The sequence below is a fragment of the Polyodon spathula genome, chromosome 31, assembly GCF_017654505.1.
Source record: "Polyodon spathula isolate WHYD16114869_AA chromosome 31, ASM1765450v1, whole genome shotgun sequence".
Lineage (NCBI taxonomy): Eukaryota > Metazoa > Chordata > Actinopteri > Acipenseriformes > Polyodontidae > Polyodon > Polyodon spathula.
The window spans coordinates 7599290-7669644 of NC_054564.1; the positions used below are offsets into that span (position 1 = coordinate 7599290).

The window sequence follows — 70355 nt, forward strand, 5'->3', positions numbered from 1 at the left end:
GTGCTGTGACTCAGCTTTCCACAGATCACTGGCCCACAGCGTTGAGTGTGTTCCTCTCACAGGGCTCTCCTGAGTAGGTCAGGTCATTAGAGCACAGCAAAGTTTCCACTAGCATCTGTCCGTTGCCTTCGTTTCCTCAGCTGTCGAGCTGAAGGCATTTCCTCTGAATTCGCAATACAAATACATTCTGGTGACCTGAGGTGGGGTCACCCAGGGAACCCAAAGAGCCGTCGAAATCTTGGCTTGGTGCTCTGCAGGACCATCTGAGGGACGCTGCAGTTAGCCAGTAGACCTCAAGGTCCTTTCTGAAGTAGTAAGACCCAACAAAGGAAGAGTTTCAATAGGATGACTATCATCGAAAATGGTATCATATTTTGATATGCCGATGGACTTCCAATGGGATAAACTCATCCTGTCCTGATCCCAGCAGTATATGTGTTATACCATATCAGGATCCCTGGACCGCACACCATGTCGTGCTATCGTTGTTGGTAATGCAGTGGTCTGTGGAACAGGGTGATGTGGGGGGTTCTTTGTTTGTTGTGGACTTTGCAGTGCCAGGAACGATTTGTCTGTCACATGCTGGCTGAAAGGACTAAGACAGGTAAACTACAAATAAGATCCTCCAACAATCACAGAACAACAATCAAATAGTCTTATTGTGAAAAGACAAAGTCTCTCTCCCTCTCCCCCTCTCTCTCTCTCTCTCTCTCTCCCCCTCTCTCTCTCTCTCCCCCTCTCTCTCTCTCTCTCTCTCTCTCTCTCCCTCTCTCTCCCTCTCTCTCTAGGCATCGAGGCTGGCTGATCCGTTACGAGCGGTGGATGCTTTGGAGACCTCGGTGCTGACGGTGGAGAGTGGGAAGTTCTCGTAGCTCTCCGGGGTCCCTCCGCAGCGGCAGCGGTACAGGATGGACTTGACCTCCTTCTGGAAGTTGCTGTTGAGGAACCCGTAGAGGACGGGGTTGACACAGGTGGAGGCCATGGCGGTGAGGTGGCAGAAGGAGAAGATGAGGTTGTGCTGGCAGGCGGGGATGGCCTGGTGGTTCCAGTCGAAGAGCGTGTTGAAGACGTTGAGGGGGAGCCAGCAGAGGGCAAAGACCGCCACGATGGAGGCCAGCATGACGTTGACCCGGTGGCTGTTCCTCCTCCCCGACTTCCTCCCCCCGCTGCAATCCCTGGAGCGCTCCACCATATCCTTCCTCCGCAGGAGCCTCAGGAAGATGCGGAAATAGCAGAAGAGGACCAGGGAGAGGGGCAGGCAGTACTGGAAGAGGAGGAGGCAGGTAGCGTAGGCCAGGCGGTGCTTCTCCGAGGGCCAGAGCTCCATGCAGGCAAAATGGTCTGGGAAAGGATCGAAGGACAGGCTGAGATTCTGGAAAGGGGCGTCCGTCAGGATGTTGAAGGACAGGAAGGGCAAGGAGATGAAGCAGGCTACCAACCAGGTGATGGCCACCGCCAGGTAGGAGTGGCCCACCGCCGGTTTCCAGCCCGTGGGGTTGATGATGAGCTGGTGCCTCTCCAGGGCAATGAGGACCAAGGAGAAGATGGAAACGGTGACCGACATGCACTGGACGAAGGGGGTGACCTTGCACAGCGCCTCTCCCAGGATCCAGCGGTCCATCAGCGTGTAGATGACGGTGACGGGCAGGCACACGATGCACATGAGGATGTCGGAGCAGGAGAGGTTGGCGATGAGGATGTTGGTGACGTTCCTCATCTCCTTCTGCCGCGAGATGACGAACACCAGGCAGGTGTTGCCGATCAACCCCACGGCGATCACCGTACTATAGGCGATGATCAGGAAAGTAGTGCCCCCAACAGAGCTCCTGCACTGGCTGGCTTCCAGGAACTCTTCCCAGGCTTGGGCACTGTTCCTCCGGCCGGTGCTGTTCAGGTACAGCAGCTTCGGGAGCTCCATGGCTCCAGGACTCTGGCGTTGAAGTGGCTGAGTTTAGTGGGTGGATCGAAAGTTCAGAATTGGTTTTACTGGGACAGGAGCCTCAAAGGAGACCCCACGGGTCCTCCATCTACAGGCTGCATCGTCGCTGCTGAAAAACAAAAAGGTCGGGTTTAGATTTCTGATTCACGTAAAGGTAAATGTATTGTTTTTATTACAGGACCATGCTATACCACTAACAAAACCTGACCAATGTAACCCCAGCCAATGCTTTCAAAATTAAGTGGAGACAGACTTAGGATAGAGGGTAAGAGACACTTTTTACTTTAATGGATAATCAAGCCATGTTGTCGATGCTGAATCATCTTTGATTCTTTGAGATGCTACTTGAAGTTTTAGGAACAATAAGCTTCTATGAACCGGATAAGCAGGACAGGATGAACAGCATCCTTTTGTTTGTAAAAATGTTCCCACGTCCTTCTATTAATTTGGATTATTTAGTTCAAAAACTAATATGATGACCCTCCATATTTTGTGACACGTACAAATCAATACTAACAAATTTTCATAAAAAATATTAGGGTCAGTTTGAAATTGGTTTCAGAAAGCATAATCTATATAATTTATTTTAAACGGAAGTAACAAAACGCTCCAAAGAAGAATCCTCCATCCTTTCAGTTTTGCAAGCAAATGAATGTGACCTTAGCCACAAGGCATGCTGGGAAAGAACTGCCAGCAAACGTCAACGTCTGGCATTGCGTGGAAACTGAGCCTTTTCCCTCGACTAGACCATCTATGGGGGTCCAGGACGAATCTCAATGCATTATCCTGTAGAAATCCTAGCATGAGCATTTCCAGCAACACAATGGATTGGAAACTCAAACTGCACCCCATTGCATTTCCATTGTCCTAGTTGCATATTATTTATGAACTGAAGACGTCCTTGAAAAGGGGACTTGAAAGCACTAAGATCCAATGGAACACAAAGATAATTGTCACCGCCAGAGAGAGGAGATAGCCATTTAAAAAAAAAAAGCCGTCAAACTGACAATTTACTTTTGTAATCTAAAACTCTGTCAGGGTTTGAAGTGCCTGGAATGACCCTGCATTGAAATGCAGCGGGGAAAGGCGGCTGGCTTTCTGATAAGCCACTGGTTAGCTGGGAGAGATAATGGGGTTCTGTTAATGCAAATTGCTTTAAGCAAAAAACTTAAGAGGATTAGTTTGTAAGAATTTGTGTTTTCCATTTAAGGGTCTTTTGTATCCTCCTCTGTGTATCTCTTTGGTGTCATTTTTTTGTTGTTGTTGTTGTTTTTGTTTTACAAATACGGAAAACTAAAAATAAAATGTGAGTTTCTGTGAACAAAAACCTACCATCCGTTGTAACATAATCAAAGGTAAACGGTCTGTGAAACAAGAATTCAAATAGAGACTTGGAAAAGAGCTGTATCATTATCCCGTTAAGCACCAATTATTTTTTTTTAAACAAAAAATCAGCCGTATTTAATTGATGTGATGCATTCTAAGTCATTATTTCTTTAGGGGAAAAGAAAACAGAGGGGGGGGGGGGGGGGGCTTTTTCCTAGCGGAGTAGTCATTGGGTGGGGGGGGGGGCTCTTTTTTCGTTTTGGGGGATAATCTGTGGGTTCCTGCTTTTCTAGCAGAGTATGGAATAATCTTTATTAGACAGTAACCCCCCCCCCCCAACAGAGCTTGTCTGTAATGAACCGTTTATCCTGAAATAAATATCCAATGACAGTTTATCCTTCTCTCTTCTTGGTCTGGAAGCAGAGTACAGCCACAGGCTCAGCTGTAGGGTTAGAATTCCTTACCCTTGAGAATGGGGTCTTGATCGCGAGGCTGAAGCGTGAGGGGTGATTTATTCTGATTGACACCTACTGATTGAGATTTCAAGAAAAGCAGCTGGCATGAACAAGACTGCACGCCGGAGGTCTTGACGCGCACCCTGCAAACTGTTACACTGCATGCAACAGTTTGGAAAAGTATAAATACTCAAGAACAACAACAGGGTTGAATGCACAGCACTGCGCAGTATCAGAGCAGCTTGGGGTTTGACATCTGGCGAGGGAGGAGGTGAAGAAGGCACTTCTACGTTATTGTTCCACAGATGTGCGATGGAGGCAGGGAGTCAGTGACGTGACAGGTGAAGAGCGAGGTTACTGTCCCCTCCAGAGCCCTCTGTTACAATGACAGCCTCTTTCTCGCATATCTCGGAGGTGTCGATCTCTCTCTCCAAGCAGCTAGGTATTCATTACCCCTCCCTTGCCCGGATAAGTGTCTCAAGCAATCCAGTTACATTGAAGCACCGTCCGAGAGCCGCGATCCTGGCGCAGAAGCCCCTTTAAGCCAATCGGAGCGCGTGTTTCACCTGTTGCATTGCACGACGAGTAAATAAAGAAATCCGATCATGACGTCATCTGTGCCATGTTGCGTTTCGAGATTGGTATAGCTGACGTCATCTGCTTTAAAAACATCATACCTGATGAGACCTCTCTCTGAAATTAAAAAAAAAAACCTAAAACACTGACTAACCAGAGAATAACAAATGAAATGTGATTAATTGCGAGGAACCACTCGAAACGATCAAAACGGGGAAATTTCGTTATAAATCAATTTAGAAAAGGATTTTGTTTTTTTTAGCTTGAGGTTTTAGGTTCACAAGAACACGTACAGCAGCCGACAATATAAACATTTAAAAAAAAAAAAATTAAAAAACCGCACAGCTGGACTCCGTCAAGCCAACCTGCCAAAGGCACATCTTCCTTTCATCTTGAAACACACAAATCGCACCTCCCGCTGTTCCGGAGCTCGGCACAATCTCCACAGGTATCCAGCGCGGGGTAAATATGTTTCCGCTCTCCGGGGTCTTCCCCTGCAACTCCAATACCTCGCTGTGACTGCGCCGCTTCAGAACCGACAGCCTCGCCAAATGCGCCGCTTCAGAACCGACAGCCTCGCCAAATGCGCCGCTTCAGAACCGACAGCCTCGCCAAATGCGCCGCTTCAGAACCGACAGTCTCGCCAAATGCGCCGCTTCAGAACCGACAGCCTCGCCAAATGCGCCGCTTCAGAACCGACAGCCTCGCCAAATGCGCCGCTTCAGAACCGACAGTCTCGCCAAATGCGCCGCTTCAGAACCGACAGCCTCGCCAAATGCGCCGCTTCAGAACCGACAGCCTCGCCAAATGCGCCGCTTCAGAACCGACAGCCTCGCCAAATGCGCCGCTTCAGAACCGACAGCCTCGCCAAATGCGCCCCTTCAGAACCGACAGCCTCGCCAAATGCGCCCCTTCAGAACCGACAGCCTCGCCAAATGCGCCCCTTCAGAACCGACAGCCTCGCCAAATGCGCCCGCTTCAGAACCGACAGCCTCGCCAAATGCGCCGCTTCAGAACCGACAGCCTCGCCAAATGCGCCGCTTCAGAACCACGTCCGGGGGGCAATGCTCGTGTAATAATCGCATACAGTACCTGACACAGGTGCGTAATATACACCAAACCGAGTCAGATTATAGGCAAATGCAGGCTATGTGAGGAGTGTTTATGATACAAGTTTGATAGAGTTGCGAAGTCTAGGTAGAGACAGACAGACAGAGAGGTGGACAGACAGAGAGATGGACGGGCACTGTTAATTTTATTTATAATATCACAGTATTGATTTTTAAAATATATAGCAGCTTCTTAAGCTTTAGAGCTTACCTCGGATTCTAAAGATTTCATAATAATAATAATAATAATAATAATAATAATAATAATAAAATTCGGGCTTCAAAAATATGCGACGGATATTCGGAAGACAGTCAGACCATAACAGCATAAATAATATAATACAGTGCTCCGTCTGGCTTCTACGCACTATCTATAGTTATTCAATTATATCCTACAAAGTAAATGCGAAATAAAAGCTACGTGTGTTCAATGACATTTTATTGATTATAATAAAAGATATCTGTTGGCTTTAATAATTTAAATTATCTATACGTTTAATAATCCATTCTAAACAGAATTCAACATTCCAGTTCCATCCTATACCATATTCACACATCTTCAGCAGTCTTCAAATAATAACACGTAGCATTTCTGTACAATATGTGCATCTAAAACAGCGCTGATATTTACCGTGAATCAGAGCGGAGCTGCTTCTCAAGAAATGTCACTTCGGCACCCGGCTTCTCAGAAGGGCTCAGCCGCTGTATTGAAACACGCACTGCGAGTCCAGCCGCCGGCTCGCCTCTATAAACCCCCCAGACCCCCCGCGGCGCGCAAGTAGTTTGAAAAGGGGCTGGCAGCTTTTTTTAAATCTGAAAGCAGAATCTTTCTTAAAGGAATACAGCTCCCGAATTCAGAATCGAGAGCAGGGGTGGCAATTAAAGCAGGATAACAACTTATGGCTGTGCACATGCAATTGTAAAATATGTAGATTATTTGTTGCCCTAACGCACAGAAACCTTGCAGGTGATATCCATAACCTCCAAACGCTGTAGGTAATCCTTACTATGACCAGCAGGGGGTGCCACTTTCCCAATTAGACCGTGCTTAAAAGGTTTTTTTTTTTTTTAAAACAGAAAGGACATTCTCAATTTGATGAAGCCATGTCTTAATTACACATTCGCTGTTCTTTGTGAAAGTCTTTGGTACGTTTTTAACTACCCGGGCTTGCTTTGCTTCATTTAGATATTTAATTACCCAGGAGACAGTGTTCCAAACAGAAAAGAAACCGTGAAAGATTGCAAACAAAACCCACTCATCTCCCCTCTCAGTAGACACGCAGCGGAGTTTTGCTTCAGATGAATCGAAATGCAGTAGAGCGCACCGGGCTGTGCGCCTGCAGCTGGAACAGGCATAGCAGATATAATTTAGGACCCTGTCAGGGGGGAATCAGGTTTGAAAGCGAACAGTGAAGTCAGTCTGTCGGTAACACTCATCTACCATCACAGCAGGCAGGGCTTTGCAAACAAGAGCTATAGCCGTATTGAAAACGATGTCTCCTTAGAATACTAGTGGTCTTTCGATCTTATATCCTCAAAAGCTTCTGCTAAGTCATGTTACTAGTACGTTGCATGATAAGCGGTTAATATACACTGCGAGACGATATCGTTTTGTTTAATTTTGTGTGGTTTATGAACAAATACCCCAGCGGCACTGAGCTCAGCTCTTCTATTACCGATACCCTCCTAATGATTATTATTTTTTTTTTTTTCATTGAAATATTAAAAAGAAATACCCTCATACGAGGAGTTCTGAACCCCAGGACCGGGTCCAGCAGGGAGGGAGTGTGTGAGTTTCTAGCGGTTGCATATTTTGACATACAGCGGTTTGAACATGAGGTTATCTGCCGTGTCTCAGCGGGAGAGAGGATGGGAGCCTGTAATAAGTCATCAGTCCCCAGAGAGCTTTTTAAATTGGCTCAAGATTGCTGTCAAATGGCTTTATTAAGAAGATGACAAGGCGTCTGGCTGAGATGGCCTGTTTGTAATCAAAATCCAGCTCAAGATGTCTCTTAATCGAGACAGAGGGACGCTCTTTTTTTTTTTTTTTTTAAATTTAAAGTGAAATCTTTTTCTACTGGATCTTAATCCTTGGTGTTGCCGGGAGGCAATTCGACAAGCAGAATGATGAAGCGATTCGCAGCGCGTCTGCAGCTCAGCTGATCAGAACCGGGAGCAGGTCTCAGGGGCTCCAGTGAAGAAGACGTGGGGGGAAAGACTTCTGGTCCACCGGTTTGCATTTCTGAAATAACACCCAATTCAAATTCGTCTTGTAAAAGTGAATTGATGTGTTACGGCGCTTCGCTGTCATGTGTATATATCGCGGGTCCCACATTATTCCCTATATCCGGAGAACCGCTTATCCATGTGTCATGAAATCTGGCATGAACATTGAACGCATAACTCGTTGAGAGTCTCACACCAGGGGGGTATAGTGGGGCTGTTTGTCTGGCACTCTATCAAAGGGAGTCGGTGGATAATGTAATAAAGCTAACACGAGATAAGGAGGTTGATTTTGAAGTGCTCCCAGTCTCCTGGCTCTGTCAAACAGGGTAGACGCAGGAAGTGTGGCGAGCATGTAATCGGGTTGGGGTCCCGGCAGTAATCTGATCAACACTGATATCCTGACTGAGGATGCATTGAAGTTCCTTTTCTGAAACGGGAGGAATTTAATTACCGCGCTGCATGCGGCTCTCTGCTGCACTGTCATCCCAGAGGCACGCCGCCTCCTCCCCCCCCCCCCCTCCCCCCCCCCCACACACACACACACACACACACACACACACACACACACACACACACACACACACTCCCCCCCACACACACACACACACAAACACGCTCACATACGCACACACTGAGACACACACAGACCCCCCCCCCACACACACACACACACACACACACACACACACACACACACACACCCCCCAACACACGCACACACAAACACGCTCACACACGCACACACTGAGACACACACAGACCCACACCCCACATACGTGTGTCTGGGAGGGGGGGTGTGTGTGGAGTGTGTGTGGAGGGGGGGGTGTGTTGTGCGTGTGTGTTTGTGCGAGTGTATGCGTGGTGACACACACTGAGACACACACAGACCCTCCCCCCCCCCCCCCCCCCCACACACACACACACACACACACACACACACACACACACACACACACACAGACCACACAATGTTGTGAGGGGGGCGGGTGTGACTCTGTGTGTGTGTGGGAGGGGGGGGTTGTGTGCGTGTGTGTGTTGTGCCCGAGTGTCACACACGCGTGTGTGACACTGTGTGTACACACACCTGACACACTCCATACGCACACACCCACACCCCCCCCCCCCCCCCCACACACTCACACACACACACACGCACACACAAACACGCTCACATACGCACACACTGAGACACACACAGATTGACCCCTCCCCCCCACACACACTCACACACACACACCCACCCCCCCCCCACACATACATACACACACACACAGAAACACACTCTGTGTAATTAGATTTCAGAGAGAGAGAGAGAGAGAGGATGAAGGGGGTAAGCAGATAGATCTGTCTCAATCTACATCATGCAGTGCCATCTGGTTTACGTTAATTAGACTGAATTTAAGAAAAAAAAATGAAGACCCAGGGGATTAAAAGCTTGCTTGAATTAGTTTTCTTGCGCGTACGCGTTGCAAAAGACAAGACGATCGCCAGTCAGTGCTAGAAGGCGCACAGCAGAGCAAGGGTCTCATTTCTCATTTGAAGATTGTTATTCATTGAAAATCAATAATTGCGTGAACGAAGGATGGCTTTAATTTGTGTAATTAAGACGTTTTATTCCATTTGAATTAATACCCGACTACTTAAAACATCTTAAAATGAAGTTACTTGGAAAATATATGCCCAGACTTACAAGATAAGCGGTGGTCCAGTGGTTTAAGAAAAGGGCTTATTACCAAGAGGTTCCTGGATCAAATCCCGGCTCAGCCATTGAATCACTGTGTGCGACCCTGACCAAGCCACTTCCCCTCCTTGTGCTCCGTCCTTTGGATGAGACACAAAACAAACAGATTCTATTGGAAGTGACTCTGCAGCAACAATTGTTCTCTCCCTAGTCTGCTAAATGACTAATAATAATGTTATTTCTACAGCGTCCTTGTGCTGTGTGTCAATGCTCTTGGTGTCCTGTGCTGTTGTAAGCAGGATTTCAATCACAATAGCTTACGGTTTCCTGCTTAAACAGTAATGAATCCCCTGCGCACCACAGTGGCTGTAATTGAAGGCCAGGCACCACACATTAGACAGCTTTGTGCATTAATCAGTAACCCTAAACAATTAAAGTCTCCTGTGTTTTCCCATGTGTGGCTCCGTGTTCATTTTGTCTTACTGTTTTAAATGAATTGCATGTGGAGTCTATTAATCTCAATTAGACAATTATTAATTTGACTGTTTTGACAATTTCCCAGGATTTTCAGCCACAGTGGTTTGATTTCACACGACAAGTCTAATCTACAGAAGCAACGGAGTGTCTAACACGTGCTGTACAACACACTTGTGTGGCAGTGACTACTGAACACCCACTGTGCTGTATCCCTGGTGCTAACACGTGAAAGAAGCAAATGATTTGTTTGCACTCCTTTAAACGGTGAAACAGATTAGTGAATTTTGGAAAAGTATGACAATTGCACACTGAATTATTGATACATTGAAGAAAACATTAAAAAAAAAATTGAATGGGCTTTGCAGAAGCTGTCTTGGAGTTTTTAATAAATCCTCCAAATAAAAAAAATAATAATTAAAAAAACAACTCTGTCAAATGTCTTGCAGATTGTTTAAAAAAAAATGAAAGTGTTTCATGCATGAGGGCTATAACCACGCGTCCTTGTCGCATTGAGTTCCCTTCTGCCTGCAGAGCACCCAAGTGACCCGTCTTTCACTGGTCAGAACCACAAACCCACGACAGCCATTGCGCAACCAGCAAAATAAATCTCTTGTGCAAGACTGAATTTAGAGTCAGGCTTGGCTGGGCCTCCGTGCGCAGCTCAAGGGTCAGAATAAGCATTTGAATATGAACCTGTGATTGCATGTATACACTCCCTTCATTGCTGCATGGGCTCTTAATTCAAGTTGCAAATGATATCATTGATATCTAACCAACGCTGTTGCATTTATTTTCCTTTTATTGGTTGGAAATGTGATTTGAAGAATTTGGGTCGATTAATCGCTATATATAAGATTAATATGGATTGCAACTTAAACCAGGGCTATTATTAGATGGCGATAGATAGTCAGCGTCCACGCAGGGTCTTGTAAGCGAGTTTCCGTCCTTTACAGTTATCACTCCCTATTAAAGGCAGGAGACTAGAGTCTTTCCTTCTGCTTAACTCGACACAAAGCAACATGTAATTCAATATGTTAGGGCACAGAGCTATACATGCTAAAGGTGTGCCCAAGACCGAATCCCGAATCTACACCATACCGAATGAAAGAGTTTTTGGAATTCTAAGAGTATCATTTTAAAAAAGTAATCCGTTACAGTCACAAGCTACTTGAACAAGACTGTAGCTAGTTACAGTAACGCTTTAAGTCCGTTACAGTCACAAGCTACTTGAACAAGACTGTAGCTAGTTACAGTAACGCTTTAAGTAATTATGGTTACATATAGTTACTTCTCAAGCAGAGATATGGAGTTTTTTTTTTTTGGATTGGCCAGGCTGCAGCTCGAAATATTCTTTGAAAATCCAGCCCGCTCCTCCCCTCCTGTGACACAGTTTCCCAGCAAGATGACCAGCGCCTTCATGTGACAGGTAAGGTTTCACTTGCAGTGTTGAAGCGTTTTCTGATTTTACATGTAATATGTTAGCTGTAACAATGCAATTTTTTTATTTTCACATAAAATGTAATCTTTTACCTGTCTGAAAAAGGAATCTACAGTTACAAGTTACTGGAAAATGTAACCAGATTACATTAATGCATGTAGTGCGTTACCCCCCCAAAAACTGATGGGGGGGGGGGTTATCCAGTCTTAAAATGGCAAAACAAGATCTTGTATTACTATTATACAGAGCTGGGGTATCTATGTGTGGGTATCTCTGTAAGATCTCTCTGCATTCTGAACTCTACTCCATTCAACCCCCGACCACAAGTCTACATTCTCTCAACCAACGAACACAATGTCATGCTCCCAAGGTGTAACTCCCTCTCACCACCCGCCACAATCGTCATATCTCCCCATGTATTTAACTCCCTCTCAAACACCGACACAATGTCCTATTCCCCATGTCTAACTCCGACAAACCCAGACACAATGTACATATCTCCCCCCCATGGTAACTCCCTCGAACCCCCGACACAGCATTCTCCCATTTAGATTGATTGAGGGAGAGTTGGGGTCTCTCTCTCTCAATTTCATACAGTATCACAGGGACACACTGTGTTACAGTATAGTGGGGTACAGATTGGGGAGAGTTGGGGGCTGTGTTACAGGGGGGGGGGGGGGGGGGTACAGATTGAGGGAGGGTTGGGGGCTGTGTTACAGTATACAGGGGGGGTGTGTGTACAGATGTGAGTGTAATTACAGGCACAGCTGTACAATCTCTCACCCAGACAGGCAGCTCTAATTGTAGTGCTCATGTCCCAGCATTGACAAAGCAGCAACGTAGCTTTCAAAAGACCTCAACAATAACTCACAATCACCCATGCATTACAGCAGGACACACGTTGAGGGAGAGTTGGGGGCTGTGTTACAGTATAGAGGGGTACAGATTGAGGGAGAGTTGGGGGCTGTGTTACAGTATAGAGGGGTACAGATTGAGGGAGAGTTGGGGGCTGTGTTACAGTATAGAGGGGTACAGATTGAGGGAGAGTTGGGGGCTGTGTTACAGTATAGAGGGGTACAGATTGAGGGAGAGTTGGGGGCTGTGTTACAGTATAGAGGGGTACAGATTGAGGGAGAGTTGGGGGCTGTGTTACAGTATAGAGGGGTACAGATTGAGGGAGAGTTGGGGGCTGTGTTACAGTATAGAGGGGTACAGATTGAGGGAGAGTTGGGGGCTGTGTTACAGTATAGAGGGGTACAGATTGAGGGAGAGTTGGGGGCTGTGTTACAGTATAGAGGGGTACAGATTGAGGGAGAGTTGGGGGCTGTGTTACAGTATAGAGGGGTACAGATTGAGGGAGAGTTGGGGGCTCTGTTACAGTATAGAGGGGTACAGATTGAGGGAGAGTTGGGGGCTGTGTTACAGTATAGAGGGGTACAGATTGAGGGAGAGTTGGGGGCTGTGTTACAGTATAGAGGGGTACAGATTGAGGGAGAGTTGGGGGCTGTGTTACAGTATAGAGGGGTACAGATTGAGGGAGAGTTGGGGGCTGTGTTACAGTATAGAGGGGTACAGATTGAGGGAGAGTTGGGGGCTGTGTTACAGTATAGAGGGGTACAGATTGAGGGAGAGTTGGGGGCTGTGTTACAGTATAGAGGGGTACAGATTGAGGGAGAGTTGGGGGCTGTGTTACAGTATAGAGGGGTAGAGATTGAGGGAGAGTTGGGGGCTGTGTTACAGTATAGAGGGGTACAGATTGAGGGAGAGTTGGGGGCTGTGTTACAGTATAGATGGGTACAGATTGAGGGAGAGTTGGGGGCTGTGGCATTATGATAGCCTTTAGGCTCTGACAGCCTCTGTCTTGCATACTGTAAAACCCCACCTATTGCTGATAACAATCATACAGCATTGTCTGTGCGTATTGGTCTCCCATGGAAACCAATGTTAAAGGCTATTGGTTCACCTGCTCATGAAACAGCTCTTGTGTCTCGCTCTGCTGCACTCAATCAAACCTGTTGAGACCCAAGAAGCTTTAGCCCTTGTGCTCAAGAGTTAGTGTGACCGATTACAGTATATGAGTAAATCTCAATCTGCATTGCCATGACTTCACAGGTCTCCCGTTTTCCATTATAAAAGACATTACCGCGCATTCTCGTAAACGCGCATTTGTATTTAATGCGTGTTAATGCGTAGAATGCGGTGATCGTTCTTTTGCAGCTATCTCACTGCGCCTGCGTGGAGATTGCATGGGACATTAAAAAACAGGGAAATCATTTGCAAAAGCCGGGCTTGCTTTCCGGGAGCTTACTACTGTGAGTTTAAATACACTCAAACTCTCCAACGCCTCACACTGTTCGCTGCCACGCCAAGTCAGCAGCTGTTTGCTGGTTGTTGCTGTTTTTGTTTGTTTGTTTGTTTGTTTGTTTCCCTGCCCGCAATCAGAGCTGAGTGGCACTTCAGAAAGCCAATCAGTTTGATCTGCAAGGACGGGCCCGCCCCTTGATAAATATGCTCGGTGCGTAATCTCAGATTTCCATGGATAGAATTTAAAGACGGATTATTTTTACTTCTGAAACTTGGGTACTTTTAAGATATACTTTGTGCTTTTACTCAAGTAGTTTTCTAGAAGGATATTTAGACTTTTACCTCATTACATTTCTTTCCAAGTAACAGTACTTTCCTTCCTGGGCAGATTACCCTGATGCGCTTGCAGGGGTTGACTCAGACACCAGCTGCCGCTGTTAATAACGTGTGAACCCGGGGGGCGGGTCGCTCTCTGTAGCCCTGAGGGATGGAAGAGCGAGGCGAGCACGCTGTGAAATACATCAGGGGCAGCGGGACCAAAACGCACCCATCCTTAAAAACTGCAAGACCTGGAACACGCTGCAAAGAGACTGGCGTGTGTGCAAAGCGCGGTGCATCGTCAGCGTCGCAAAGCGGACCCTGGTCTGATAACCGGCATTGCAGGGTTATAGGATCAAAGCGTTTACTCCCGCCTTAAACGTTTGATTTTGAAAAGAGGTCAAACGCCTGTTCATTTTACCAGAACCTAAGTGATATTGCTGAAGGACTCCTCGGTGCTCCCCGTGTGTTTTTTGTTTCGTAAAAGTAACATCTTCTCCTTAAAAAAAAAAAAAACAAACAAACACAGGGGTTCATTATTTTATGGATGTAGCGACCTCTTCGTGAGCGCCTAACTGTAATGTCGTGAACGCGATCCAGTAAACCTCTTGTTAGTCGATTGGAAGGCTGTTCATATGAATCTGAATTGAATGCGCACGGAATCTATATTGAGAGAGAGTGGGGAAAGTGGATGGCTTGGTTCCAATAACTGAACCAATCTCTCCCGTCCTCCAGCTCCCCTTTTCTGGTGAGCAGCCTGTCCAGCGAATACTGTAGCTAGCAGGGAATAAGAACCATGCAGTTTATAAGGCATGTCACAGGATCAGGGGCTGCTGCAGATGAAGTAGAGGGATCCTTCTTGGTGCAGCATTAAAGGGAGTAGAAATGCGTTTCATCGTTTATTTTGACTTACTCGTGCCGCAGGGTAAACTCGTCTATATTTTAAAACGGGAACGAAATTAATTAATTATTAATGCAAGCTGCTGCTGAAGTTTGTAGACAGGGTGTGATTTATTTGTTATATATAGATGTTTTCCCTGCGTTTCATTAAAAAAAATAAAATGTTTTATCGAATGTTTTATATTTCAGCAGACTGCCTACAGCAGGTCTGTGTGACCCCCCCCCCCCCCTCTTTTATTAACGAAATAAATCGTTTTTGTTGTTTTTTTAAAACAACGATAAATGCAAGGCAGAAGTCTGAGCACGGGGGTGGGTCGCTTACTTCATCGAACCGAACTTGCAGCCCTGCTAGTTTTAAGCATGCCCGCAGGCTCATTCGATTTTTATTTGGACTTTCGGGTCTGTATTTTTCATCGATCGCTTTGAATGTGAACCATGAGCGATGATTTCTGTTACAGGCAGGCATGCATATATATATATATATATACACACATACACACACACACACACCCACCCACCTACCCACCATTGACGGTGTGATTTTAATTGAAGCAGGGTCCTGCTGCTGTTTGGGTTAATTTTCCATTCACAGTGAAACGAGTGAAGAAGCGGCTGCTTGTGTTTGTTTTGATCGCTGCTTTTCCTAGACCCCCTGTGGAGAACAGAGACCCACGCAAACCCACGCAGCCGTTTCTTCACTTGCACCTCTCAGTCGTTCCCAGAGCGCTTCGCTGGCTTTCGTTTCTTGTAAACCCCGTTGAAAATGGCTCCACAGTGCCATCTTGTGGAATAATAGCGGCAGGCCAGGTTACAGAGGGACTGGGAGGCATTGCTGTGGAAAGTGGAGTGTGAGAGTAACCTTAAACAGATTTTACAATGTAAGTAAATCCATTAATTAAAAAAAGAAATCAGTAGTTAGTTGGTTTGATCACGACGAGTTCTAGATTGAATCGCACGGTTATTAATTTGTAGACCAGGACACACGAGGGCCGGCTTTGTGTTGTGCACTAAAGACATTATTTAAAGCGGCTTAATAGAGCACGTAATTAAAGCACGTTCAAATGAATTACTCTCCAAATCTTGAGTATCTGCATCCAGCACATAAACTAGAAATCCAACTGCAGCGTTACCAACTGCCATTATAGCAAACCTAGCAATCCCCAGACAGCAGAAACAAGAAGACGCTCCAGAAATAATATTTTCACATGGATCTCCTGGTATCACCTATACAAAGTGATACGATCCTCGCATACGGACAGGTATAAAGTTCTTATTTAAACTTACTCTCCGCTCTCTGGCTCGTGAATAAAAATATAGTATATAAAAAAAAAAAAGAGTCTATTTGCAAATAGCATTTTCTCAGAAAAATAATCTGTCATTTTTTAAGAGCATGTGTCAAGTGTCCCGCTGTGAGGGCGGTACCCCGGAGTCACATGACAGCCGCCTCTAGCACGTCACTGCCCTCCGTTCCGACCTCACCCCTCCCACGTGACTCGTGACTCGTGCGCAGCCGCAGTCTGTGCGCCACTCTCCCCGTCTCTTCCTCGGAATGGCTGCAAGGTTACTGCTGAGATCCGCCGTGCGCGTCGCGGCTCGTCGGGCAGGACCCGCCCCGGTCCCGGCTCCCGTACGCGGCATGTCTGCTGGAGGTGAGTCCGGGGAGCTTGCGAGCAAGCCGGGCCCGGGGCAAGGACGGGCGGCGCATTGCAGGAAGCAGCGCCGGGCCTGACCTCTGAGGACGGGTTATTGCATTTATTATAATTACTCGTTTATTTTATTTATTTAAGAAATCAAATGTTTTTTAGGGAGGCTTGTTTAAAAGTAGGTCGAGGCGGGGATATACCGCGGGCACAATGTGTTGTTTTTATATAGCGAAAGTAATTGCGTTATACAGTAATTATTTCAGATTATTTCAAGACAAGCTGAAGTAATACGTATTATTTTACAAGCGTGGGGAGGACGGACACTCGTGTTGTCCATGCTTGAGTAGATTATTATTATTATTGTTTGTAATCCAGTACAGCGCTTGATGTGTTGTTTGAGCTTGGGAAATGCGTGTGTGATTACACTGTACAGCACTGGAAGCAGTTCGGTGTTGCGTGTGTTTTAATGTTGTCCTTCAGTGTGTGCCGGTGTCTCCAGGGCAGGACACTCAAGGACACACAAGGACCGTCACGCAATACCTCTGTGTCTTCACGCAAAGTGGCAGTGCAGCTCGGCTGGTTATCCAGCAGGAGTTTCTGTGGCAGCGCTGTGTTTTAGAAATGGGCTCCCTCTCCTGACTGTTTTGTTTTTGCACATTTTCAGTGATGCATTTTTTTTTTTTTTTTTTTTTTTGCTTGACAGGCATCCCGACTGACGAGGAGCAGGCTACTGGGATGGAGAAAAAGATCATCCACGCTCTGAAGACTGGCTCTGTATGTACGCTGAGCTGCACGGCTCTTACTCTTTTGTAGCCAGAATGACAATCCCTGCTTTGGGTAACGCTCCCTCCCGCCCCCCCGGTCTTTTGTCGAGCCAGACTCCCCCTCACTGTGCTCTGTTCTGTTCCAGGACCCCTTCAGCATGTTGAGACCCAAGGAGTACGCCGGGACCAAGCAAGACCCCCACATCGTCCCCTCCATCACCGACAAGAGGATCGTCGGCTGCATCTGTAAGCGCGCTCGCTAATCTCTTCATCTGGGGCTAATCTGCGAAACCCTTTTAAACCTGTGCAGTTAGGTTGAGCCTATTTTACTGTTTAAAAAAAAAAAAAAAAAGAGATTTACAAGGGATGCATGCATGTCCCACAAATTTAAAAATGTGCCAACTTTCTTATTTTTTTGCAATGAGGCACAAAACAAGGTTTAAAATGTACTGGCAAGCTATTTGATGAAAACCTTTTTACTTGGTGTGCAATTCACACACGATAATGAAGACACTCTACTGTGCTTGCAGTGGATTTGTAATGGTCTCAGACACTGATCAGCCACCAATTCATTCCTCTCTCATTCTTTCTCTGCAGGTGAAGAGGATAACACAGCTGTAGTTTGGTTCTGGCTCCACCAGGGGGAGGCTCAGCGCTGCCCTTCTTGCGGCTCCCATTACAAACTGGTCCCTCATGAGCTGCCCCACTAACCTCTCAATTACTCTTCTTAAAGAAAAAAAAAAACAACCAAGAGAATTCCTTTGAAACAGTGTGACCTCATCTCTGTTTTTCTTTGACTTGAAATATTTATGGTTTGGGACACACACAAGTATACTTCTATAAATTCCAGTTGTGACAGTTTACAATGATACTGTAATGTACTGTATGTTGCATTTGTCTGGATCCTCTCATAAACCTTACAGCGTTTAAAACCTCAACTGCCTGCATCATTTTTTTTAATTGTTAGTTAGTTTAGCAGACGCCTTTATCCAAGGCGACTTACAGAGACGAGGGTGTGTGAGCTGTCCGTAAGCTGCAGAGTCCCTTACAACAGGGTCCCCTGAAAGACGGAGCACAAGGAGGGTCACATAGTGAGTCAGTGGCTGAGCTGGGATTTGAACTGGGGACCTGGTTACAAGCCTGTCTTTAACCACTGATCCACACAGCCTCCTACTGCTGTACTGATGTAAAAATATATTTCTAGTACGAGAGTAAATCTTCGGATTTGACAAAGATCATTTTAAAAGGCACAATGATTCTCAAGACAACACAGACCTTGCAAAATAGTTACTCTCGTTTTAATTGTTTCTTTACAAAAATATACAGTGAACACCTTCAGCCTACTGCACAGTAAAATCATTTTTACCTACCTGCAAAAATTATATATAATATATATATATAAGCTCAACGAGCCAGCTGCCCTTTATATATATATAAATGTATGAACATAATTTAGATATTTATCAAAGAAACTACTAAATGATATCAGAAAAGTCTATTGGAAGACATAATGGCAGTATAATATTTCAAGTTAGATTTTGAAATGTCACTTTTATCGTTAAGTATATGGAAGATTTCAAAGTGGTTTGTAATTCAACACGTTGCCATTAACATTATTCCACAGGTTCCATTTGACTCGGAAGCAGAATGAGTTGATTCTCGAGCAAAACCTTTGGCTGTAGCTGTAGAACTCATTCTTAATGGATCCAAACGGCTGTCGCTGTGCATGTAACAGATTCAGACTGGGTGCTAAAAGGGGTGACTGGTCTACCTGCTAAGCAGCTATAACAGGTGCTAACAATTCCCCAGAACACTCAAGTGTCTGCAGACACACTCGAAGTCTGAGCTGCAGGCTTTCATAATAGATTAGGAGCTGTTTATCTCAGTTTAAAATCTCAGTTTACACCTCTGCACAAAAGCAGGGACAATTTCGAAGATGAAGAAAAATGTGATTCAAAGTAAGCCATCCACAAACTGTCGGTGTTGCGTTCGGTGACGAACACACCTCTTTCACTCAGAGGTCAGGCACATTGCTGCTGTCTTCTGCATTGGCTGCTGTAGTGTAACTGTTCAGTGTGCAATGTGAATACAATTTTTTTTAAAACCCAGAAGGTACCGAACTGTGGAGTTTCACAGTGTTTCGAATCGCTTGAGAACGCAAACAAAGTTTAAGAACAGCCCCTCCTTGAGGGAAACGGTTTTTTTGGCAAGTGGTTTCCATGGTTACAGAACAGCAATCCATCACCGCCCAGGCCTGGCAGTCAGTATCCAGATTTTTTTTTTTTTTAATCCCCTTGCAGGCTCTTTCGTGACAGAGCTTTCAAAACAGCTTCTGAACCCCTCCCCACAATCTGACCTTAACTGAAAAGTCTTGATAAATGAGATGTTACACCTCAGTGTGTATGTCCTCCTTAAATATATTCAAATATTAATAACACCAAGAATAATATTAATAATAATTATAATAATAAACAGATGTTTAAAAATCTTTTGATCTGTAGGGCTTTGAAAATGAGATCCACTGAAAGGTTTACTTTGAGTCAACTGATCTTCCCCCTTTGCACTCGAGTTCTCAAAATGCATTCGGCTATAGCTCAATATACAATATCAGCTACAATAAAAAGCACCTTATCCCATGAATGGGGAGTCTGTATCATGAGCAGTTCATGAGATCGGTTTTGAGGTAAATCCAGTATTTGTTTCCAATATTCCAAAAGCGCTGCGACGAAGACTCTGTCCAGTTCAGCCTCACAGCTTAGTGTTTAGTGGGGTACAATGAATGCAGGCCGGCAATGGCGTAGCTGGCTTGGGGGTGCCAGACGTGCACAGGATAGAACCTCGAGCTGTGAGGGGCGGACTCATAGGGAGAGAGGAAGGGAGGTGCACCTCCCACAGCTAGGTGGCGGTACAGCGGTTCAGGTGGGTGCGATGCAGCGGGCGGCGCGGCTAGGTGAGCCGGCAGGGAGGGGAAGACGAGAGGGTGGAGGGAGGGGGGCAGGACGGAGTAGGGTTTGAGCTGCTCTAGAGGGTAGCTGGCTGGGGCTCTAGTCCTGTTGTAACCAGGGAGCAGGTAGGAAAGGTGGTGGAGGCTGGCCTGGGAGTGCAGCAGCTTGTGAGGTGCGAATGGCTTGGGGAGATCCGCTTTGCCCTTGAGGTCTCCTGAGTCTTTAGGCAGGGGGGGCACCACCCGCAGTTTCTTCTCGAAAGCAGCAGAGGCGTCGGGGTCTTCCACCATCCTCTTCTGGGGCACGTGAGGTTTGAATCCCTGGGCTTGGGGGCCTGCCCGGGGGTGGAAGATTGGTCGCACCACCTCCCCTGTTTTGGGCTGCACTTTGGTGAAACTCGACATGGGGGGAACCCAGCAGGCTTTTGGCCCAAAGCCGGCCAAAGAGGAGGGAGGCTGGCAGCTGTTCTTGGCAGAAGGGATTCCATTCTCCGTGCCTTTACTGTCAGGGCTCCAGGCACTCCGGGGAAGGCTGAGGTCAGTCGGTTGTTCCCGGGAATCTCTGCCCGTGTTCCTCGCGGCCAGATTCCTGTAGGGATTCACCTCCAGGAACCCCCTGGGGGGTTGCAGGAAGCCAGGCAGGTCCTTGCCAGGGTTATGGCTCAGGGGTTTGTAGATGCCATTCACGCAAGGGACAGAGGTGATGCTTGCGTAGTAGGCAGGGCGATCAGGGGTCTCTCTGCAGTCGTCTGGCGGGGAGGTGCAATCTTCAGAAGTGGAGCAAACGGACAGACTTGGGGAGGAAGGGGGCTCCGGAGATCCATCATCAGAGGCCCGGCTGGAAGTCGCGAGGCCAGGACTGAGTTCCGGTTGCTGGGCACGGTGGATCACAGAGGGCCTTTCAGGGCTGGAAGACGAGGGCTGGAGACGGGCTCCAGCTTTGCTCCCCTCTGCCTGGAAGAAGTGCAGAGACCCGGCCTCGCTGGCTTGCGCCATCAGCTTCTTCTTAACCAGCGGGGAGATCACCCCGCCATGACTGCCTTCCAAGTGGAAGTTGGACAGCAGGCTTTTGATTGGCCGGGATGATCCGCAGACTGAAGCCGATTGGTTTCCTTTATGATTCGGTGCCGAATGGTAAGCTCTCAGTCCGTTGGCAGTCCAGTCATCGTGAGCTCTCCTATTCCCAGACTCCTCTGGAGCGCCTGTCCCATCAGGATTCGGGTTCTCTGGTTTGTTTCGTATTTCTGAGGCTATGGAGCCTCGAGGCAGGGGCGGGCAGGTCCCGGACTCACACCGGGTGCAACAGGTCTGCTTCCCTGTTACCTGCGAGGGGAACCAAAATCAGAGGCATCACAAACAGCGCTTTACAAAAAGTACTTATTGTTCTTCATCCCCAAATGCAACCCAATGCTCTGCCAACACTATAGAAGGCATGATGAATAAATGCCCAACTTTGAGACAGGATGAATGTTTAAAGAGTTGACAGCGTTGCACTGGGTGTGCGAACTCCCTTCTACAGCAAATCGTTTGTGCTTGGATCTGAACTCGCTCAAAAGGTCTCGATAGGTCTGCTGTACTGTATTAAACTATTTAGTGGCAAGGCAGACAGTGGCATTATAGTAGCAATGGATTAGCATGCACATTGTGGCAATGGTAAGGCTAAGACACTATTGGGACTGTGCTGCCCTTGGTAGAATGGTATCACAGCGGGACAATATCAGCCCTAGACAGATGCTATCACACTGTTTTCCATTGATGGTAATGCCGTGCTCGGCTGATGAACTCTCAAGGAAGAACAGTGTATGTGTGGCCTGAAAGACTTTAAACAGTGACAACAAGAGGGTGTAAATCACACCGGCAGCAAAGAGGAAAAGGAAACAGTTTTCATCTATTTCAGATGTTTGCAGCTGTAATTCACCCAGGGTTCCACCGCTCAGGAAGTGGCACGAAAGAACTTATTAATACCTTTCAAGTCACAGCCACTGCATATTAAAAACACAGCCTTACAAATGCACACAAATATGAATGTACAGCATGATATTTAACAGGACCAAGTCTTTCAATCACAACAGGGATAGCGGCTCTAGATAGATGCAAACCCTACGTTGGGACCTTTGCCTCGACTTTACCCCCCCTTTGAAATAATGATTACAGATACTGCTATATAAATCCGCTCTCCTGTTCCATCTCCCTCCAAACTGCAAAGTGGACTTCTGCAAATCTATATGCACACGAGAAAGAAATATAAATGGGAGAGATTTGTGCTGACTGTTTAAAAGACCGGCCAGCTGTCCTGCCTTCCCCTCTATATGATGAATTGTGGAGCTCAATGAGGGTTGTGTGTCTCAGAGCCCTCCGCTCTGATATAACTGGCTCCCGCGTGTACCTCATTGCAGTCGCCGGATTTCTGTGCCTTCTCCTCCTCGTTGCTTCTCTTCCTCTTCCTCTCGCCCCCCTTGTCCTCCTTGGCGCTCTTGTACTGTTTGCGAGGTTTGGCGACAGGCAGTGGTTTGTCCTCCTCCCCCCTCAGCCTCCGCTCGAATGGCAGCACCAGCCTGCGGGACGGGCACACAGAGACTGGTATTTTTCTCCCTCATTGAAGAAATCCCCACAACAGCTCAGCAGAACCAGTCCAGAGGGGGTCCTCCGATCCCCAGGACAAACCCATTTCAAAATACAACCCCTACTTCTTACAGTAGACTTTCTGAGATACCATTTTGTAGTTTCTTTGATTACATGCTGTCAAATAATGTTCCTATCGTTTTTTTAAATGAGATCTCAATCCTAAAATTCTAGCGTATAGGCTGAGGTCTCGCACGCAGGTCCTCACGGCGGGGTCCTTACCTCTCGTAGTGGCGCCGGGTGCAGGTGGCAGCGCTGGTACTCCCCGGGCTGCCCCCCAGCTCATCGTACACGTTCTTCCACAGTCTGCGGGCCGTCACCTGGGGAAGGGAGGGGGCACAAGAAGACATGAAAATCTGGGAGCAGGCAAGGGTCTGGACAGCCCATCTAGGACAGTATAAAATACTCAACTGGGTACCCATCATAATACAGAACTCATGAATAACCATGACCTAGATTCAGCATTAAACCATTTAAAAAAAAATATATATTTTGAATGAACGAAGGCAGGCACCAGGATATGCACGAGAGACAGAGAGAGAGAGAGAGAGAGAGAGAGAGAGAGAGAGATATGACCACTAGGTCTCACCCCCCTATCCCAGTCAGGAGCTTATCAGCTGGTGTGTCTTGGGGGAGCTGCACTAACACTTGAAATGGGAGTCAGTGATGGAGCCACACTCCCAACCCAATCTTCACTGTCTGTCCTCCCAGCCAGCTGGCATAGCGGAACACTGATCCCTGGGGAACCACGCCGAAGACAGAGATGAACGCGGCAGCACCCCGCTCTCTGTGTCCCGTCAGCAATTCCACGTTCCCCCGGCCCCGCGTGCAATAACTCATCCCAGCAAAGCACCTGGTCCCAGAGGCGCTGGCTGCACGCCCTGCCATGCAGCACACACCTTAATCAGCATCGGAGCTAACGAAACTCACTTTGAGACCAGCCAGGCCAGGGCAAATAGCAGGCTTGTGATGCATCAGCTTCTCTGAATATGAACCACAACTGAAACACTGACAAGTGTTTCCACTGCTTTTTAATGCCACTGGAAACTGTAAAGTGGGCCACTACAGGGTCTATATTATTCATCTAAACAGTGGCAGATTCAAACACAGATGCTCTTAAGTTTCTAACCTGATTTTCAATCAGGGCTAAATTCAAAACGTTTGAACCAAGTCTAAAGGAGTCAGGAGGCTGCGTGGACCAGTGGTTAAACCAGGAGGTCCCCGGTTCGAACCCCAGCTCAGCCACTGACTCCCTGTGTGTGGAAGTCTTTGCTCTGAACAGCCACCTCTTCAATGTGGATGGGGGTCAGGGCATAAGGCAGCATCCCCATGCAACATAAACACTCAGGTTTGCAGTCCCAATATCCCCTAATCACCCATTACCAGGATGGTGGACAATGCTTCAGAAATATCCTTCTTATGTATTAGGACTAGCAACATTATCACCTTGATTATCGTGTTTGTCTGAATCTTTGATTCAGGATACGGTAGCGTTTCAAATGCCAACGGTTTAAATTAACAGGCGCTGCGGTTCCTCTTTTAAAGACTTGGTTACCCCTCCTCTACCACAGTAAGGGCACTTTCTCCCTTTGTTTGGGCAGTGAAGCACAGTTTGCGATCTCTCCAATGCGTGCTTACCGAGTCGTATCCTCCCAGTTTCTCCACAGCCTTGTATATCCTCCACAGGTTAACTGCAGGAAGCAAGCAGGGGAAAGAAAGTTTAGGAAAAACCTGCTGGAATCCCACTCTAGTCCCAGAGCATTACCCTGACGAACTTTTTAAAAATACTAACCTAACCCTTTTTAGAATAAATGTTGCATGCATGTAGCATGTCAAACTGAGCTCCCTGGTTAAACAGTGTTTAAATCTGCAGTGACGTGCTGTCCGGTTAGCGCTGTAGGCTGGTGGGGTTTGAGAAGTCTCTCCTCTCTGAGCTCTGAAGCTGAAACATCAACCTACCCTGCTTGAAGCCCAGGTGTGGAATCCTCTCGATGGGCGTGTTCCTCTCCTTCATGAACGCGTAGAGATTGGCCACAAAGCTCTTCTCCTCCTGCTCTTCCTGCTCCGATTGGCTCTCGCCGCTCTTCTCCTCTGTGGAGCTGGATGATTCCATATCAGCGCTCTCCTGCTCACAAACAACAGAAATCAAATTGAAAAGGACCCTCGTGAAGGGGTTTGCTGGGGTGGGCAGCACGCTCATTCAGTCGCCTCTCAAGCCTCTCGCCTGCGGAGGCTTCACTTCAAACCTGGTTCACTTTGTGTCTCTTGCCTGAAAGAAAGATGCTGCAAATATCGAAAATGATGATGTTTGTTTTTTTTGCCCAATTCTTTTGCCCCTTTTTTGCAGCAAACTCCCCACCACAGCTCAGGAAAACGAAAGGTCGTGGACGTCCTCTCAAACCGACCGGCCCTTCGCACCCTGGAGATTGACAGCAGATGTCGGCGAGCTACCAGTTCATGGAGAGCATACAGCTCACCAAGCACTGTGGGTGGCCCGGCATTCGCCACTGGTGATTGACAGCGGATGATGGACACGAGCTACCTCTTTATGCGAGGGTGGTACAGCTGAACAAGCAATGTGAACTGGTAGACTCCATCCCGGCCGACTTCCCTAACTCACGGGAGTGCCAGAGCCAATGCAATGATCCCATCTGGAATCCGCAGTGAAGACGCAGGGGTAAAACCAATGGCCATCGATGGAACCCAAAACCTGTGCGAATCCATCTGGGTCAGGGTAACTAGGAGTGTGCTACAGACAGCCAGACACAGATACCAATGACAGCAACCTGACTGCAGAGAGGTCTCGACCGCAGGCAGGAAATAAACACAGTGGACCGAGGTATTCATTTCCACTTCCAACAATATTGTCAGCAGAAATTAAAACAAAAATACCAGCTCCTGAAATTTGTCATCGAAACCCTTCATGCAAGTTTCACATCCGAACAAAATCGGAAAAAACCTCCCACTGTGATTGCTTGCTAAACATCTCTCTCTCTCTCTCTCTCTTTCACTCTCTCTCTCCCTCCAGCCTGTAAATGATATTCAAGTTGTTCAGTTATGCAAAAACTGCAGACGCGTTTATTTCCAAAGAAACCTAAAACATTTCCAAGTGCACAGACATTTAGGGTGATGCATTCATTAGGGCTGGGATTGTACAACCGGGACAAAAATGTTTCTTCCCTTCTGTTCTTACTTTTGCTCAGCAGTTATGCCCTTGAGTGAACAAAAACTAAGCATTCCCGGGGGCATCGTCAAGGGGAAATATCACATCACAGCTGATCGACTGGTCTGCAAACACGAAGAAAGGACAGTAGCTTTAGAAAATGACTGGCACAAAAAGTAAAGGACGGTACCCATGCCTGGACTTGACCGAGAGAATCACAGGATACAGCTGGAAAACACCTCGGTCTTTATCGTGCGGAGAAGTCATGCCAGCGGCGTGTCAAACACGCTGATAATATAAATTCATACTAGCTGTGCTCGACTGGTACCATTACTGCAACAAAGCCAATAATAAACGCAAGAACACTGCTGTGAAGCTTTGCACCCTTTCTTATAATTTCCAATGATACAGAGATGTTTTTAATCTGCATAGTGGTGTAAAACAGACAACACAAGCCCCGCCTTTCCTCAGCGACGCGACAGGTGGAGCCTCCAATCAGCAGAGGGGAGCTGTTGCCGTGGCAGCGGTTTCAAACTGAATCAAATTCTCTCAACCAACAACAGTTACGAGAAATGCGTGGCAGTGAATCATATCAAGCTTTTCCTTCTCAACCAGGGTAGCCCTGTCTTAGTCATCACAACACACAGCTGCTCCCATGCGCAACTGTTATCAGCCTGCTGTTTTGAGCAGCTCTGGTTTGCATCTTGACCACAAACCGAGTTCATGTGAGATTTGAACCGTTTACAGTTTCTCGTTTTTTCTTTTTCTTTTGTTCTTTCGCTGACAATATCGCTGGAGCTATAAATACCTCAGGCAGTCAACAGTGTGGTGTTATTCCCCCTCCAAGTGATGTGGAAAGGTCGTGGGTTGTAGAGTCGTTCACTGTAATGTATACAAGGCCTCGTTTTCAGTTTTCTACAGAAAAATTCCCTCGTTTCTCAAAAGCATTTATTGTTTTACAGATTTGCCTTGCCTCTGCATCAAACGCACGTAAGAAAGTGATGTGAACGCGATTTAGCGGTCTACAGGGTCAAGGTGTTTACTGCTAGATTACACCCTGAATAAATGATGATTTAGGAGGGATAGCATTTTTCATTTCTCGGTCTGAATTTGACTTGCAATTAACAATTTTCCTGTCCACATGCAGCATTTACTGCCACAATGTTTCCCTAAAATAAATATGAAAATATGTATTTATTTATTAATAAAACACATAAAATAATTTAAATACAAAAACAAATGACCTGTCCTATATACAAAAAGGATGCATTATGACCAAACTAAATTTCAAATTAAAGATAGCTTTAAAAAAAAATGTCAATATTGCTTCTTTGTGTCTTTCTAGTACATAACCACTGCATTACACAAAATACAAGAGAACAGGAAGTGCATCACAGGAAGTGACATGCGTCACAGCGACCAATATAAATAATTTCTCATTTGGCGATGTCTGGTTTCACATCTTCTTAGCTGGAAAGACAAACAATCTGGCAATACCCCTCTGCAACACTCACCTCTCTCTCTCCACTGACCTTAATAAAGACCCTATTATCAAAACCAACGCAGACTTCTTGACAAAATGACTACATTTCATAATTACTGGACTGGAGGGAACACCCTTTCTCTTAGGGGGGTGAGGGAGGGAGCAGTTCAGTCTCCATGCCTCTAGTCTGCCCTGGACTGAGGGAGCCCCCTTTCTCTTAGGGGGGTGAGGGAGGGAGCAGTTCAGTCTCCATGCCTCTAGTCTGCCCTGGACTGAGGGAGCACCCTTTCTCTTAGGGGGGTGAGGGAGGGAGCAGTTCAGTCTCCATGCCTCTAGTCTGCCCTGGACTGAGGGAGCACCCTTTCTCTTAGGGGGGTGAGGGAGGGAGCAGTTCAGTCTCCATGCCTCTAGTCTGCCCTGGACTGAGGGAGCCCCCTTTCTCTTAGGGAGGTGAGGGAGGAAGCAGTAGGTTATGAGCAGGTACCTCTTTAGGATAATACCCACAATATTCTATTAATTTCAGTGGAATTCCTGTTATTCCTATGGTGGTCTTATTTCAATTCATTTTGATCCTGATGTCACTGCGTTAACAAGGCATGTTGCATTGACATGCCTCTGAACTTGCAGCCACTGACTATTCTAAGCGTTACTGGCCTGTGCAGAATGGGGTTTGCGTAATCTTGCTTTTCAGCAAAACCCTGCATGAAATGACTGTTGTTTTCGAAATGTGCCGAGCAAACATCCCATTCAAATTTCCACAGCATCCGAATTCCGGAAAAGCGCGTGGGCGCTGTTGATGTGAAGGGGCTGATAAGCGAGTGTGTTGCGATTGCTAGCAGTGCGGCAGGGTAGATGCGATCACCTGGCCAGCTGAACCACAGAAACCACGATGCTTTCATCTCACAAGCTGGGCTTGGAAATTCAGCAGCTCGGTTTGCTTCTCAAGCCCATTTACGAGAAATCTATCGGACTGCAACCTGACTGATGCTTTTTCCACAAACTGCCTAGAACGTAGAACTTATCTGGAGTTTTCTTCAGCTATGAAAAGTTTTTATATCAGTTTTCACGCGTCATTTTGGGACTCTCTATCTTCACATTTCCTGGGAGTTTATCAGCGTTTATTAATAAACACATAAATAAACAAACAAATAAAAACAAGCAAATAAACAGACCTCAACTCATTTCGGAGTTTCCCAGGTAAATATCGGGAGTAATGGGCTCTTACCTCGCTCTCCTCGGCGCTGTCCGCCTCAATCACCTCTCTGGGATCGGGCTGCTTGTGGGCCCGATCGCTCGGGTTCGACGCTGCTTCCAAAACCAAGAGACAACAGCGTCAGCAAGCACAGTGAGAGTCATCTTAATACCAAATGAAGCAAACCTCATTAAGAAGAAAACACATTCACAATGACATAGCACACAGCCAGGGAACAGACACTTCTGAGCTTGAAATAAAAGCCTTGAAGCAGGAAAGCTTCAGTTTCACTGAACACACAGGTTCTCCTGGAAATAAGCCTTGAAGCAGGAAAGCTTCAGTTTCACTGAACACACAGGTTCTCCTGGAAATAACCAATGCTGCACATTTTCTAAGATTCCCCAGAATCGCATGGCCTAGTTTCAACCACACATGAGAACTTCCTGTCTTGAAATGAAAGATTTGCCTCTCACTGACTTCTGGGGTACAAGTGCAGTTCTGACCTTTAGAGGAACCCCCAAAACACAATCTGGAAAGGAGGTGCATTTGAAATGTCTTTAAATTGTCATTTTGATTTTGCAAAAATCTAAGTGTGACAGAGAGAAGGACGGACGGACGGACGGACGGACAGACCCCCCCCCCCCCATATCTCCAGAACCTGAACCCCAGAACGTCAGTGGCTTGACAGGAAGTGAGGTAAAAAACACTTAAGGGCATTCAAGGAAAGCTGTGAAGTCACTGGTGTCTAATTAATGGCCAAACCCACACAGAGGCTTGATCACCCAAACGTCGTGGGCTTGCCAGCAGCCTGATATTGATGACTTTCCCAGAGCAACGATGTACTTTTCTTGAAATAACCCTTGTAGCATTTCGGAATGTGAAATCTCACAGCTGTTTGAAAGCAATTCTCAACACTAGATTTTGTTTAAAAGAAATAACCGTTACTAGTTCTAAAAGTTTTTCTTTGATTACCATAACAAATAAACTGTACAGATACCATTTGTTTCCTCTAGTAAAAACACAATAAAGTGTAATAAAGCACAGGAAACATTGTAAAGCACAGAGAGGGCTGGTAAAGCACAGGAAACATTGTAAAGCACAGAGAGGGCTGGTAAAGCATAGGGAAGCATTGTAAAGCACAGAGAGGTCTGGTAAAGCATAGGGAAGCATTGTAAAGCACAGAGAGGTGTGGTAAAGCATAGGGAAGCATTGTAAAGCACAGAGAGGTGTGGTAAAGCATAAAGCATAGGGAAGCATTGTAAAGCACAGAGAGGTGTGGTAAAGCATAGGGAAGCATTGTAAAGCACAGAGAGGTCTGGTAAAGCATAGGGAAGCATTGTAAAGCACAGAGAGGTCTGGTAAAGCATAGGGAAGCATTGTAAAGCACAGAGAGGTGTGGTAAAGCACAGGGAAGCATTGTAAAGCACAGAGAGGTGTGGGCACAGGGAAGAATTGTAAAGCAGAGAGAGGTCTGGTAGGGAAGCATTGTAGGGAAGCATTGTAAAGCACAGAGAGGTCTGGTAAAGCATAGGGAAGCATTGTAAAGCACAGAGAGGTCTGGTAAAGCATAGGGAAGCATTGTAAAGCACAGAGAGGTCTGGTAAAGCATAGGGAAGCATTGTAAAGCACAGAGAGGTCTGGTAAAGCACAGGGAAGCATTGTAAAGCACAGAGAGGTCTGGTAAAGCATAGGGAAGCATTGTAAAGCACAGAGAGGTCTGGTAAAGCATATTACAAAAAAACAAACACATGGCAAATTGTGGTAAACTATGGTGGGTGCAAAATTGTGGTAAGTTTCTGATGCTTGAACTAGAGCTCTTGTGGTTTATATGCCACAAGAAACCCATTGATGGAATTACAGCCTTATTGTGTAGCTGGGTGTTGTGTTATTATTATTAGTGGTAGTATTATTCGTATTAGTATTATTATTTTCAATGTACTGTACACATTTATTTGCTGTTCATTTTCGAAATTGTGTTTAATAATTAATCATTTGAAAAACCTTATGGCTATTCTCATTATTGTAAACAGTATTGCAATTCTGCTGGTGCCGGAAGGTGTGTTTGTTTACAGTCCTCTCACCTCAGAAACCGCATCTATCTTAATACCGCCTCTCCCCCGCAAACACGCGCTATTATTATTATTATATTATTATTATTATTATTATTATTATTATTATTATTAGCACGGGGCAGGTTTCACTTGCATCAAAACAACAACGAAATGTGTTGAGAAAGTTTCCTCTTTCGAGATCACGCATTTCCTGGCTGAGAGGAGACGGCAGCTTCCTTATCTTACCTCTTTATCTTGTTTTGTTCTTTTACACCCCAGCGTCGGTTGTGTGTGTGCGTTTCCATTTAATACAAGAGAACTGGGCTATACGGTGAATAAAACCACACTGATTGGTCGACCGCCAGGTCCTGAAGTCGGCCGCCACTTTCCAGTTGGTTCACCAAATAGAACCATGTGAATCGAGGTAGAGCTCAGGTACATGGAAGCATGATAAAGCGCATCAGAAGCCAAACTCAGTGCACGAAAGGCTGGTGAATGCATTGCATCTGCACGTCAACAAAGGCAGTCTGCAAATTTCCCAGGGCCGCAGCCAGTGTAGTTATACTATGCATCATACAAGAGGCCCATACTGACCACTGCATGTACCGTGACACATGTACTGCGAGCTGCAAAACGAACTGAACTCTTACAAGCTGCCAGCCAGCACTCTACACTGTCCAAAACCATCCGCAGCGGCAACGCAGACAGACACTGGCACGGCAACTGTAATGCAAAAGGTTCTGCAAGAGCAAGGGGGTGAGGCGATGGTGCCCTGGGTCTGATTTAAACGGGCACTACAGAACGTCGCTGGTAGAATGGAACCAAAATTAGATCACTTTTTCTTTTTTTTTAATTATATATATATAATGCATATTTTAGTCGAGTGAAATCTCTTTGCATCACGTGGAAATTACTTCACATTGAAACGCGCTTTCATTTCTAACTGTATTACACAAACTGCGGCACGGTGTGAGATTCAAGCTGTCCCCTGATGGCGTGGCTATCCTCTTGTATCGACTCTATACGATACCAAGTAAAACTTTCAATGGTAAACCAATGCGTGATATCAGCTATCCGCGCCGGACTGACAGCGCGTCAGGACTATGGATCATATTCGGAATTCATTGTGCTATTTCGGGTCTGTTTGGGGTTAGACGGTTTGCATGCTACCTGCATTGTACTTTTCCTGTGAGGTAACCAAGCGCCAGCCCAGAAGCGCAGGGGTGTGAAAACTGACTGCCCCTAGCTCAATCGACAGCGCCGCTGCTTTGATGTACTGTAACAGCGACCGACCACATCCACAGTTCTACAGAAAACCTATTGGGGGGAGGAAATCGTTTCATTATACTGCGATTGCGCTTCTGATAATAGCTGGGTAACACTTTCCATAAGCGACTCTAATTACTGTGTATTTACAGAGCTGTTACTAAGTACATGTGCGCTCACACGTCATTGCAATGTGATTATGCACAGTTACAATGCATTTGACGTTAAAATCTTTTTGCACAATATATGCACAATTGCAACAGAAAGGGGTCAGGGTGCTGTCGTGCAAACAGATTCACGCGTTACGTTCATTGTAACGATGCATAGTAAGACTGTAATGCTGTGCAAGTACCACACGCATTTACTATTATGTAAACACTCAGTAATTAGAGGCACTTTGCAGAAAGGGTTACCTAAAGTTGCTTAATCTATGTTTTATTTGATATTTCTTTTAGAAATCTCGCAGCCTGGTTGCGCCCTGCAGAGCGCTCTATACAGGACTCGCGCGTCAGACTCTTTAAAATAATTCGGGATCTTCAAAACTAGCCAAAACATGGGATTTGCACACAGCAAAGCCACTTCGCGAATTACCGGTAAAAACAAAGAGTGCAAAACACCAGAAAACAACAGCGTTTAAGCCCTGTCCGAGTGTTTCTCTCCTAAACGCTGCAATTTCAACAAATAAATACATACATTATGCGTAAATACCTGGTTACCGTTAGCTAAGCATAGCGTGGTGCAAAACCTTTTGGGTTAAATGCATTAATAAATAAATACTAAAACTGGGCAAAGTTCGCTACATAACATTAAACTAAACAATTCTTTTTACATTAGTCTAAATATTCCAATATTTAATTTTCATTTCCTCCCGCCCTCATTAGCGCAGACAGCATGCTAATAGCAATGTTAACTGCATAATGAATGGATAAGTAACCAGCTAAAGCAATTAAAACATACCCATGGTGAAGAAGCGCTCGGTTTTAGTTTTGCTCCAGGTAAACAGTAAACAGTGCGTCCACACCCCGAGTGAGCCGGTCCATTGGAGAGCTCTCCGCTCACCGCTGCCACTCTCTCTCCGTTTACAAACAACTCCGCCGCCGTGCCAGGCTGTAGCGTGCGTGTGATTGGAAGGACCGGGCTCAAACCGCCACGCCCCCGAAACGCAAGCTCTCCTGGGTATTGTAGTTTTCTATGGGTGAAATTCCGTTCTGCTATTTCTGCCCGGTTGCCGGTAGTCAGAATGAAAAGAAATACCACGCGTTTTGAAATGATTACTTCTAGATACCGACAAACCGTTTAGTAAAATGTGTAGTCAAATGTGTGTAATTATTATTATTATTATTATTATTATTATTATTATTATTATTATTATTATTATTATTATTATTATTATTATGATGTTCGTGTTCCTCTGTCTGTTGTATACGCTCTTAAATTGATCTGTTTGCTGTGAACCGTGTCTTGGGTTTGATATAGAGTATATTTTACAGCACCTCATGCTTCTGTAGTTTTGATTTGTTGCGCATATGAAAACAAACCAGTGCAACTGAATATTGTCAAAATAGGCAAATTAGTGATTGTCTAATTTAATCCATGAGTCGATCACACATTCAATTAATTTAAACTTCAAACTGAATGTAGTGGTTTGTACCTCCGTTCCAAAAGCAGTAGTCAATTCAAACTATTTAAAAATCTGCTCCCCAGCTTCGTTCTTTGCAAAACAGGTATCTGCTCCCCCCCGGCAGGTTAACTGCATTTCTCTTTGCTGCTTCCCCCGTTGACTGACAGGCTTTTCAGCCAGTAACATAACGCTGTCGAGGAGAACTGACTCCCAGGAAGTGTAACCGCTATCCTGAGGACACAGCTTATAAACTGATAACCTAAAGCAGTACCAAGATATCCTGTTTTAAAATGAAATATGTGCTTCTTTCAAAACTCCACACAAAGCAGCTAATGGATTTTTTCTTGTTAGCTACAATTCGCTTAAGAAAAATTTTGCAGCAGCGGACGTTTCCTGGGTCGGTCTGGAACTTCTCAACAGCACTCGGTGTCGCAATAGTAAAAGTGTTTTATTTATATGAGGTTTCTAGTCAGGCAATAACCTTTGAGGTTTACGGTATCTCTTATTTCCCGAGTGGTCTTTCTTGGCTGTGGTAAAGCGCACAAAGAATTGCACTGCAGCACAAATCCCACACAGAGCAAGGCTGATCTTTAACATGACTGCATATTGCACGAAAACAAATTCCAAAGTTATCATTCACGACAAGACATTCCCCAAATCTCTTCTTAAACTGTCCGATGCTCCCACGCGATTCTCAAGAGCTTGTGAAATTGACCTATTGCTCTGATAGAATCAGGAAGCAGCTGCTAGCTTTGATCTAGAGTGTCGCCTTTCTAAAAGCTGACCACTTAAATGTATTTAATTTAAGAAAGCTGTTCCATGCTTATCATGTGCACAATAGTGTGCCAGGTTTTATGACATCATTGACCAGTCCTCCTCTGGGCATTTTGAATTCTACCTAGGCTTTCATTAAGCTCCATTACATTTTGCTGTGCGTTTGCTAGAGGAAACTTTTATAAGCATGTAGCGCAAATAAAAGAAAATAATTATTTTTAAAACAAGAAAAGAACGGAGAACGTTACTGGTGTGAATAAGAACTGAGAGAATGGGTTAGCGCCCCTTTAAGTGCTCATGGAGAAATAAAGACTTCATTTCCCAGAGGTCCTTGCACTCGTGGGCGTGTCTTGAGCAGTTTTCTCGGCATGACAGCGTTGGAGTTTGAACGTCACGTCTGGGAAAGGCGTTGGAAGCTGGCCAGGGGTTTAGAGATCATGCGTAATCGCTTCATGTCATTCTGCAGTGCATCACACTCTGTAATAATATGTTATCGCTGGGAACTCTTTCCACAGCTCAGCAATGTGGAGCACTAAAAAAAAAGCCTGTTCTTAGAATGTGTTGTAGTTATAGAAATTGTTTGAACTCCTTTGAGATTTTCACAAGCAGGGAAGGGTAACTGTATCTAATGGTACAGGCTTAAGCTGAAGAAACACAGATAACTTGGTTTCAGGAGACGAGGTTTCTGGTCCACTGCACGGCACACCAGGGGAGACTTGGGGGGTTTGATACAGGTTTCAAGCCGCTGTTCCTGAAAAAGTGGCTTTGTGTTCCCTCGGCTTTACAGAGAGTGCGCGCATTTACATCGCCTGGGAGAACTGGTATCCATCCAGCAGATTCACATCTCCGTGATCCCTGAAAACAACTTCCAATGTATTATTAAGAAAGCCCATGAGGGAAAAAAATTCCAGTGATAATGCACGTGTAACTAGGCACAGTGTAAACTGGATGCAGATTTGACTTGCAACAGCAAGCTTACTGTGTTGCAATAACTGTTAAAGCACTCGACTGTGTTCTGTTTTCTAAAAGAAAGAAGTAATGACGCATCTTTTCACTAGAAGCGTCTTTGAAGTGATTAGGTTACTTTTACAACAGACAACCCGGTTGTGCAGCTCAAGATGTGTACCCGGGGCTGGAGGAACAGATGCTTGAGAGAAGGGGCATCCTCTCGTTGAACACTACTTGTTACAAAGCCAGTCAAGTCCAACGAGAGGATGCACAGCGCATACCCACAGGATAGCAGCACCCCTATTATAGATGAGCGCAGATCCAATAGGATCACAGCTGGTGTGGAAACCAGTATCCCAGTGAGCCTAGTCAGATGAACCAGGCTTGGAGAGAAAGGGTATTACAGCCAAGCTACTTCTTAAGAACATAAGAACATAAGAAAGTTTACAAACGAGAGGAGGCCATTCGGCCCATCTTGCTCGTTTGGTTGTTAGTAGCTTAATGATCCCAAAATCTCATCAAGCAGCTTCTTGAAGGATCCCAGGGTGTCAGCTTCAACAACATTACTGGGGAGTTGATTCCAGACCCTCACAATTCTCTGTGTAAAAAAGTGTCTCCTATTTTCTGTTCTGAATGCCCCTTTTTCTAAACTCCATTTGTGACCCCTGGTCCTTGTTTCTTTTTTCAGGCTGAAAAAGTCCCTTGGGTCGACACTGTCAATACCTTTTAGAATTTTGAATGCTTGAATTAGGTCGCCACGTAGTCTTCTTTGTTCAAGACTGAACAGATTCAATTCTTTTAGCCTGTCTGCATATGACATGCCTTTTAAGCCCGGAATAATTCTGGTCGCTCTTCTTTGCACTCTTTCTAGAGCAGCAATATCTTTTTTATAGCGAGGTGACCAGAACTGCACACAATATTCAAGATGAGGTCTTACAAGTGCATTGTACAGTTTTAACATTACTTCCCTTGATTTAAATTCAACACTTTTCACAATGTATCCGAGCATCTTGTTAGCCTTTTTTATAGCTTCCCCACATTGCCTAGATGAAGACATTTCTGAGTCAACAAAAACTCCTAGGTCTTTTTCATAGATTCCTTCTCCAATTTCAATATCTCCCATATGATATTTATAATGTACATTTTTATTTCCTGCGTGCAGTACCTTACACTTTTCTCTATTAAATGTCATTTGCCATGTGTCTGCCCAGTTCTGAATCTTGTCTCGATCATTTTGAATGACCTTTGCTGCTGCAACAGTGTTTGCCACTCCTCCTACTTTTGTGTCGTCTGCAAATTTAACAAGTTTGCTTACTATACCAGAATCTAAATCATTAATGTAGATTAGGAATAGCAGAGGACCTAATACTGATCCCTGTGGTACACCGCTGGTTACCACACTCCATTCTGAGGTTTTTCCTCTAATCAGTACTTTCTGTTTTCTACATGTTAACCACTCCCTAATCCATGTACATGTGTTTCCTTGAATCCCAACTGCGTTCAGTTTGAGAATTAATCTTTTGTGCGGGACTTTGTCAAAAGCTTTCTGGAAATCTAAATAAACCATGTCATATGCTTTGCAATTATCCATTATCGATGTTGCATCCTCAAAAAAATCAAGCAAGTTAGTTAGGCACGATCTCCCTTTCCTAAAACCATGTTGACTGTCTCCCAGTACCCTGTTACCATATAGGTAATTTTCCATTTTGGATCTTATTATAGTTTCCATAAGTTTGCATATAATAGAAGTCAGGCTTACTGGTCTGTAGTTACCTGGTTCAGTTTTGTTTCCCTTTTTGTGGATCGGTATTACGTTTGCAATTTTCCAGTCTGTCGGTACCACCCCTGTGTCAAGAGACTGCTGCATGATCTTGGTTAGCGGTTTGTAAATTACTTCTTTCATTTCTTTGAGTACTACTGGGAGGATCTCGTCCAGCCCAGGGGATTTGTTTATTTTAAGAGCTCCTAGTCCCTTTAACACTTCTGCCTCAGTTATGCTAAAGTTATTTAAAACTGGATAGGAACTGGATGACATGTGGGGCATGTTGTCAGTATCTTCCTTTGTAAAAACTTGTGAAAAGTAATCATTTAACATATTTGCTATTTTTTTTTCTTCCTCTACGATTTTGCCATTTGTATCTCTTAAACATTTAATCTCCTCTTTGAATGTTCTCTTGCTGTTGAATATTGGTGCTTCTCACCACTATTATCTCATTGTATCAGGGTGAGTTCAATATTGGCATGAAGTAAATAACAACTATTCTCCTGTAATGCAAATCAGGATTCAGATTCATAAAAACCAAAATTTGCATCCAACCGTGGGAGTGCTTTGGGGGAAATAATGTCCTTTCTGTGTAAAGGATTGAACCTCATGTAAACAAAGCCATTAAATACAGCTCCGCAGGGTCTGTTACAGATGACTCATGCGTGAATCATCTTATCGCAGTACGGTCTGCTTTCAGGAAATGATTGCCTTACAGTGAAACCTGAACAGACATCGGTCCAAATGCATCCAGGCCCTGTAGCAGTAAACCACAGGCTAATTAAAAACACAGCAGAGATCGGACAGGCAGCTCACTCTGCCCCAACGGACACAGTGTGGAATAACTCTGGATGGACCCATCATCTCCAGTGAGCTCAGAGCAGACACCTTCAGGGTTGGCCTTTAACCTCCAGAGGGCGGTAGCTTGCTGGTGTCTGTCTCGTGGGATCGAAGGACGCCCGCTGACCTTCACTCCTCCTGTGAAGGGAATTGCTGCGGTGAGGGGAACGTAATTCTAAATTGGGTTGAAATAACTAGGCGAATCCACCTCCGTCTCTTTCACGCATGTGTAAAACACGGATTGCAATGGAACGCACATTCAGAGCATTAAAATAGACAGCAGGGTTATAAAAACCTCTGCCCATTACACACTCAACACACTGTTTAAATTCAGCAAAGAGCTCCCAGCTAAATATGCTTGCAATGTGAAAAAAACACAACACTTTTTAACAATACCCTAACCCTAACCCTAGCCTTATCTGAGCTCCATTTATCAGAAATTTAACCCTTCCCGTCTTAAACTTTGTAGTTTTTACACATAGCTTGGTTTTGAATCATAGCTGCACAGTGATGCTAATCTGTAAATGTACCTTGAGTGTGCCTTGAGAGCTGGTTTCTCAGAAACCAACACTGTAAAACAAGCACGGAAATAGGATTTAAATGTTCTTAATGTGCTGTACTGAGATTACTATGAGTCAATTCACTTTTGAGAAGAAAGAGAAAATCTATATATATATATATATATATATATATATATATATATATATATATATATATATATATATATATATATATATATATATATATATATATATATATACACACACACACACACACACATGGTTTATAACAAGCGACATTAATAATTAAAAAATATGCACTATGTAGAACATACTTGTCATTGAGGGGATGTCATCTATTGTACATTCTGCTACATTCCATTTCTTATCAATGAGTATTTTATTATACTATATTACCTGGTATATATATATATATATATATATATATATATTATGTTGTTGTGTTAGATTGCTATTGTTGTCACAATGTTAAACCCTGGGGTATATACAGCTGTGGACAAAATCTTTTAGAAGCCTGACACACTAAAAAAAAAAAAAAAAAAAAAAAAAAAAAAAAAAAAAAAACTACTATAATTTATATTTTTATTAACATTGTGAAATCAAATAAACTACAAAATGATATCGCAAAAGTCTACTGGAAGCCATAATAGTAGAACAGTATTTTAGAAATGTCACTTTTTTAAATGTCAGTTTTTTTCGTTAAGCGTATGGAAAAGTCCAAGGCGGCGTGCAATTCAATATGTTAACGTAACATTATTCAGCAGGTTTCATTCGACTTTCTGAAGGAAAATGTGTTAATTCTATAGGGTGATGAAGAACTTTTGTCCAGAGCTGTGATATTCAGTATATTGAAGTGTTTTTGAGTTTTCTATTGGACTTGGAGAATGTCTTCACAAGATACTCCCTGCTTGGTTTATAGTTATGCAGCAATGGAAATGCATCTGCATATCCACGCAGAAGTTTACAAACAGCGGCACAGTGGTTGGGTTTTTTTAAGCAACATTGGTTTAGCTATGACAATCTCACTCGCCGTCTCATTTCTGTCAACAACTGCTCTCACCTGAAGAAGCTCTAGCATGGTAGCATCAAGATATGGACCAGGGTAGGAGGCAAGACAAAGCCTTCATTACATCCAGATTCTTTTAGAAAAACCTGTTTTCCATCTCTGATACTGCTCCGTATAAAATGCTTAACATGGGTCTCTTTATTGCCAGACTACAGTCAGATTCAACAGTACTTCCAGAGTGTGCATGTCCTAGTGCTGAAAGCACTCCAGAATCAGCTAGCTGCTTACTCATGGTTTGCTGTCTCTTTGTAGGATGTACATCTACAGCTACTCTACAGGGTCCTGAATTCTTCATCTTTACAAAGATTTTAAAATGTGTCTACTGATGCTTTTATCACCTCGCTAGCAGAGCACAGATCAACAGATTGTGAGTGAAGAACAGCATTGGTGGGATTTAAAACACCAAGAATATGGACTAGGAACTTTACAAGAACAAAGCTCTGTCTCTTCAGCTGAGAAAAAAAAAACAAGTCTATGAAAGCAGTCTCCCCCTCTGAGGCTTCTGAGAGTATATCAAGAATGAGATCCCAATTACCAGCAACACATTTGGTCACTTCAAAAAGGCCTGTCCAGCAAATTTCCAGCTATCTCTTTAGTGAAGGGCCCTTGTACCTTTCAGTAATGCAATGCCGATGAAAGAATGCATACAGAGAATTGTTCTTGTGCGCTGCCCCTGGCTGATTAGAGTCTGCTGTTTAGCGAACGAGATCTTGCTGTGGTCGTCTGGCTTCTACGTTCTACTCATCGTTACAATGTTAATAATGTACACAGTCGCTTTTTCATTTTCTAATTACATTTATTTCAGTTTTACACTAAAATATTGAGTTACTATAGCTAATATCAGATTCAATGTCAGATCTTTCAACACCTGTTTAAAACTGTATAATTTTCTTCTGTTTGCTTTTGTGACGGACTTTCATTTCAGTGCAGGTGTGAGGTTTCTTTTTGTCAAACGAGAATCCCAGTGATGCAGAACTACAGTGTCAGTGAATAAAACTGTACACAAGTCATTGATATAACTAAATAAAACAAATGGGTGGCAAAAAAAAATATCTATTTCCTTAGCAGCGAAGAAATAATTTCAGCTTCTGTGCACTAACCTCATCTCTCTCACTCTTGCTAACAACTTCTTAACCCGGATGTGAGCTTTTAAGATGTGTCAAATTGAAAATAGAGTAGGCGGGTATTTGTGGAATAATTTGATGTGATTTGCGAGTATGTACACGCAGGCATGTCACTCAACTATTTTGTAAATACTGGCGACGGGTTGAAAAATGTATGGGATAACATTAGAAAATGAAATAGGGAAGATAATATGCATTTTTGCCCCACCCAAGCTCATGCCTTTTTACAAACCGCTAAGGAAGGTGAACTTTAAACTCGGGTCAGAAAATGCATCCCGGTAGTATTTTCTGGCGTTGCTGTGTATCAGAATTTTGCAACCGTCAGAAAATGCCTCCCATTCTATTATGGGGGTTCATTAAAAAAATAATAAAATAGTATAAAGTTAATTTTTCAAATCTTAGCGGCTTATTTATGTTTGTAAGCAGGAAAAGAAGACAGCTGCTACACAACTCTAGCACTGCAATTCTGATTAACAGAAACACTTTGAACAAATCAGCTAATTAACCCGGTTCACAAAAATATATTACTTTACTTAAACAGTGAAAAGAAGGGTCAGTTTTCAAATACATCATTTAATACCAACATTATATTGAAAGGAAGGTTCAGCCTGTTCCCAGAAGAACTGATGCTGTTTCCTGCGATGTCTGTTGACAGTGGAAAGGCTGTAGGAACAACAGACATTAACAGACAAATGTTTTGCATATTTACAGAGCGAAAAGTTGCTTTTTTAGAACACTGTAGCGTTCACGCAAGACCCAAGAAACAGCAGCCATGCTTATTACTTCTGTTTTGCACACTTCGGCAACTCTCTCCGTTACAAGACATTGGCAACCGAGCCCAAAAGTGCCCTAGAATGCCGGCACAGCCCCTTCTTATAGCCTTAGCCACGCCCCCTATTCAAATCAGGGTACTAGAACCAATGAGAGGAGAAAAACAAAACACCAAACAGATAACAGCCAATCACAGGGGAGACACAGAACGCACAGCCGCAGGCTGGGATGCACAGGGGCTGGTAATACAGAGCGGGGACGGGGACGGGACGGGGACGGGACGGGGACGGGACGGGACGGGACCGGGACCGGGACCGGGACCGGGACCGGGACCGGGACCGGGACCGGGACACACAATTACAGCGGGAATTACAGTACCAAAACGCAAGTGCACAGACCGCTACACTACATTGGCAATGTGCTTGTTCCGCGGAGTGGAGCTCTGCTGCACTGAGAAAGTCAGCGGCGGGACCATAACCCACAATACAAAAACTAGACAGCAAATGCGATTTAACGCTGTACTTACAGAAAAAGAACACGCTCCATAGAAAAACGTTTTTTTTTTTTTTTTTTTTTGGTTTTTGGTTTTGGTTTTGGTTTTGTTTTTTGGAGCGATCAAGAAAACAGAAAATACTTTTTTGGAATATATAATGTGTGTGTGTGTGTTAGGACCTTTTTTTATTTAAGGGACGCAATTTCTGACGTCACACCGGCACTTAACTTCGATATACCCCCCCCCCCCCCCCCCCCCCCCCCTAAAAAAAAACACTACTCTTTCTGACTTTTATATTATAGCATAATTATTATAATATAACATAAGGACTAACCGCGTATTTTTTAAAAAAAATTTTTTAACAGCAAAAAAAAGTTTTTTTTTTTAAGAGATTTATTATTATGGATTTATTTATTAGAGTTTCATTATTATTATATAAAATAATAATAATAATAATAATAATAATAATATATAATAATAATAATCCTAGTTCATATCCTATGTTAGTATTATTTGCACTTACTGTAAACTACACTGTATTTAAATATGAAGCTTGCATTGTAACCCAGGACTGGCAAATTATATATTAATAAATAATAATAATAATAATAATAATAATAATAATAATAATAATAATAATAATAATATCAGCAGTATAGTTTACCTATTCTATGTTGCAGTGCATGTAAAGTATCACCCTGCACCACAGCACAAACCCTTGCAATATTTCAGCTTTTCGGTCTTATTTTGTTCCTGAGGGGACTCCCCCCTGTAGCAGCCTGAACGCGTCCTCTTGTCAGGAGTCTGCAGTGAAAGTTGTCTGCAGCCCGATCGTGTTCCTGTGCCCTGCCCACAAGCCCACACTTTACAGTCACCCAACGAACACTTTCCAATCTTTTCGGAAACTCGGTAGTTCACAATGTCGCGACTGGCAGCCGAGCTCAAACACTTCTTCTGGGTCGCACACGTATTTCCCCCTTTTCAGTTCTAATGTTGAAAACATGTCGTTCCAAGCGCTTGTTTTACAGGCTCTCGCTTAGAGCAGGTCACCGTGGTGTTTTGCACGGTATTTGCGCACGTTTGCTTTGTTTTTCCATGGTAATAGCGTGCGCATCATTTACCCTGTTAAACAGCACGCTTTACCACACCGTTCTTTACGTTGCTATGCTTTACCACGCTTTCACTGGTGACTTAAAACCCGTTAAAGGGAAGTACTTGTTGAATCGGATTATCTGCACAGCCTTGCTTTTCATTATGCCGTGTGTGCTCGCTGTGACACTACAGATATAGGGTTTCGGGTTAAAAACCTCATTTGGGGAATAGCCTATGAATGCGCTTTTATACAATTGGCTCTGTTGCAAACCCAAAACACACAGAAACAGCACAGCCTCCACTTTCTAATCCAGATATTAAATGAGATAAGGAGAAGGTTGCTACAGTGGAATGGTGTGGCTTTCTGATCTCAAGTTAAATGACTATTATACTTCAATACAGCAGCAACTGTGTTCTATTTGAGTAAGTGGGCAAGCGCTATGACTGTAGTCTACCTCGAATCATGCAACCATACTTCCAGTATTACTGATCCTTCGAGTTCAGTCCGCATGACTGTGTCCGCTTTGAAAAAAAAAAAAAGCACACAATTATATCATGTTGCGTATATTACAGTACATTGCAAGTCAATTAGCATAGTAATTTCCCATGCTTTTCTCTATGCATTTAACATAGTGTAACACGATTTGCCATGTTTTTAATCCATACCTCTCTGGGCTTTTTAAATTGTAAAACCCTAAAACTTGCAAGCCTCATTTGGTGATGCTTGGTATTTTTGGGGCAGAGCCATATCGGACACAGTTATATATCTTCAACACAACGCACTTCTGTGGTACTAACGGCTCTTGGTAAGAGATGGTTATAGAGGGAGAGTATGTACATATTTCTAGGAAATGAGACTCTAAATAATTTATTGTTGATCAGAATTCAGAATCTCCTCATATCTCACACTAGGTCGCTTACATATATGCTGAATAATAATTTAGAATAATAATTTGGGAGAGACAGAGAGAGAGAGAGAAAGAGAGAGAGAGAGAGAGAGAGAGAGAGAGAGAGAGAGAGAGAGAGAGAGATCGATCGATCAGAAAAGTTAAGCAGAACTTTTAAACTATAGAAAAAGTTACCAGATTCTTACTAAATACTGTGAAAATAATTTGGAAAGAACTGTGCGTTCGTTCCAGTTCTGAAGAAATTCTCTAAAGCTCAGATTGCAGCTTTTATAAAGAGATGCTAATTTAGTGGATAATTGAACTCACAGGAAACACAGGAGGGGAAGCGATTCAGAATCGCACTGACGCACATGCAAGCGAGGCAAACGTTTTCATGAAGTGGAAATGATGTAACGAGTTCAAATGTGCAAGAAAAACGAGATTAGAGGGAAACATTTCGAATAGAGGACATGGGAAAATAAACATCTTTAAAAGTGGCTTTAATCAAAGTAAACCCATTTCAACTCGGATCTGTTTTAAAATAATTTTATAAATAAGTTACTGTAGAATAATTAACCATTCTCTGCCCTCCCCTCACAGCTCAGGAGGGCTGAAGGTCAGCGGGCGTCCCCCGATCCCACGATCCGATCGCCTCTTCACACCCAGGAACTCGAGAGTGGATGCCAGCTAGTTACCGGTCTGTGGAGGGCAAAGGCCAGCAGGTGTCCACCTGAGCTCACTGGGCACCAGAAGAGTCCGCTGTAGTAGCGCGATTTTGCCTCCCTGGTCAGCGGGAGCGCCTGAGCCAGAGAAAATTCAACGCTTTCTCGGGAATCCCCAGCAAAGATCAGCGACTCCATACAGCCAGTACCCTGCGTTCCCCTGACTGTCTGCCTCATTCTGCACACCACACGGGCGTGCCTTTACCAGGCAAGCCACTCCGGGTCCCTAGAAGTACATTTAACCGTATCGAAATTTTGCCTGAAAGAAAACCCACATTCAAACTGGGCTGAGCACAAACCTGTATACAGAATCATTATTATTATTATTATTATTATTATTATTATTATTATTATTATTATTATTATTATTATTATTATTATTATTAGTCATTTAGCAGACGCTTTTATCCAAAGCGATTTACAGAGACCAGGGGGGTGAACTCTGCATCATCAACAACCGCTGCTGCTGCTGCAGAGTCTCTTCCAATAGGACCTCGTTTGTTTTGCGTTTCATCCAAAGGACGGAGCACAAGGAGGTGAAGTGACTCGCTCAGGGTCACACACACACAGCGAGTCAACGGCTGAGCGGGGAATTGAAGCGAGACCTCCCTGTATCAAGCTACCACCTCCTCGGGTTTGTAGTCCAGGAAATCAGAGTGATGACACAGAAAATCGTTTATGCAAACGAGCTGAAGTTGAATTTGTGTTTATTCTCGTTCGTTAAGGTTTTTATCGTTTTATTTATGAGAGAGTTAATAACGCCCTGAGCCGGGTAAAGCAGTAACACAAGCCCAGCTGTAGAAAATACAATATACAATCTGTACAATCTGTAGAAACCCCCCCCCCCCTTTGTTTTTTAACGCCACTTGACAGGAGTTGTTTTTAAAGCACAGTTGACATATTTTCGGTTATTGCTGTGCTGTGTTTCTTTCAGAAGAATTCTCGAGAGGCTCTCTGCTTCAAACACACCCCATTCTGACATTTGGGTCACGATAACCTTTAAATGTCAAAAACACATTTCTGGAGCTTGGGAGGTGATTGGCGTGTACTGTACATTATCGGTAGCTATTTTTCAAGGCTAGCCATCAGATAACACCGTGTAACACATTTTATTATTATTATTATTATTATTATTATTATTATTATTATTATTATTATTATTATTATTATTATTTGGTGGTTCCTGGGTAGTAAGTGTTATTTCCTAATTGCTTATGCCTCAAAAGTATAGAAAATGGCTATTATTCCCCACAAACTTTACAGTATAATCGTAAATCTCGAAAAACTACTCACTTCTAAATCTTTTGTAGTCATTTTTGTATTACTTTAGTATAAATACATGTTAATTTGGATTCATATGTTGTTTTTTTCTGACTATGTGAACGAAAAGACACACATTTGCCCGTTTTCCCATTGGAAACAGTGATATTTTGAAATATCACTGTCCTGGTCACAAAAGCAAAGTCTGTGGGGAATAATAGCCATTTTCTATACTTTTGAGGCATAAGCAATTAGGAAATAACACTTACTACCCAGGAACAAAAACTGTGTTACACAGTGTAATCAGATTTAATTCTTCCATTGCAACCGTCGCTCGGTCAGAAATTTGGAGGTGCAATTATTCGAAACGAAGGAGCACCTGTATTTTTTTCAGAGTTACAAAACAGAGAATTTATTCAATAACTTGTGAGTGCTGAAGAGAGCGGGGATTTCTGGTAGAATATATGAAGGGGTCTCTGCTTTGCCAGATACAAGCAGTAAACGAGGGATATAATATTGGTGCTTATATAATACTAGCAAGGGTATAACAGGCACATGTTTTGCTGAACGAATCTGTCAGAACCAAAGATGACGTCTTATCTATCTATCTATCTATCTATCTATCTATCTATCTATCTATCTATCTATCTATCTATTGACAAAAGCAGTAATAATTTGTTGTTTTATAATAAAACAACAAATTATTACACAACATGCATAAAATGAAAAATAACAGGCAAAAACTAATTTCATACTTTGACAAAAGTATCTGGGCAATCAGCATATTTGCATGAAACCCATTCGTTGCTAATTATTGACGATTATCATGATTGAAAACCGACACCTGATCATAATTCTAGAACCAATAAATAAAGTGCTGAAAAATAAATTGGAAATTTGTGATTCAAAAAAGCAACAAATGGCTAAAACTATAGAGTACAGTGAGGATCTCAAAATGGCAGTGACGCAACTAAACGAAAAACGACCAGAAATACAGCAGAAAGACTGAAAAGCACCATGTGGGCTATCCTTGACAAACACAGCAGAACAGGATCTACTGCAACTAGCTCCAAGCGTGGAAGACCAAGAAAGATTTCTGCAAAATCTGGAAGAAGAATCGTTCAACAGTCCGGTAAAATCCTCGGATTACCGCAAAAGATTTGACACAAGAATTGAGAGAAGATGGTCAAGAAATTCACGAGCGAACAATCCAACGATACCTTAACAAGATGAATGCCCATGGGCGAAAACCCAAGATTCAAACCACTGTTAAAACAACACCCAAAAGAAAGATTGGACTTTTCCATTGGATACCTGAAGAAGCCTGATGATTTCTTCAACCATATTTTATGGTCAGACGAATCCAAAATAGAATTGTTTTCTCCAAGAAAGCAACACAGTGTTTGGAGGAAGAGAGGAGATGAATTTAAAGAAAAGTTCATCGTGCCCAGTGTTAAACATGGTGCAGGTTGTGTGATGGGATGGGCTTGTTTTTCTTCCTCAGGCACTGGCAATCTTTGCATTGTAGAAGGATCAATGAATGCTGCAAAACACCAATACATTTTACACTCTCATTTGTTACCCAGTGCTAGAAGGCTTATTGGACGGAAGTTTGTATTCCAGCTGGATAAGGACGCTAAGCATTCTGCGAAGTCTATAAAGAAATTATATGGATTGGCCATCTCAGTCTCCAGACTTGAATCTCATCGAGATGTTGTGGGTTGACTTGAAGGCTGCTGTTGCAAAAAAAGGAAACCAAAGTCGATTGCAGATCTCAAAGCTGTATGTGTTGAAGAATGGGCAAAAATATCTCCGGAAAGACTGGAACTAGTTTCAAAATCCAAGAAAAGACAGGAAAGTATGAAATTAGTTTTTAGTTGTTATTTTTCATTTTGGGAATCTTGTCTAATAATTTGTTGTTTTATTATGAAGCTGAATCTCTTTTTAATTTATATCTTTCAATAGAACAATTAGAAATGATAGAAATCACTTTCTTTTTGTTTAAATCTTAAAACATACATTTTAAATATAATATTAGAGTGAGTTAGTGCAATAAAGCACTAGGGCGGGTGTTTAAACCTTGCGCTGTACAAAGTCTGGATATCAAACATAAGGACGGCTGAACTATCCTAGGAGACTGAAAACGGCTGGAGAGCCGCCTTCTGACCGTGGTAAAGTTGCCTTGATATTCGTTCGATAATTCATAACCATTACATCACCTAGACTTTCCAAACCAAGTGTAGTGCGAAGCGGACCAGTTGTGAATATATTCACAACCTTTCCTGTGACTGTGAATCCGATCAATAAAATATGCAAATCCACACGCTATCCCATATGCACGTATATAAACATATATAATTGATCTTTGTATTGGGAATCATATCACCTCCGCAGACACCAGGTTTAATGCGAACCTGACCATGAAAACAGTTAAGAAGGAAAAAAAATATACAGTAAGTGCACTGTTTGACTTGCTGTAACCTGGAGTTGGCCGTCTATAGATAGATGATATAGTTCATATGAAACCTCCTCGTTCATTTATAGGAGCCACAGTCACAGGGAAGCGTGCTGTCAACGTGCGTGTAAAATATTGCAGCTGGTGCTGACCCATGGTCATTAAACCAAGCAGGAGTTATTTATTGATCACGACCGGCGCAGCACTAGTAATCTGGAGGGCACAGTGGGGTGGTTCTGTTGAGCTGTATGTGTGTGAGGAAATGGATATGAAGCTTCACAGAGCCTTGTGCGATAGAGGCTGCTATCAGATTGAGTCAGGCTTGTAGGCATGCGGTAATTTCAAATATTCCACACACCACACAGGAAGCAGGGGCCCGTTCAACTGGGGAGCACGCAACAGCAGAGACACCAACAAGTTCTAACACTTACACTGTGCTCAAAGCCTCCCCCGACGCTCACCAAAGAACACCTCGGATTTCTTTTACAAAACAGGACAACGGAACCGCCAAGCCGTCCAACTGGAGGTGCCTTAGACGGTTTCAAGATGTTTCTTGTTGCTGTAACGTTGCGCTCCCTTGCACAAAACTTTAACCCTGGAATGCCCGAGCACTTTTGAAATGAGAAAACGCTGCTTTTCGTTATGCAGCTGCAACTACAACTTTTGCATCATCCTAGAATTTTAAAATAAATAAATAAATGAACATAATTTTTATCTTTTATTTAACATCATGTCATCAAACAAATGACAAAATTACATTGCAAAAGCCTAGTGGAAGCCATAATAGTAGCACAGTAGTATGTCATGTTAGATTTCAGTGTAGTGCCTCTGTCCGCCTGCATTGCTATCGCAGTGCCCGTCTGTTTGCATTGCTATTGCAGTGCCACTGTTTACCTGCATTATAATTATAGTGCCAAAGTCCGTCTGCTTTGCCACTGTTGTACCTCCATACAATTTGGTAAGGCCAGATTTAATATAAAAACCATTTTGAGATGTCTGTGGATGAGTCACTCTTTTCTGGAAATATTTGTCAGAAGAGATCTAAGGAGAGCTCAAGATGTTTTTTATGAGAAGGCAAAGGGGAGGGGGGGGGGGGGGGGGGGGGGGAATTCCAAGCCATTCATTTCAAGCGAGTGTTCTGGGGGTTGTCTTTTCAGTCCTGAAAGGGTTAATCAAAAAGAGCTGAGCTCGTCACACATTCCACTCAGCTCCTTCCTTCAGACATGAGTCAGTCTAGGAAACCGTCTTGACAGAGCCACCTGCGCCACTAGCCTCCTCCTTACCAACCCCTTCAAATATTAACAATCTAATATTACAAATACTGGCCCTGAGATATCTACACTGGCAGTAACGTCACACTGCTGGGGCTTTCACATGTAAAACACATCATTCTTGAAGAAGACAGCAAACTGGCCTGGCCACTCCTGGCCTTCGGCTCGCGAAATTTCGGGTAAGGTGTTTATTCTCAGTTTTTTTTGTGAAAATTCCCCAGGTTCTACAAAAGCTATTTTGAGATTTTTTTCACCCATAATTTAGCCCAGCTCGACAATGTGAAACTTCCTTTTTTCATGTACATACAAAAGTTAGGTTTTAGTGCAACACGAGACACAAACCTAAAAGGAAAACCATGTATTCACTGACACAAACTGATTATTTGTTTTAAGTCACCCACAAAGAGCCACGATTAATTTAATCACGTAGATGGCTATAGAGATTTCATTCAGAGCTGCTGGCTGATAAAATTCTGCTGTGGGGAGGTCACACCGCTACAACGTGGGTGTGGAAACACGAAAAATAAACATGATCTGAAACACTGGAAGACGCGTCACCGCCCACGCTGTACCGAGGGGATAGAGACTCGGAGAGTTCCCAAACAAACAAACAAACAAACAAACAAACAAACAAACACTCAAACTCTCTCACGAAGAACCCTAACCGACTTTTCAAGCACATGTGGCTGGAGCCTAATTCATCATCAGTTATATTATTATTCAATACGACCACATTCTCACGTGGAGTGGGCAAGGAGAGATTAACTCATTCCCTGTCAACTCAAAGCAAACACCTGAATGTATCAGCAATCCTCGTGTCTCATCTCCTGTGGATGTGATTTGAATGTGAGGAGATGCCGAGGGTCAGCTATCAATGCTCCGGCTCTCCGGTCCACTCCACACACACCCACTCGAATGAGTCACCCGATCCCCAAGAAAAACAAGGTCACAGGATCTCGCAACTCCGAATGCAAACACATACAGGAAAGTCGGCTGGGAATTGTGTTAGCCAGGAAGAGCACACATACAGCATTGACAAAGAAAAATATAAAAATACGCTGCTTCATATAACTTGAAATACTCAGAAGATACGACAGATTATATATATATATATAGATAGATAGATATATATATATAGATAGATAGATAGATAGATAGATAGATAGATAGATATAGATATATAGATAGAATTGCTGAAAATAAATTGATGTGGGTTTGAGACCGAAATTCTGATCACTGTCTTCGTCAATGCATTTTTTTAAAATAAATTCTCTTGGGTATACTGCTGTGAAAATACCCTTCCTCTGAAAGGTTGCATAAAACCGTTAGTCCTGTCATTGCAGCGCAAGTCAGAGCAGAGCGAAACACGAGATCTGACTATACCTCGTTCCAGGTGCTTTTTCTTATTTTTGCCTGGTGCAGTAAGACACACAGAGGGTAAAAGACTATATTACAAAAGCAAACAGGAGTTCAACTCCTATTCTAATAATCTAAACTCCTAAATTAGCAAGTTTCTCACCGAACTTATTAACAAGTTTCTTGGGGTGTTTTTTAAATGTCGTGATATTTGGTGGACACGGGTTTGACCTCGTAACACAGAGATACCGTATTACAGAAATGCGAGTCGGGTTAGAAGAATATTGCGCGGAGCTTCTGCAATGACAGATCAGAGAGTATCACTCTGAGCATCAAACTGCTATTCAGAGCTTCACTGCAGCCGAGAGAGAGAGTCAGACAAGTTCCTGGAACGAGATGAACGTACAATAACACGCAAACCAGGGGATTTTTCTTGTTTTACCTTTGTTTCAGTTTAAAAGAAGAAAAAAAGAACAATCTCTCTCTCTCTCTCAATCTCTCTCTCTCTCTCTCCTTTCCAGCCAAACATGGACAGCGTCATCTTGTGGAAGACATTATGTTCTTTTTCTTTGTTATTTAACCCATGTTTTTCTCCCAGCTGTCGTTCCGACGAAGCTGGTTTGTAAACCAGAGTTCTATGGAATATGTTATTTTGTCGTTTTTTTTGTTGTTTTTTTTTCCCTCCCCTCTTCAGTGGGAAATCCCTCCAATATCTTTCCCAGAACCTCCTGACTCAAACTGTAAAACCTGCCGGTAACCGAAGGGTTAAAACACTGAATTCGAAATTTCACTGCTTCGGCGGTTTCTTGCTTTCCTGTGTTTTTTTTTTTTTTTTTTTTGGTTTTCAGTCCTAATGCAGAAATCACCCAGGGCGATCACCTAGATTGGTTAATGGACTAGCCTTCAAGACCAGAGCAGCTTGGAGGTGCAATCTTTCAGGACAGACAGACAGACATCTTCCATCCAACAAAAGATGCGCTCAAGTTTCCTCGCAAGGGAACATGCTGTTCTATAATCTAGGGATATGCAAAAAGTGAATCTGCAGCATGCAGACGGTCAGCCCCACTTCACCTCTATAGTCTGATCTCAATAACCAGAGCTACAGAAGCCCTCAGCAAGCTTCGTTACATTTCAAGAAGAGGTGCTCCACAGCTGTGGCCAAACGCTTTGCATTCCCCCTATAGAATGAACTAATTCTGCTTCATGAACTCGAATGAAACCCGCTGAATAATGTTACATTAACAATTGCACAATGCTCTGTAGTGCGCCCCCCAAATCTACTTAATGAAGAACTGACACAAATTGTAAAAATGTGACATTTCACAATATCATGAAATACCGTACTGCTATTGCGGCTTCTGGTAGACTCTCGCGATATCCTTTTGTAGTTTCTTTGATTACATGATGTTAAGTAAAATATCTAAATTATGTTGAATTGATTATGTCTCTTTTCAGAGCTGCAACACTTTTGGCCTCCCCTGTAGACGTGACAGACAGCATACACCCTCGACAAGGTGCTTACAACTCGAGAATCAGTTATCTAGACATAAGTAATGCTGTCCATCCTATTCAAGACACACACAACAAACGATGCGTAACTTTGATCGATTGAATTATTTTAATTTTCAAAGTGGCAATTCTAGTCATTATTATTATTATTATTCTTTCATTTTTTTTAAAAAAAAACACAATTTGCAGATTTCACAAAGCGAGCCTCCTTCCAAAAAAAACGTTTGTCGTGAAGCTTCGTGTTTCTAAATTTCGGCTGGGTCCACTATGAAGCTGTGAATCGATTCGTGAAAAGGCACACTGTTTTGTTTACTTGTCAAATTAGACCAGTTTAAAAAATAGGACTTGCTCTGCTAGGGAATTGTTGTATTCAGGGGTAGAGCACTACCAGCACCCGCCAGAGGGCGCTGTAGTGCATCCGAATCCTATTAAAATTGCATTTACTGCAAAGGGCTACTCCAGGTAATTTTGTAAATAATGTAAAACTGCGCTCCCCTTTTAGCAGGTGCTGAAAACACTGAGCAACACGCTGAAGGCATTTAGCAGCTCTTTAAATGTTAAACTAAACTGAATAATGTACGAGTTTAACCCTTGAAGTGACCAGTCATCAAAACAAACCCCCAAATTCCCCACACCATGCTCATCCACTCCCTGTGCAGGTCTCAAAAGGGACAGTTTTGAAAGAGAACGTTTAAGCAGACGTGTATTCTCATTTAAAAAGCACCTGTGTGCTTTATTTGACCTTGTGCAGTACCAGAAGTAGTCAGGTTTCAGAATAACAATGTTTGCGCGATCAGGTTTCTTGCAAAGCTGCACATTTGAGACCTCTACACACGCATGCGACAGGCAGGGAATCCCAGGGTGCTGTACAATGCTCTAAACGCCCACAGCCTTCTCAAATTTAACGGTAGCAAATCTGGTTTTCCCAAATTTTCCAGTCCCAATGAAAAAAAAAAAATCTTATTTATCCAGGCCCAAATAACAGCTGTATGGGTTTTATACCCAGCATCCTTTATAGAATGGTTTTCAAAATTTTTTGCAGAGTTTCTGGACCCTCGGTCGGCAGCGATTTCAGGAGTTGAGTTTCTGCGTTTCAGAAAGCGGGGTTGTCTGCACGCATTTATAATAAAAAGCATTGGGGACGCCTCTCCTAAGACAAGAAGTAACAAACGCCAATAGGAACTGAAAAATTGACGATAGGGGAGGGCAGTGAAAATGTCACTGTAGTTCATTTTAAAGAGTAAAACTAAGAAGCTTCTTAGTCTAGTAGAGAAAGGTCGCAACGCTGTTTGAGAAGGTCACTCGTCAAAACTGGACACTTCGTTAGCTGTGTTACTCATTCCTTATCCAGGAATAAAGCTATTATAAAACAGAGTGCCTCCTTTCCACAGACTAGACACTGCGGGCTCCGCTCTGAGCCCAAACGGCATTATTTTCCGAGAGAAAGCAAACAATTTATAGCAGCCTAAAAAAAAACTAAAAGGAAGCAAATTGGTTTCAGATTGAGTTTTTAGATTTCGACGGTTTCAATAAAAGCTTGATATTCAAGAAAGGAAGTTGTTTTAAAAGCCATACAATTGTTATCTTTGTCGTGCTCAGGCGTTGCATTCAATGCGGACCCCAGGGCAACTATGGTTTAATCGGTCCTCATTATTAAATTAGGGCTCCCCAAGGACTGGTCTATCGTTTGGTCCCATAGTAACCAACAGATTCATTTTTTTTGTATTGTTTTTTTTTCTTTTTTTCGGTCATTTGTGCAAGCCTATCCTCAGCCTCCCTGTGATTGGGTCTTCAGGTTCTGGGGAGGGGGGTGCATGTTCAGGCATCCAGGATCTCCACGTAATTGGCTGGGAACATTCCGAAGCGCCCATCCGGGGCGTAGCCGCGCCACCAGCCCTCGTCAATCATTTCAATCTCTGTGATGATGTCGTCGGGGTCGAAGGAGATCTCTGTGTCATCCGCTGCAAGAAATCAATCAATAAAATCAATCAATAAAATCAATAAATAGTTGAAGCCACTAACCCTACACCCACAGCGGTGCGAAGACATATTCAGACAAGATTTACAGATCAGTTCAATTGTGTTTTCTCCATACTATAATTAGCATCATTCAGAACATCCAAGTTCTGTACAGCAGCTTACTTAAGTACCACCCACCTTGTATCAAGGTTTTATTTCCCTGGCGTTAGGTGGAAATCAGTGCTGTGATAATAACTGGAACGCGATAACCAAAGTGAGTTCTCGTTGCGTTATATTCTAACATTTGGGACGTTTCAACGATAAGAGCAGCAACATTAAGTTTGGCTTTCCAGCAGGACGAGCTGCAGAGTGGAGCACCTACCAGCCTGGTAATCGTACAGCGCCCGCGCGCACACCCCCTTCACAGCGGCCGGCTCCTCTGACACTGCGCTCGCCTCCTCCACCTGAGCGAAACAAAGAGACGGGTCACACTGCAGCTCACTGCACCCCGCCCCCCTCCCTCCCCGCATCCCTCTCCGGACCGGGGTCCCACCTGAGGGGGCTCCTCGTACAGGTTCTCCGGCTCCTCCTGTCCCGCTACATCCTCGTACAGGTCTGCGGGCGGGCTCGGCTGGGACGCACGCTGGCTGGGGCTGCTGTTCTCTGGAGCGGAAACAAAGCACCGGGTCAGTGGCATTTCACCCACGACCAGGGTGGTGGTTTTCAAAACAGCTTATCTCACGGACTGCGGTCTTCAGTATACAAGATGAGCTGAACCCACCTTTCAGATCCTGCTGAGCTGGACCTTCAGGTTCACACTGGGAGCGGGCTTGGTCCAGAACGCTGGGCACTAGACAGAGACAAAGGGACAGTCAGCCCTCCGGAAACGGCAGGGCTGTTAGAGGACCCCAGCTCCACTCTCCCGGACTACAGCTAGGGCTAAAAGGGTTTGCAAACTCATTCAAGCTTCTGCTGGGAATGCAGGCAGAGAGAGGAGACTGGGGGCCCCTCACTCAACACAGACAGCAGGGACGGAAATAAGACTCCTATTGCATAGCCGCTTCACCCACTCCAGGTTTTACTACAAGCTTGATTAGCCCCAGAAGATCTGTAACAAGGTGTGTCTTATTGCAGTAAAACCAGGAATGGATCACACTGCTATGCAGCGGGAGTCTCACTGCCGTCCCTGGGAAGCATGCAGACAGACAGGCGGCAGACCTGCAGCGCGCACGGGCGAGGCGGGTGTGGCATGGAGGGGCGAGGCCTGGCGATGGGGGGACAGGGGTGGCTCCGGGTCACTGGACTGTCTGGAGAAGAAGGGGCTCCTGAGCTTTCCTAGAGAAAGAGAGAGAGGGAGCGAGAGGGAGCGAGAGAGGGGCCATCAGGCACACGGGAGAGGCAATTGCAGCATGGACTCCAATCACAGCAGCACAAACACACACAGTTAGGGATCAAACCTCTCCCAGCTTGGTAGCTAGACAGAGAAAGAGCAACAAACAAATACAGAGTAACTGTGCAAGCAAAACAAGAAAAACAAAGCATGCATTCAAAACATAGGATATTCTTATGCAATCTTTATAGAAAAAAAAACTAAAAGAAACTTATTTATAGACATTAACATTAAAGGCTAAAAACTCAATTACAGCAACAGAAGATCATAAAGACTGACAGTGGATGTCGGTGCGCTACTGACCCCTAGTGGACACAGGACAAACCTGCAGGTGACTGCTTTGAGTTCAATGGGTGGCCTGGCCAGTAAGGGGTGATCTCCAGAAGCCTACATTAAAAGGTGGGATTCGAGGGCTGTCTTTGCATGATCTTGGTTTCCTGCAACGTGTTGGGGGTCCCCGCTCACTCACCCGGCTGTGGGCTGTCTGGGGAGTCTCTGGGCTCGCTGGCCATGGCTCTCTCCTTCTGCTTGAACATGTCCCGAGGATTCTGCGAGCGCTGGGAGATCAGCGAGGCTGCCTCCTGCAGGACACCGAGGGGCATTGCAGTTAGACACAACGAAACATGCAAAGCATTTCCTGCACTCTGCAGGACCCCTACCCCCACTACTACACAGAAAGAAATTGTATTTAAAATGTTTCTTTAGCACTGAACAGTGCTAAATTTGAGTGAAATTGCTGAAAACACTGGACCTCAGTTTCTTTTTGTATTTCTAAATTGTTATTTAAGCAATAAAGCCCCCCTGATTGCTGTCTGGTCGTTAAACGGTCTTTGCAAAACTAAAACCAAGCAATACAACCCAGGTCTCTCAAGTTTTTTTATTTGCAAAAAAACATACAAAATGACAGTCTGGAGTTAACACTACCCAAATGTGCTTGTTCTGAGTTTGCAGTGCCGTCTGGTGGTCAAAAGACGAAACTGCGGATGCCAAGTTTGAGAACAAATACTCACGTTTGCCTTCTCCACAGACGCACCTCGCTGGAAGCCTGGCCTCCGTGCAGCCTGCTGCTCCCTCTCATATTCCTCCTGGGAATTGCAAATGCACCAGTGTTAGTACAACAGCCAAACCGAGGCAAACTTCCAGACAAACAGGGAGGGGAAAATCCAAGAACCAACGCAAGACTCACCCGCTGCTGTGTCTCCTGCTGGCGGCTGCCTGCTTCCTGCTGCTGCTGCTGCTGCACCCTGAGAGAGAGAGAGAGAGAGAGCGCAGGGTCAGTGCAGCCTGGGCGAGAGGCACGCCTCCCCACCTCCCTGGCACCCCTGGGCAGTTACTCACTTCTGCTGGTCGATCTGACTGGCCCGCTCCTTGTCTCTCCGCTCCCTCTCCACCACCTCCTGCTGCTCCCGGGCTCGTCTCTCCCGGTCCAGCCGCTCCCGCTCCTGTGTGTCCTTGCTCCGCTCCTCCAGGCGCCGCTTCTCCTCGTCCCTCTGCAGAGACAGGCCCCGTTACAACCCCCGAGCTCAGAGACCCAGCGATGGGCATCCTGCTCCACCATCCCCCCCCGCCTCCGCCAGCTTCAGGCCATTAAGAACTGCATTCAAACTCCTTATATTGAACAATGACAGTTCTGCATACTACTGGAAATGCACACCGCGTAGAGAAAAAACAAAAAAAACCCACAAACGCTTCGGTTTTGTCATTTCGGGTTTGCAGTTTTGGGATTAGAAGCAGCAGACGAGGCTATGGGAATTACACAGCGATTTTAATGAACGTGTCAGAGTAAGTTTGAAAGGTTTACAAATCTCAAAGCTCAGTAGCTGGGCTGCATGCTAGAATGTTTCAGCCTCGGTTTCTGGGTGATGTTCTTAATGAATAGCAATGAGAAATACAGGAAACTTACATCAACAGAATATAACCTGTCGGTTTTGTGTCACTGTGAATACATTGGGGATTTTTTTTTTTTTTTTTGATTGTCATTTGTGCATTTCTTAAAATGCTGGGCTTTTATCTCCACCCTCCTCTGCAGCGCAGGGTTGGGAATGCTCTCTTACCTCAGTCTGTGCCCAGAAGGTGTCCTTGTTGGTCTGCTTGATTTCAGACATGGCATTGGTCTTCTGGTACACCGAGCCCTACCCAAACACGCGCACACACACACACACACACAGGGGAGAGAAGACACATTGAAGTTAAACTAAAGAAACTTTGTAGTCTTGTAGACAAACAGTTGTGCAATGTTGTAATAATGGCCAGCAGCACACTTTTTTTTTTTTTTTTTTTTTTTTTTTTTTTTTTTTTTTTTTTTTTTTTTTTGACAATGGATAAACGTTTCGCTAAAACAAAGTGTTTCTGGTCTTGGCTTATTGCTTTGGCTCCGAACGAGCGCCCCCTAGCTGAGAGAGTTGTGCCGGAGCTCAGAGGGCAGGTTTCACGTACAGAGGTTTTTTTTTTTTATTTTGAGTTTTGTGTTGCGTTTGCGTAACGTGAAACGCGTAAAGCGAGCACCTCCGCTACACGGACACAAAACATGACACTTCCACACGCGTGCTCTGGCCCCTCCCTGCGCCCGCGGGGCAGCGCTCACCACGGGCCCCTGGGGACCGGCGTCCCGAAAGCGGTCCGACTCCTTGTGAAAGCTGTAGTTGGCCCCGGACGCCTTGGCTACTTTCTGCATGACGGCCTCGGGTTCCACATCGTCGTCGGAGCGGGCATTGATGGTGACGTGAGCGCCCTGAGAGAGAGAGAGACAGGGCTGGAGCGTGGCTCTGAAATCCCTTTTCTTACTTTTGATTTTTGGTTCTTAGCTAGCTTTTTTTTTTCTGTACTTTAATTCAAATGCTCTATAGATTAAAAAGGTGGCTGCAGCTTGCTGGTAGCTGGTCACTTCCTGTGCTGTAGGTTCAGCTGTCTGGTCGGTGGTTTTGAAGTAACCCGAATCCCACTGATCTGTAGAACGAGTAGAACCCTGCTGTGCTGTGCTTTGATTGGTTGTTGTGGTCTGGAGGACGATACCTTCAGGAAGTTGGCCATGGAGCTGACGTGATTGGCACAGAGTCCTTTCCTGGAATCCTTCACTCCTTCACCAGTCTGTAACAAACCGCACACACAGCAGGCAGGATCAGTCTGTAGCAATCGCACACCGAGTCAGACAGCTCAGAATCACTAAAGCTGAGGGAACAGAAGCCACTGTGAGGGTAAGGTTGCTGAATCAAACCCCCCCCCCCCCCCCCCCCCCAAGTCTCTCTTGGTGTGCCGTGGCCTGAACCCTAGTCTCCTCAAACCAAGTTCAAAGCCACAAAGCGATTTCGTGTTCCCTCAGCTTTCCAGTCTAGTGGCCGGCACCCCCTTTCTGCATTCGATACATACCCAGTTGATGAGGACGTACTTGGGCAGGCCGGAGTTGGGGTCCTGTACCCTACAGAAAGCGTACATCACCTTCCCACTGTTCAGCTCCTCCACCATCTCCTCCAAACCCCCGTCTGAAACACAGGCAGACCCCAGTCAGCTTACAGCACCAAACCTGCTCCTGGACCATCGCTTGACGCGCACATTTTTTTTAAAAGCACACATTTAAGAAATAAAATGAAGAATGCAATTTTTAAGGGGCAGCATTACAACAGTTTTTCCCCCAGTTACACGCAACAAGCCCTACAGCTATTGAACTATTAAGCGTTTTCAACATAGTCTTTAAAATGATTAAATTGATTGCAGCTCACAAAACAGCTGCACTGTATTCGTTACACACAGCTCACATGTCCAGCTTTGAAAGAAACATCACGGCAAATATGTATTGTTATTATATATCTACTGCTACGCTGGGCAGAGAGAACAGAAACTTCCTTCAGCTTAAAAGCAGCACATTTTAAAACAGAAATGCATGCCTCCTGCACTGTGCGCTTTATCCAAACTGCTCTATTGAGCCCGGCTAGGGCGATAATGAAAGGGCCCATTAGCAGAATCTCCGAGGGAGCTGGAAGCGACAGACTATGGGTTTATAACAGAATGCTTTTGAGAGAAGCACAACGTTTTTCTCCTGGAACATGCTCTGACGAATATCAAATCCACGTCACGCCACAGTATCCAGACACAGTCAGAACAAATCTTATTATTATTATTATTTCAACATTACAAACTGCAGACAGTCTGACAGTACAGGTCTGTGTCGTCTTCATCAGTGGAGGATGGAGGTCTGAGCTGGGGTTTAAAAAACCTTCACGACAGGATATACCCCTTATGCAGGACGGACGCTGCCCAGTTCACATTGACAGTGTTTCTAATTTTGTGTCCAGCCCCCCCACAAACATCACCACTCACCTCCTTTCTCTGCCAGTCGAATGTCATTGCTGTTCCCCTCGTACGTAAACAGAGCCCTGCAGAAAGGAACACACGCCCAGTAAACGTTTAATCACTGTCAAAGCATCCATGTGAAACACAGATGTCAGGCTTGATAAACTACAGTGGTCACTGTACTGGGAGACGCCGTGGCCTCACGGTTAGAGCTGCAGGGGACTATGCTTCATCACCTCTGGACGGTGCCGCAGTCAGGTTTGGCATCACCCATGGGACAAAGTGGGGTAAGCTTTGTCACTCTCAGGAGTGTTCACACTTTCTTCTTGTGAAAACAAACACTGGACCCCAGATATATTTCAACAGGGCAGGGCCTGTATATTTATTCATGAAAACACAAAACTAACTCCATCCAGGAGTACTAACTAAACTCTAAGTTTTCTAGTTATCACTGGACAGCTATGCTGTTTACCGGTTCAACAAAACACATCCACACTTTGCAAGTATCACTATACCTTTCACAGTCTGCACTCCGGTCTCTCCACGAGACTTAGCCTTCGCACAGACCAAGAGCTGCTTTATACACACCTGCCTCCTTTATTACCAGCAACTGTTTCTATGGAAACTACAGCCAGGTGATTCCCCTTCTGGCTCTGCTCCAACCCCATGGCATTCTGGGGGATGTAGTCCTGCACCAAACCCCAGGACTACATCTTTCCTCCCCCTACTCTGCCACACCCTACAGAATCAACTCCTTTTGCTTCGTGAAGTCTAGTGAAAGCTGCTGAACAACATTACGCTAGCATTTTGAATTAACTCCAAAGCGGTGTGTTTCCCAGATACTTCACGAAAAACCGGCCAAATGATTTTTTGAAATCTAACAGGAAATACCTCACTGCTATTACGGCTTCCGGTACACTTTTGCGGTTTCATATTTTAGTTTGATTACATGATGTTAAATGAAAGATCTAAAATTATGTACATCTATTGATTTTTATAACTGTCAATCCATGTAGAGGATGCTCAGCTTCTAGACAGAGCTGCATTATATATTTATTTATTTCTGGATTTATAGTAATTGTTTGGAATGTGACGTTATTGTCATTTTGCTGAGTCTGGTTTGCGTCAGTCTCTCTTTGTATTGGTGTTGCTCTGTTGAGATGCTCCTGCGCTGGCCCTGCCTGGGGGCACACAGTGATTACACTAAACCACCCCGACGCTCCTTTCACTAAGCGGTACAAAGGGATTGCTCATCCTGTATTTAGTGTGGCCACCACAAGGCCTTACCTGTTTGTGAGCGTTTCTGATAACAGTCACATCTTGATAGCATGCAAATGTAGCCGAATGCCAATTACATCTGCGGGCAAGCAGTGATCTTTTTATGCGCCGTGCAACCGTCTGCCTGGGATAGGCGCCCCTTATGAAGCATAATTAACACCTTAAAAGGGGAGCAGAGTGGAGTCGTTCACCCATCTTTGCATACAGGCTTGGCTGCTTTTCTCAGCGGGCCCTCAAGCTCCTGCAGCAGCAGCAGCCCACGCATTGTGTCCATCCTGCTTGTGAGACAGCCTTTCTGAGCACAGCGACACCTCAGCCAGGCTTGATGCGGCTCCACTCCTTCCACTCAGAGCTCTTCATTTCTGAGAAACACCTGCCGCTACGATCCGCTGAGGGTTAGCTTAATGTAGCTGTTCAAACCACAGGCGAGAGGCGCTCGCTTTACACCAGTTTTAAATAAAGCTACATTTATTTTGCTCCTCTGCTGCGCAGACAATCACTGTTTGTGACTGGTGAGGGTAACAGTTTAATATTACTCGGGGTGTTTGTAGGTTTGTTTTTGGCATTACCAATTACACGATATCTCCACAAGTTCTTTTTTTTTTTTTTTCTTTCTGGTTGTTTTGACAGAGATCGGATGCATTTTTCAAGTGCATCGTCTTCTTTTGAATTCAATGCTGCTGACAGCTCAAGTGCTCCTCCTAAACGAGTCACCAGCCGAGGGGCAAATTAAAAGATAAATCTGTCGCTCCTGCTGTTGTTTGCACTCTTTCTAAAACTTAAGGATTTTCGAAATCGAAAAACACGCATCTGCCTGTTTCAATTCAGCAAGACAGTCGACCCGACCGACTCGGCGAGAGAGGGATGAGAGGAGATGCTCGGTTTGTAGGTGCTTCTCCAAGACAGCAACCTCTGATCGAGCAATAATGAAAGTGCCGACGGACTTTCACACGCTGCTGACACTGTTATGGGAGGTTTTTCTATTACCTCTGCATTTCAAAGCGTGGATATCCTGTAACACTGTAACCAACGTCATTCTGGTTAGAGTCCACATGGTGAACACCACAACTCTCTTGAATTGGCATCGATCTGCACTAAGCATTTATCACACATTTCAGACTGCATTCGGCTATAATGTGTGTTTATTACAGGAAACACAGAGGAAGACTTTTAGTCAAAAACATCTGTTTAATATTAGCTACATTTCAATGCAATACACAGAGACTGTGGACTGCCAGACTGTAGAATGACTGCACTATCCCCATGCGGTTATACTGAGGTTAATTATCACACACTGTTAAGAACCCTAATGAACACGAGAACACTAAGTGAATGTGATTTAATTCCACACACGTACTTGGTCTGGGGAGTTACACTTGGACAGGTCCCTCTCTCCACCTCACTCCCTCTGTACTTAGATTAAAATAAACTGGAATAGAATTTAACTTAACTATTATCCAGGATACAGGATACCACCTACAACACAAACGTTTGCGTTTATAATACATCCCACTTCAAATACAGCCTGTTTCAGTTGCCTAACTGCAAACAGCAAAGTGCAGGGATGGAAATAAACCTTCCATTGCATAGCAGTTCGATCCGTTCCTGGTTTTACTTTCCCCGAGTTTAATAAAGAGACACGCCTGGGGCTCAAACCGGTATTTCAACCTGGAATGTGTGAAGGGGCTGTGGAGCAGGGCTAGTCTTGTTTCGCGTCCCTGAAGCGCACACGGTAAGATGCACCGTGTCTACTTCGGATATCAAGTCGAGGTAAAATAAAAACTTAAATGCTTATGCAACACCTGTGTCAATCACAACAAACAGTCAAGCGCCATCCTCTGCTGGTCGAGACGCGGTGCTATTACTGGCGTGGGCTGGGCAGGCGGTCCGGTGCGGTTCGGTTCGGTTCGGATATCGCGATTAGTAAATTCTAGTACTTTCCTGGGATGTGGTCTAAACTGGGCAAGCGGAACGCGTCACTGTCCTTTGATAATTTGATTTATTGTATTTTACGTGTTTGTTTATTCGGTAAACCAACAAAAACACGACCTCGGCTATTACAAGTTCGCTGTATCTCTGTGTTTATTCATCTTTTGTTTTGTTTTAAATTTGTATTAATTAATTTGAGGTTTGCGCACCGCAGGCTCGACTGACTAGACAGCAATATTCGCACAATTAAAAGTAAAGCAGAAATACAATTAAAACATAAAAACTACAATGAAGATTCAACAACGCGTCCTAACTGACTAACCAAACTCGCCTCGGTGGGTTTTTTTTTTTGTATTAATAATTAAACAGCTCGTTTAAAAACACGTGAAAAAAAAGAACTGTGCAAAAAAATGCAAGCCGGAAATATTTTGTTTCAAAATCAGGTAAGCCCACAAAGCACTTCTGTTCCTACTTAAAATGCATATATATATATATATATATATATATATATATATATATATATATATATATATATATATATAGATAGATAGATATGGATATATCTGGATACAATACGTAGCTAGTTCTAATAGATATCTTAATGCAAATTCGCTGAATTCTGTAAGACATACTAATTAAAGGTTCCGTATATATCTATATTATATATTCGATTTTTAATTTCAGCCACATCCAAACTCCCTGTTTTCACCCACATCCACACCTCCCTCCCGTACAGAAGTCGATGCGGAGAGGAAAGCGACTGTCCGACTCCAATGCATTTCAATGCACAATGCATCTCCAAAAACAGGGCGAGCCACGGCGCTGTGTGCGGCTGTTTCTCTTACCAGTTCGTGCTGGACTTCCCGTCCACCACCTCATTGTAAGCTGCCTGCAGCGCCGCGCCGTTTTTGCTCAAGTTCACAGACATGGTTATATCTGCCTGCAATCCTCACAGAAATGCTTGCAGTACAGGGGAGGGAATCGACAGATACTTACAGGAAGCGAGTGAATCAAGCACAAACACACACACAACACGGCTTAGCCTTTAATTTTTTTCTTAAACTGGTGCCCTCTCAAGGACTGGAGGAGAACCTAGCTAAACTATATTTGTTTTACTGTATGTGGTGCAGTTATAGCATTGCTAGTGCAGAACCAACAACCAGGCACCAATACAGAGCAGAGGGAGGCTGTTCACAGAGTATAAGAGTCTGGTTCTGCAGTAGCAATGCTATCACTGCACTACACGCTCATGGCTCTGTATTTACTGTCGAATGGGGAGATGCAGCAGTTTTTTTTTCCCAGGATCATACAGTAAAACAAATATAGTTTAGCTAGGTTCTCCTCCAGTCCTTGAGAGGGCACCAGTTTAAGAAAAAAATTAAAGGCTAAGCCGTGTTGTGTGTGTGTTTGTGCTTGATTCACTCGCTTCCTGTAAGTATCTGTCGATTCCCTCCCCTGTACTGCAAGCATTTCTGTGTGGATTGCAGGCAGATATAACCATGTCTGTGAACTTGAGCAAAAACGGCGCGGCGCTGCAGGCAGCTTACAATGAGGTGGTGGACGGGAAGTCCAGCACGAACTGGTAAGAGAAACAGCCGCACACAGCGCCGTGGCTCGCCCTGTTTTTGGAGATGCATTGTGCATTGAAATGCATTGGAGTCGGACAGTCGCTTTCCTCTCCGCATCGACTTCTGTACGGGAGGGAGGGAGGCAGGGAGGTGTGGATGTGGTTCAGAGTATAACAGCCTCCCTATCTCATTCTCTGCTCCACCAACACAGAGCAGAGGGAGGCTGTTTAGAGTATAACAGCCTCCCTATCTCATTCTCTGCTCCACCAACACAGAGCAAAGGGAGGCTGTTCAGAGAGTACAAGAGCCTCCCTATCTCATTCTCTGCTCCACCAACACAGAGCAGAGGGAGGCTGTTCAGAGAGTACAAGAGCCTCCCTATCTCATTCTCTGCTCCACCAACACAGCAGAGGGAAGCTGTTCAGAGAGTACAAGAGCCTCCCTATCTCATTCTCTGCTCCACCAACACAGAGCAGAGGGAGGCTGTTCAGAGAGTACAAGAGCCTCCCTATCTCATTCTCTGCTCCACCAGCACAGAGCGGAGGGAGGCTGTTCAGAGAGTATAAGAGCCTCCCTTTCTCTTTCTCTGCTCCACCAGCACAGAGCAGAGGGAGGCTGTTCAGAGAGTACAAGAGCCTCCCTATCTCATTCTCTGCTCCACCAATACAGAGCAGAGGGAGGCTGTTCAGAGTATAACAGCCTCCCTATCTCATTCTCTCATTGAAGCATTAAATAACACCACAGTCCTATCAGGCTGGAAAATAACGTTCAACGTACTTATAAAACAAAAGGAGATGTATTTATTTATTTAGTGTTGTCACATTCTAGTTTCTTGTTGCTAAATTCCTCTTGCAGGTCCTCGCTGGGGGAGCGCATCGACGTGATCAAAGTGTAAACGAGGAGTGAGCGGCGTCCGTGTCTCGTGTCTTCAATCGCTGGACATCAACCGGGCTTTCAAATGCAGCACTGGCACCTGGCAGAAAACAAACAAACAAACATGCGCTCGCACGTGCCTTCAGGGACAGCGTGGTACGAACAACCCTGATTTGCGTTTCTCAGCGCTCTTCCTTCAAGAACTCCAAACCGCGCCCAAAACAAAGGCTGACCGAACCATTGCACCCTTTTAGGATTTTCAGCATGCGCTCAAAGCTGCGTTTCCGATTTCTCCGGGTAGAAAGACAAAGCTGTGGGAGAAAGTCGGAACTCCCTTTTTTTTTTGCTTTGGTGGGGGGCCGGTCTACTCCAGCAGCCCGCCATGCTTTCAAGAATCCTTGCAAAGACTGTGGTGAAGGAATGGATTACTCGACGAGCAATGACAGCAAGACTTAAAGTTAGCACACCATGTTCCCCCAACTAAAGGGATCTGCTTTGGCATTACAGTCTAATTGCTTTTTGAACATTCCCAGTGTCACCTGTTAGGCCATGCTTTTATAACAGTCTAAAAAAAACACTGAGCCTCTGAACCTCTGTTCCAACTCTGCAAGGATTCCTCAAAACAAGGCCGGTCAGAGGAACTAACCGAAGCTACAAAACAGATTTACTAGCCAAGCACTTTTAAAAAAAAAAAAATAAAATAATAATTTCTTCCCTCATTTGCCTACATTCTCACGCTTACCTTATTTGTATCGTTTCCCCCAAATGTTCACTTTGACACTGTGCAAATTCACTCCCTATGCAGCAGGTGTTGAAGAGACAGTATCACGATTAACCCTTCACAGTGCTGCACGTACATTCTTTATGCATGATTGCATCTCACCTGTGTTTTGCTATTCTCTTTGTTTCCCTGTATAAAGAGAGTCCTGCCTCCTGCAAGGCTATACCTGAGAAATCAGTTTATTTGCAATACGTGTGCAAGGTGTAATACCTTTATCAAGGGGAAACGTGATTGAAAACTAACAGTGGGGGTATTTCTAGGCTACTGATGCCATGGTAACTACACTCACTTATTTCTATTAAAATCTATGAATGTGCTTGTGATGTCATTTACTGTTCTGTTAATGATGCAACAATCTGCTATTCCTTTGTATTTAACCCTCCAGGTATCATGCATGGTGTGGAGTCTATTTATCCCATTGCTTTTCAATATTCTGCTGTATTGTACTGCTTCTAAAATTACAAAGTGTAGCTATGCAAAATCAAATGTCTCCGTGTGCAAACACAACGGCCTCTTCACCGCTGTTTCCACAGGAGCGAGCGGTACGGTGCCGCAGGGCGGCTGCAGGAGACATCCAGCCCGCTACAGCCTGCAAAGCGAGCACAGGGGAACTGGAACCCAACACGCGCGCTCTCTCTCTCTCTCTCTCTCTCCAGTGAAAACAAACACGGGACTCTGGCAAGCGCACCTGGCCGCTGCCCGACGGGCTGAAAGAAGATGCTAACTTCAGGACTGCGGCTGAAATTGAGGGACAAAGGGACAGGAAAAGAACAGCAAAGTTTTAATGCATCTCGCATGGTCTGGATTTTAAAAAGGCGTGATACTGTCTCTTTAATACCCTATCTGACTCCCCGCCCACACAGCAGGTAAAGAAAAAGTGAGTGATAGTTTTTTTTTTTTTTTTTTTTTTAAAAGCGCTGGTTATGATATCTTTCAACGGTTTGGAGGCACAGTATATGCTGTGGTATGCATATAGTACAGAACTGTGATAAAAGGTTTAAAAAATAAAAAAAAGCAGAGAATCCCTTATTAAAAAAAAAAATCTGTTTGCGATACAATAAATAAATAAATAAATAAACACCTTTTTTCCTGCTGGCAGCAGAGAATGACATCAACGCGGAGTTCGAGTACATTTCACTGAAACTTCCTATTAACTGTGACAAGCAAGCTCCATTTGTGGCTCAAATAAAAGGACGCCTGCCTGCCACAGCACTGATAGCTCTAGCCTCCAGTAACAGCATATACTGTGATACCCCTGTCCGCATTGCCAAGGGTTCAAGAACGTACCAGTTTAACTGGAGAGGCGGGCAACTTCTAAAGCCTTTCCAACTCCTAGCCCAGACTCTAAGCATTCAATACTTTAAAGTAAACAGTACAACAACAACAATAATAATAATAACAATAACAATAATAATATTAAAAGACACAGTCGTGTTTCTGGGTTTGCAGTCTGCAGTGTCTTCATCCCCTAAGGTTGTGTTTTGTGTGATCTTCTCCCCACAGCTGAGAGTAGAAAAGTCATTGCAAATGGCACTGGGGCACCAGGTAAACAAACGGCATCCAGTCTGGGGTTTATTTACACTGGAGTTTGGATTTTCTCTTTCAAGGATCTGCTGTCGTTTCTTTTTTTGCTTAGTTTTTTTTATTATTATTTTTTTGTGTGTGTGTGTGTGTGTGTGTGTTTGTGTGTGTGTGTAAAACGCTCTCTTTTTTTTTCACATTGCATATTTTTGCGTCCATTCTCTGGCTAGTCTGTTATATCTGAAATCAGAAAAAAAAAAAGAAAAAAGGCAACAGGTATTAGCAATTTATATTCTGCATATGAAATGATTTGCTGCTGTACTTTTAAATTACGATTTGCCCGAAGGACGAGCACACAATTATTTTACCATCGATTTTCTTCCCAATTTAGAATGTCCAATTCCCCTCACAGCCCTGCAGGTGTCCGCCTGAGCTCACCTGGCCAGCAGGGTCCGCTATAACGTGGTGTGGAGGAACAGTCCCTGTCGGAACTGCCTCCCTAACCAGCAGGAGCGCCAGAGCCACTGCAACGCTCCCAGCGGAATCCCCGGCAAAGACTGGCAACTTTGCACAGCCAGGACACGAACCTGCGCTCCCCTGACTGCATGAGTCATCCTGCACAGCACTCGGCCGTGCCTTTACCAGGTGTGCCGCTCCAGGAACCCCATGAGAAGGGACAATTTTGCTCTTGTGACATTTAACCTACCACTTGTAAAATGACATGACAATGCATGACATTTATAAAAATTGAGAGTAACAGATTGTAACAAGATCAATATTTCTCTGTGCAATGTCAGCTGGCGCCCAGGGGCCCAGCTTTATCGACCACTGCACTACAGGATAGAGGTTTGTGTTGTTTTAAGGCGAGATTCTTCGGGACACTTACTTTTCCCTGTCAGCTTTGTAGGTGTGTGCGATCTCTGGGACCAGTGGATCGTCTGGGTTGGGGTCACAAAGCAGCGAGCAGATGGATAATAGAACTGTGCAGCCGAGAGAAACAGATAAACACACCGAGTTAAAGACACTGCAGGATTAGTCGGTATCTCACTTGACATCAATGTGGAAATGCACTCCCACCCCTCCCCTGTCTTTTAGCGAAGAAGTCCTCTGCTGAATGATCACTTGATCTCATTATGCATCACGCAAGTAGCCCCTGAGGACCAATGCAACCTGCACATTGTGATCGGTACAGTTACACATCTACTTACACCCCAGGTCTGCTACAGCCTTTAGACCCCATGTGCTTTTTATACAGAAAGCCTAAAGCTCCATCACTGGAAAAAGTGTCCCCATGCGTTCGAACCTTCCCGTCTGGAGGGAGCCGTCGCCAGACCCTGTGACTCCAAAAATCGAGGCTCGTTTAGTGGCAGAAAATCAGTAACAGGCTTGCCAACTAATTGTTGCATCTGGAGCAAGCAATCAGTGAAAGTATTGATGGAGACGCATTCACTCTAACGGAAGGAGGTACTGCAGAGCAATTAAGAAGGGGGAACATGGACAGTACTTGAGACAGCAACTTTGATCTGCTTTTCCAGGAGGAGCGCTCAGACGCACTGCCACCTCCTACCTGTGGCGTGCCACTTGAAACAAACGCACAGCTGCTTTGATTTTCACAAACAACTTTTACTAAAAAAAAAACAAACCCCAAGCTTTTTTAAGAACAACGACGGTCTATATTTGTCTTGGTATTGAACATGATACATAATTTATATAGTTTTTTTTAATTGGGTTGTTAATAGGAGTTTAAACACAGTGTTACATGTGTTCAGTATAAGCTTGAGTTTGTGCAATGTCTTTTCCATATAAAACCAAAAAAAATCAAAGCTGTACACGCTGCCTTACACACACAGGCACACGCTGCAGCAATTTATAAAAAGTAATTCTTACGACACCTTTTCTGAACGGGAACAAACATTCCTGATTCTGCAAGTTAAAAAGCTTGAACATTTAAAAAATGCCGTTTAAGCCGACAGTAAATGCAACAGAAACCTTCCCAGCTCTCGGACGCTCTTCCTCGCTAGTACAGCATTCGCAAACACAAGCTTCGAGTCTTTCTCTGGGAGGAAAAACCAAGAGCCGTATTTTCTAGGTGTTAACTCCAGTCTTTAATTAACTCCTATTTTCTTAATGATGAAAATTCAAGTTATACACAAAAACCTAGAATGCTTCAGGAGACCTTCAGTTACTTCGATCTTAGCGTGGTTTGAAAATATCAGCCCATGATATCAGCCCCCAACACATAACAGAGAAAGGCATAGCTCAGTTTCCATAGCAACATCCCATAACCCATCTCAATACACACACACACACGAAATGTGAGAGGGTAGTAAGATTGAGGGTGATTCATGATACATATATAGAATATCATCAATTAAAACACATAAACTAGAATCTAAGCATTTAAAAAAATAAAATAGCCA

The 70355-nt window shown here is 44.3% G+C and overlaps 5 protein-coding genes across 12 annotated transcripts in view; 1 reads left to right on the forward strand and 4 right to left on the reverse strand.

Moving 5' to 3' along the window:
- Positions 1-747: 747 nt before the first annotated feature.
- On the reverse strand, positions 748-6379 carry LOC121303180 (neuropeptide Y receptor type 1-like). 2 transcript variants are annotated; one of them, XM_041233700.1, is made up of 2 exons: positions 6037-6379; positions 748-2048 (listed from the first exon to the last, which is right to left on the reverse strand). In XM_041233700.1, exon 2 carries the CDS (start codon positions 1916-1918, stop codon positions 785-787), a length of 1134 nt encoding a protein of 377 aa, XP_041089634.1. In that variant the 5' UTR covers positions 1919-2048; positions 6037-6379; the 3' UTR covers positions 748-784. The 2 variants fall into 2 exon arrangements, with proteins under 2 accessions (XP_041089634.1, XP_041089635.1); XM_041233701.1 differs by lacking the exon at positions 6037-6379 and adding an exon at positions 3730-4365.
- A 9880-nt stretch (positions 6380-16259) lies between these two features.
- Positions 16260-18094, forward strand: LOC121303150 (cytochrome c oxidase subunit 5B, mitochondrial-like). The gene is made up of 4 exons (XM_041233648.1): positions 16260-16398; positions 17096-17166; positions 17303-17402; positions 17754-18094. Exons 1-4 carry the CDS (start codon positions 16299-16301, stop codon positions 17864-17866), a joined length of 384 nt encoding a protein of 127 aa, XP_041089582.1. The 5' UTR covers positions 16260-16298; the 3' UTR covers positions 17867-18094.
- Positions 18095-18432: 338 nt separating this feature from the next.
- On the reverse strand, positions 18433-32997 carry LOC121303149 (AT-rich interactive domain-containing protein 5A-like). 3 transcript variants are annotated; one of them, XM_041233646.1, is made up of 7 exons: positions 32835-32996; positions 28594-28673; positions 24682-24847; positions 24361-24413; positions 22945-23042; positions 22487-22655; positions 18433-21423 (listed from the first exon to the last, which is right to left on the reverse strand). In XM_041233646.1, the coding sequence occupies exons 1-7, from the start codon at positions 32836-32838 to the stop codon at positions 19912-19914; spliced, it is 2082 nt and encodes a 693-aa protein (XP_041089580.1). In that variant the 5' UTR covers positions 32839-32996; the 3' UTR covers positions 18433-19911. The 3 variants fall into 3 exon arrangements, with proteins under 3 accessions (XP_041089580.1, XP_041089579.1, XP_041089581.1); XM_041233645.1 differs by having other exon boundaries at positions 28594-28676; XM_041233647.1 differs by lacking the exons at positions 24361-24413; positions 24682-24847 and having other exon boundaries at positions 28594-28676; positions 32835-32997.
- Positions 32998-53840: 20843 nt separating this feature from the next.
- Positions 53841-64166, reverse strand: LOC121303081 (drebrin-like protein B). Of its 3 annotated transcripts, none has more exons than XM_041233500.1 (15): positions 64038-64160; positions 60013-60068; positions 59065-59177; positions 58711-58785; positions 58283-58429; positions 57753-57830; positions 57037-57188; positions 56885-56942; positions 56709-56783; positions 56168-56279; positions 55527-55643; positions 55090-55158; positions 54862-54971; positions 54691-54772; positions 53841-54310 (listed from the first exon to the last, which is right to left on the reverse strand). In XM_041233500.1, the coding sequence occupies exons 1-15, from the start codon at positions 64118-64120 to the stop codon at positions 54168-54170; spliced, it is 1470 nt and encodes a 489-aa protein (XP_041089434.1). In that variant the 5' UTR covers positions 64121-64160; the 3' UTR covers positions 53841-54167. The 3 variants fall into 3 exon arrangements, with proteins under 3 accessions (XP_041089434.1, XP_041089435.1, XP_041089436.1); XM_041233501.1 differs by lacking the exon at positions 64038-64160 and adding an exon at positions 63906-64003; XM_041233502.1 differs by lacking the exon at positions 55527-55643 and having other exon boundaries at positions 64038-64166.
- Positions 64167-65537: 1371 nt separating this feature from the next.
- LOC121303082 (ubiquitin-conjugating enzyme E2 D4) overlaps positions 65538-70355 on the reverse strand; it is a 10142-nt gene continuing 5324 nt past the window's right edge. For all 3 annotated transcript variants that reach the window (XM_041233504.1, XM_041233503.1, XM_041233505.1), the window contains 2 exons: positions 68822-68915; positions 65538-68175 (listed from right to left, as the gene is read on the reverse strand). In XM_041233504.1, the coding sequence (XP_041089438.1) occupies positions 68130-68175; positions 68822-68915 (140 nt within the window). In that variant the 3' untranslated portion in view covers positions 65538-68129. The remainder of the gene's footprint in view (positions 68176-68821; positions 68916-70355) is intronic.

Bases quoted from the DNA above. Each gene is read 5' to 3' on its own strand.
- LOC121303081 (XM_041233500.1), bottom strand. From the start codon at position 64,120: ATGTCTGTGAACTTGAGCAAAAACGGCGCGGCGCTGCAGGCAGCTTAC. The intron at 57,831-58,282 runs GTGAGCGCTGCC...GTGTTTGGGTAG, and splicing joins CCGGTCCCCAGGGGCCCGTG to GGCTCGGTGTACCAGAAGAC. The intron at 56,784-56,884 runs GTGAGTCTTGCG...TGCAATTCCCAG, and splicing joins AGCAGGAGACACAGCAGCGG to GAGGAATATGAGAGGGAGCA.
- LOC121303180 (XM_041233700.1), bottom strand. From the start codon at position 1,918: ATGGAGCTCCCGAAGCTGCTGTACCTGAACAGCACCGGCCGGAGGAAC.
- LOC121303149 (XM_041233645.1), bottom strand. The intron at 23,043-24,360 runs GTAAGCACGCAT...TCCCTTCCCCAG, and splicing joins AACTGGGAGGATACGACTCG to GTGACGGCCCGCAGACTGTG. The intron at 21,424-22,486 runs GTACACGCGGGA...TTCCCCTCGCAG, and splicing joins AATCCGGCGACTGCAATGAG to GTAACAGGGAAGCAGACCTG.
- LOC121303150 (XM_041233648.1), top strand. From the start codon at position 16,299: ATGGCTGCAAGGTTACTGCTGAGATCCGCCGTGCGCGTCGCGGCTCGT. The intron at 16,399-17,095 runs GTGAGTCCGGGG...TTTGCTTGACAG, and splicing joins ACGCGGCATGTCTGCTGGAG to GCATCCCGACTGACGAGGAG. The intron at 17,403-17,753 runs GTAAGCGCGCTC...CTTTCTCTGCAG, and splicing joins GAGGATCGTCGGCTGCATCT to GTGAAGAGGATAACACAGCT.